Genomic DNA, 72,089 nt, shown 5'->3' with positions numbered 1-72,089 from the left:
AACACAGCAACACCCACTAAACCACTGGCCCCTCCCAGACAGCCCTTCTATAAAGCCCTGCAACACCTACTAAACCACTGGCCCCTCCCACACAGCTCTTCTATAAAGCCCTGCAACACAGAAACACCTACTAAACCACTGGCCCCTCCCAGACAGCCCTTCTATAAAGCCCTGCAACACAGAAACACCTACTAAACCACTGGCCCCTCCCACACAGCTCTTCTATAAAGCCCTGCAACACAGCAACACCTACTAAACCACTGGCCCCTCCCAGACAGCCCTTCTATAAAGCCCTGCAACACCTACTAAACCACTGGCCCCTCCCAGACAGCCCTTCTATAAAGCCCTGCAACACAGAAACACCTACTAAACCACTGGTCTCTCCCAGACAGCCCTTCTATAAAGCCCTGCAACACAGAAACACCTACTAAACCACTGGCCCCTCCCAGACAGCCCTTCTATAAAGCCCTGCAACACCTACTAAACCACTGGTCTCTCCCAGACAGCTCTTCTATAAAGCCCTGCAACACAGAAACACCTACTAAACCACTGGTCTCTCCCAGACAGCCCTTCTATAAAGCCCTGCAACACAGAAACACCTACTAAACCACTGGCCCCTCCCAGACAGCCCTTCTATAAAGCCCTGCAACACCTACTAAACCACTGGCCCCTCCCAGACAGCCCTTCTATAAAGCCCTGCAACACAGAAACACCTACTAAACCACTGGCCCCTCCCAGACAGCCCTTCTATAAAGCCCTGCAACACCTACTAAACCACTGGTCTCTCCCAGACAGCTCTTCTATAAAGCCCTGCAACACAGAAACACCTACTAAACCACTGGCCCCTCCCAGACAGCCCTTCTATAAAGCCCTGCAACACAGAAACACCTACTAAACCACTGGTCTCTCCCAGACAGCTCTTCTATAAAGCCCTGCAACACCTACTAAACCACTGGTCCCTCCCACACAGCTCTTCTATAAAGCCCTGCAACACAGAAACACCTACTAAACCACTGGCCCCTCCCAGACAGCTCTTCTATAAAGCCCTGCAACACAGCAACACCCACTAAACCACTGGCCCCTCCCAGACAGCCCTTCTATAAAGCCCTGCAACACCTACTAAACCACTGGCCCCTCCCACACAGCTCTTCTATAAAGCCCTGCAACACAGAAACACCTACTAAACCACTGGCCCCTCCCAGACAGCCCTTCTATAAAGCCCTGCAACACAGAAACACCTACTAAACCACTGGCCCCTCCCACACAGCTCTTCTATAAAGCCCTGCAACACAGAAACACCTACTAAACCACTGGCCCCTCCCAGACAGCCCTTCTATAAAGCCCTGCAACACCTACTAAACCACTGGCCCCTCCCAGACAGCCCTTCTATAAAGCCCTGCAACACAGAAACACCTACTAAACCACTGGTCTCTCCCAGACAGCCCTTCTATAAAGCCCTGCAACACAGAAACACCTACTAAACCACTGGCCCCTCCCAGACAGCCCTTCTATAAAGCCCTGCAACACCTACTAAACCACTGGTCTCTCCCAGACAGCTCTTCTATAAAGCCCTGCAACACAGAAACACCTACTAAACCACTGGTCTCTCCCAGACAGCCCTTCTATAAAGCCCTGCAACACAGAAACACCTACTAAACCACTGGCCCCTCCCAGACAGCCCTTCTATAAAGCCCTGCAACACCTACTAAACCACTGGCCCCTCCCAGACAGCCCTTCTATAAAGCCCTGCAACACAGAAACACCTACTAAACCACTGGCCCCTCCCAGACAGCCCTTCTATAAAGCCCTGCAACACCTACTAAACCACTGGTCTCTCCCAGACAGCTCTTCTATAAAGCCCTGCAACACAGAAACACCTACTAAACCACTGGCCCCTCCCAGACAGCCCTTCTATAAAGCCCTGCAACACCTACTAAACCACTGGCCCCTCCCAGACAGCTCTTCTATAAAGCCCTGCAACACCTACTAAACCACTGGCCCCTCCCAGACAGCTCTTCTATAAAGCCCTGCAACACAGCAACACCTACTAAACCACTGGCCCCTCCCAGACAGCTCTTCTTTCAAGCCCTGCAACACAGCAACACCTACTAAACCACTGGCCCCTCCCAGACAGCCCTTCTATAAAGCCCTGCAACACAGCAACACCTACTAAACCACTGGCCCCTCCCAGACAGCCCTTCTATAAAGCCCTGCAACACAGCAACACCTACTAAACCACTGGCCCCTCCCAGACAGCCCTTCTATAAAGCCCTGCAACACAGCAACACCTACTAAACCACTGGCCCCTCCCAGACAGCCCTTCTATAAAGCCCTGCAACACAGCAACACCTACTAAACCACTGGCCCCTCCCAGACAGCTCTTCTATAAAGCCTTGCAACACAGCAACACCTACTAAACCACTGGTCTCTCCCAGACAGCCCTTCTATAAAGCCCTGCAACACAGCAACACCTACTAAACCACTGGCCCCTCCCAGACAGCCCTTCTATAAAGCCCTGCAACACAGCAACACCTACTAAACCACTGGCCCCTCCCAGACAGCTCTTCTATAAAGCCTTGCAACACAGCAACACCTACTAAACCACTGGTCTCTCCCAGACAGCCCTTCTATAAAGCCCTGCAACACAGCAACACCTACTAAACCACTGGCCCCTCCCACACAGCTCTTCTATAAAGCCCTGCAACACCTACTAAACCACTGGTCTCTCCCAGACAGCCCTTCTATAAAGCCCTGCAACACAGAAACACCTACTAAACCACTGGTCTCTCCCAGACAGCCCTTCTATAAAGCCCTGCAACACAGCAACACCTACTAAACCACTGGCCCCTCCCAGACAGCCCTTCTATAAAGTCCTGCAACACCTACTAAACCACTGGCCCCTCCCAGACAGCCCTTCTATAAAGCCCTGCAACACAGCAACACCTACTAAACCACTGGTCCCAGATATCTCTCCACCTATTGTCTTCTAGAGGGAGCTTTTCTAAAGCAACACTTTGGAATGTTCCATGCTTTCTGTTTGCTGTTGCTGAGTGTATTCACATTCTTACCAGGCTTTGGTAAAATGATATTTGAAATCTATCCAATAGTTTCTTGGTCCATTCTTAGTGGGTAATTACAGTATTCAAGTGCTGCAGTGGCTTTTGGAACCCAAATGGAATAAAAACATGTTGTTTGTATATTTTTGGAAATGATGTAGACGATAACACAAGTCACAACCAAAGAACATATTATGTTATACAAGTATGTCTCTTGAATGGATTTGACTCCTGACACGGTACATGAAATAACAGCAGTGTGAACTGAATGCCTCTAGGGTCCACAGCCCTGCCAGGTAACGCCGGCTTCCAGGACCAGGTAGCCGCTCTGAAGTGGGTCCAGGAGAACATTGAGGTGTTCCGAGGTGACCCCAGGCTGGTGACGGTGGGGGCAGAGCGGAGTGGAGCCGACGTGGCCAGCCTACATCTGACCTCCCCCTCCTCGCGTGGTCTCTTCGACAGGATGCTGCTCATGGTAAGCTGACCTGTGACCCCTGATCCTCACTGACCTTCACTAAGAGTCCCAAATGGTGCCCTATTCCCTATATAGTGTACTGCTTTTGACCAGAGCCCCTATCAAAAGTAGTGCACTATAGTAGTGCACTAAATAGGGCTATTGTGGATGTGTTACTAAGCCCAGGTGTGTAAATAATGCTGTTACAGTAACGGTCTTAACCATTCCAGCTGTTTACAACTAGTTAAGGCTGTCAAGCAGTAACACCCTTGTGATTAATGGTACGAATGTCACTGATTATGCAGTGTGACAGTCATCACAGTTTTACTTCCACGTTCACGGCATAGTCCAGTATGCTATGTCTTCTCTATACAGCAGGATTATGTCCCCTCTATACAGCAGGATTATGTCCTCTCTATACAGCAGGATTATGTCCTCTCTATACAGCACTATGTCCTCTCTATACAGCAGGATATGTCCTCTCTATACAGCAGGATTATGTCCTCTCTATACAGCAGGATTATGTCCTCTCTATACAGCAGGATTATGTCCTCTCTATACAGCAGGATTATGTCCTCTCTATACAGCAGGATATGTCCTCTCTATACAGCAGGATTATGTCCTCTCTATACAGCAGGATTATGTCCTCTCTACACAGCACAATGTCCTCTACATTTAAGCCCATATCCAGTCTTAAGAGTTCAGGAGGATGGCTTGTGCGTACTCCCCCTCCTCTTCCTCTTCCAGTGCTGTAGTGCTGAGTCCGTGACCGTTACCGGGAGGTACACACACACTCCTCCTCTTATTCCTCCTCCAGCTGCTGCTCTTCCTCTCCTTCCTCGTGTCCCCCAGAGACATGTAGGAGGAGACTGTGTTCCGCAAGCCAAAGCTGATCATAGAGTCTCTGTTGCCGGGGTAACGATGAGGCTGGTCTGTCAGCTCCGAGCTGGGGTTAGAATAGATATGATGCAGCGTTAGTCTGTTATCTATCACTGATAAAGTACATTGAAAGCTAAACTCAAAAATAAGCTCAAACACATATGTAATTGTCAGACTCCATGAAACTCCCAGAGAGGGGTAGTGACAGATACAGATGGATGGGGAGAAACAAGGGTGGAGAGAGAGGGACTGAAGGCGGGGAGAGGGGGACTGAAGGCGGGGAGAGAGAGGGGCCGAAGGCGGGGAGAGAGAGGGGCCGAAGGCGTGGAGAGAGGGGCTGAAGGCGGGAGAGAGAGAGGGGCTGAAGGCGGGGAGAGAGAGGGGCTGAAGGCGGGGAGAGAGGGGCTGAAGGCGGGGAGAGAGAGGGGCTGAAGGCGTGGAGAGAGGGGCTGAAGGCGGGAGAGAGAGAGGGGCTGAAGGCGGGGAGAGAGGGGCTGAAGGCGGGGAGAGAGAGGGGCTGAAGGCGTGGAGAGAGGGGCTGAAGGCGGGAGAGAGAGAGGGGCTGAAGGCGGGGAGAGAGAGGGGCTGAAGGCGGGGAGGGAGAGGGGCTGAAGGCGGGGAGAGAGAGGGGCTGAAGGCGGGGAGAGAGAGGGGCTGAAGGCGGGAGAGAGGGACTGAAGGCGGGAGAGAGAGGGGCTAAAGGCGGGTAGAAAGGGAAAGAGAGGTCAACGTTAGAGAAAGAGGTACCTGTTGACGTCTTTCCAGTCGAAGTTGTTGTGCATCACCACAGGGGGTGTCTGGGAAGCCAGGTTGAGGTTACCATTGGTTACAGCCTGACAGGGGATGGTGAGAATACAGCACAGGCCGTCTGCACAATCTGTCAAAGAGGAGGGGCGACTGTCATTACCAGAAACCATACTCAGCTATCCTGTGGTTATAACCAGTTAGCTACCAGAAACCATACACAGCTATCCTGTGGTTATAACCAGTTAGCTACCAGAAACCATACACAGCTATCCTGTGGTTATAACCAGTTAGCTACCAGAAACCATACACAGCTATCCTGTGGTTATAACCAGTTAGCTACCAGAAACCATACACAGCTATCCTGTGGTTATAACCAGTTAGCTACCAGAAACCATACACAGCTATCCTGTGGTTATAACCAGTTAGCTACCAGAAACCATACACAGTGACTAAAATATACATGTACAAGGACACATTAATGACACAAGGAGAGCCCTGGAGCTGAATATCTTCCACATCCTCAAAATAGCCAACTTCAGAAATGTACTTCAACCACAGTATACAGCTCATATGACTCCACTTAGTGAACATAGTGTAGCAGCATTGCAGTGCGTATTGGAGTTGGTGCGGCTTGAAAGAGTCAATAATTCCACGTTAGAAAGTGATAACTACCGCTGGTGTCACAAGTTAAAAGATAATGAATAGTTCCACCCTTTATAATAATACTATACTTATCAGCTCATAGTTCCTATAAATAGGTTCACATGGAGTCTACATGTGTTGGACTTTAATGTCAGATTGTAATAAGATCAGATATGTTGGTGTCCCGGAAAAAAAACTCTTATTACATTTATTTATTTATTTTTTTATAATTTTTTAAAGATGTATTTTCAGATACGGCTTATTGTCAGACATAATGCCTGCAAATCATTCACTTTTCACAGAATATGAAGAGGGATGACTACTTTAATCATTAACCTTTCACAGAATATGAAGGGGGGATGACTACTTTAATCATGAACCTTTCACAGATTATGAAGGGGGATGACTAATTTCAATTTCTGTTTAAAAATGTAAAAATCTACAAAAAGTGAGGTACAAGGTTTCCGATGAATAGATTTGGACTAAATGTCCATGATCATGTCACCGGGGATGGTTATTTACCAGAGTAGTGGTTGACGAGGTCCTCGAGACACTGGAAGGTTAGACCAGGAGAGATGTAGTACCAGTTGTTGGGAAGGCGGATAATACGATAGTGTACCATAACCCTGTGCCGTACAGACAGGGTATACACTCCTACAACACCACACAGGCAAAGAAAAACAAGACATCATTACATCTGGTTTTTAAAGCTGGTTGATTTTGGTTGATCGTTTTAGTAGTTGATTGTGAGAGAATCTATCGGCAGTCCCGTAGGCGAAGTTTAGAACAGCTTTTATATGTACCATTTATTTAGGACATTTAGCAAACACCTTTATCCTAAGTGACTTACAGTAGTTTTTGCTTGCATACCCACAACCATTGCGTTGCGAGCACCACGCTCTACAAACGGAGCACCACAAGGGGCACCACAGGAGCACCACAGGGAGCACCACAGGGAGCACCACAGGGAGCACCACAGGAGCACCTAAATTCCATTTAATTACAGTACAGACGTCTGTCTCTTGGCCACTCACCTTTTTGACTTTCTCTGATCATGAAGGAGCCAGCTCTGTTTCCGGGCAGACGAAGCAGTTCCTCTGCTTTGGGTCGGGCCACCCCTTCAAACAACCAGCTAAATGAATACAGAATACAGTTCAGCCATGTTCACAAGGCATGTATTTTCATGGCCTTAGAACCCCACATAAAACAACCAGCTATGAAGAACGATTAAAACATGATGACCACCGGCTGTTTTAATCATAATGGTATCGTAGATGCTATCACCTTCCCCTTTTCAGAATACCAAGCATTAAACCATTATCGTCAGCTATAATCCGACACTGGACTAGGAAAGTGTTAGGTTAGTAAATCTTTACATTTTTTATTTTTAAAAACGTATCTATTTTATTTATTTTTAACTTATTGTTCTTAACTGCATTGTTGGTTAAGGGGCTTGTCAGTTAGCATTTCACTGTAAGGTCTACTACACCTGTTGTATTCAGCATTTCACTGTAAGGTCTACTACACCTGTTGTATTCAGCATTTCACTGTAAGGTCTACTACACCTGTTGTATTCAGCATTTCACTGTAAGGTCTACTACACCTGTTGTATTCAGCATTTCACTGTAAGGTCTACTACACCTGTTGTATTCAGCATTTCACTGTAAGGTCTACTACACCTGTTGTATTCAGCATTTCACTGTGAGGTCTACTACACCTGTTGTATTCAGCATTTCACTGTAAGGTCTACTACACCTGTTGTATTCAGCATTTCACTGTAAGGTCTACTACACCTGTTGTATTCAGCATTTCACTGTAAGGTCTACTACACCTGTTGTATTCAGCATTTCACTGTAAGGTCTACTACACCTGTTGTATTCAGCATTTCACTGTAAGGTCTACTACACCTGTTGTATTCAGCATTTCACTGTAAGGTCTACTACACCTGTTGTATTCAGCATTTCACTGTAAGGTCTACTACACCTGTTGTATTCAGCATTTCACTGTAAGGTCTACCTACACCTGTTGTATTCAGCATTTCACTGTAAGGTCTACTACACCTGTTGTATTCAGCATTTCACTGTAAGGTCTACTACACCTGTTGTATTCAGCATTTCACTGTAAGGTCTACTACACCTGTTGTATTCAGCATTTCCCTGTAAGGTCTACTACACCTGTTGTATTCAGCATTTCACTGTAAGGTCTACTACACCTGTTGTATTCAGCATTTCACTGTAAGGTCTACCTACACCTGTTGTATTCAGCATTTCACTGTAAGGTCTACTACACCTGTTGTATTCAGCATTTCACTGTAAGGTCTACTACACCTGTTGTATTCAGCATTTCACTGTAAGGTCTACTACACCTGTTGTATTCAGCATTTCACTGTAAGGTCTACTACACCTGTTGTATTCAGCATTTCACTGTAAGGTCTACTACACCTGTTGTATTCAGCATTTCACTGTAAGGTCTACTACACCTGTTGTATTCAGCATTTCACTGTAAGGTCTACTACACCTGTTGTATTCAGCATTTCACTGTAAGGTCTACTACACCTGTTGTATTCAGCATTTCACTGTGAGGTCTACTACACCTGTTGTATTCAGCATTTCACTGTAAGGTCTACTACACCTGTTGTATTCATCTACCCGTGATAGACCTTGACAGTGTCAGGTAGGTTAGTGTGAGATCACCTACCCGTGATAGACCTTGACAGTGGACTGTGACAGTGTCAGGTAGGTTAGTGTTGCTGTGAGTTCACCTACCCGTGATAGACCTTGACAGTGTCAGGCAGGTTAGTGTTAGTGTGAGTTCACCTACCTGTGATAGACCTTGACAGTGGACTGTGACAGTGTCAGGTAGGTTAGTGTGAGATCACCTACCCGTGATAGACCTTGATAGTGTCAGGTAGGTTAGTGTGAGATCACCTACCCGTGATAGACCTTGACAGTGGACTGTGACAGTGTCAGGCAGGTTAGTGTTAGTGTGAGATCACCTACCCGTGATAGACCTTGACAGTGGACTGTGACAGTGTCAGGTAGGTTAGTGTTGCTGTGAGTTCACCTACCCGTGATAGACCTTGACAGTGTCAGGCAGGTTAGTGTTAGTGTGAGTTCACCTACCCGTGATAGACCTTGACAGTGGACTGTGACAGTGTCAGGTAGGTTAGTGTGAGATCACCTACCCGTGATAGACCTTGACAGTGTCAGGTAGGTTAGCGTGAGTTCACCTACCCGTGATAGACCTTGACAGTGTCAGGTAGGTTAGTGTGAGATCACCTACCCGTGATAGACCTTGACAGTGTCAGGTAGGTTAGCGTGAGTTCACCTACCCGTGATAGACCTTGACAGTGTCAGGTAGGTTAGTGTGAGATCACCTACCCGTGATAGACCTTGACAGTGGACTGTGACGGTGTCAGGTAGGTTAGTGTTGCTGTGAGTTCACCTACCCGTGATAGACCTTGGCCACATGGTTGTTGGGGATGTAGTTCTCATATCCTGTTTGGACAGAACAAACCCTCCACCAGTAACCCTCCCTGACAGAAGAGAAGAAAGGGAAGAAGGAGATTGAGTCCCAAATAGCACCCTATTCCTTATTTAGTGCACTGTTATAGACCAATAGGCCTCTGGTCAAAAGTAGAATTGGTCAGATTTGACCCCTGTCTCTGTCAGTCTAGTCAAACAGATCAGCTCGTGGAGGAGGTGGTGTTGTGTTGAGAGACTGAATGTGGAAGACTAGGCCTGCGTCCCAAATTGCCCCCTAGTCCCTAGATAGTGCCCTACGTTTGACCAGGACTCATAGGCCTCTGGTCAAAAGTAGGGCACTATCTAGGGACTAGGGTGCCATTTGGGACACAGTTCTTCGATTCAGTTGGGTTCAGTCACTCACTCTGCCAGGAGTCTCAGTCTCTCTCCTATCCTGAAGAGAGGCACGCTGACGTCTGCTGAGGGGTAGTCAGACAAGACGACCAGGGTATCGTTGTCTGCAGAGAAGAGTAAATATATATATTTTTTTTTTCTTACAGCATATTAAATGACTGTCATTCATATTCCATTCACCCAGCTCAATGTAACAGTGATAGGTTTAGGCTACTACATGATACTCTAATTTCCCCTGTACCCATCATGAGGTTACTACAACCTACCCTATGAATTAAAGTTTACAATGGTAGGTGCACAGGTCGAGAGAAAATGTGAGTAATCAAGGTGACAGACAGTAACACATTCATTAACCCCTTGCACACTCTTGCCTGCATCTAGCTGATCTAGGGTGTAAATCAGTTGCAAACAAGAGTTTCTATTGGACAAATTCAGGTGCATTTATCCCCGTTTCTTTCCTTTTGCTTCCGTTTAAGAAATGTTTTCAACAGAATCGGCGGAATGAATACACCCCTGATCACATGCAAGCAGTTCTCTTTCATAGCAGCCACATGCAAACAGTTCTCTTTCATAGCAGCCACATACAAACAGTTCTCTTTCATAGCAGCCACATGCAAATAGTTCTCTTTCATAGCAGCCACATGCAAACAGTTCTCTTTCATAGCAGCCACATGCAAACAGTTCTCTTTCATAGCAGCCACATGCAAACAGTTCAGCCACATGCAAACAGCATGATTCCTTTGGAAGTTGTATAACTCATTGCATCTACTCTCTCTCCTCCTCTCACCCTTTTCCCTTTCGCTTGTGGACTTCAGTGCACAATACATCAACTGCCTGTGACCAGGCGTAAACACCTTTCCAAATGCCGTGTACTGGTGTACTATCTCAATTTGACCAGTTTCTCACAGCAGGGAAATAATCCTGCAGCAGCAGGAAATGTAAATGATTATGTGGATTATAATTAATGGACTTTATTGTAGGGGTTGAGTCATTTTTAGTTAAGAAAAATCTGACATTTTAAAGTTAAAAAAAAAGTCTGACATTTCAAAGTGGAAATTACAAATGTTAGAAGTCTTTTTAAACCTTGAATAGACAACAATTTGCATTTCCTTCTGCAAAGGAAAATTCTCTGCGACAACAGGGTGATCAAATTAAGAGAGTACATCTGTACAGTATCTGTCAATCACAGCGAAAGCAAAAGTGTTATCGGGTCATCCATATCAGATGGAGATTATGTTATTTTTCCATTCAGTCAACAGCTCTTGGACGGTCATTTCAAGATGCTGAATGCTCAAACACTGATGCTATTACAAAAATATTTTTAAAAATAATTTATTTTTAATTTTTTATTTTTTAGATATGAGTACATGTTGTGGAGGGAAGTAGGATGCTGTTGGTTATTTAATTTAATGAAGAAATCTGTTTTATATTGCATAATGGTCCAGTAAAAAGCAAGAGGTGACACACCCATGTTGGCAGAGGTGCAGACTAATGGAATAGTAAACCGTCTACAACAGAAAGTCATACAGTACACGGTATATATGCTCCCAACAATTTAATGGGTAAACAAAATGTTGGAAATATTGCATAGTGATCATTTGACCTAATTCTACATGTATAAGCTTGCAGTTGTTTGGCCACAGTTTGCATGACAGGAACCTTATTTATTTTGGGTGAAATTATGCAAATGTTTACACATACACAGAGCAGTACAGGGCCAGTACAGCTTCTGAAACCAAGTCACTCCACCCTTACTTTAAATATTACATCAAATGAACCATTTCCCATCAGAGACAATCTGCGATACCAAGCGTTTAAATTAATCATTTTTATAGCCATTGATTCTTGAAGAATACGAAACAAATTTCAATCCCAGATTGCCCCTTTTAACAGGATCCTTTCATTAATAAAACGATCATTATCAAAAAAACAGACTTCCTTAACCAGAGACACTTACTTCTCAGAAAGGGATCAGAGCTGGTGTTGGTGTCATCTCCATTCTCTGGCATAGAGACTGGGCTGGTCCTGACGTTCCCCATGTCTGGTCAGAGAGCCTTGTTGATCATTTGGATGCAGGAATGAAGAGCTGGGAAGTAGCAGTGCTATGTGTGCTTGCCTCTCATTCCTTTATCTCACTATTTAGCCAAGCACGGGTATTCTCCAGTTTAGGATGTGGATATCCTCACCCTTTCCTCAGATAGACTTACCATACCAGTCTGTAGCAGCCTCCTTCGTTATACCTAATATAACCAATATTTGGTGTAATATAGCCGGAATTATCATGTAATATAGCCTGAATTAGCTTAGCATGATGCTACGGTACTGTATAACGGTGATAAGCAGCAGCTCATCAGTCTATTCTAGTCATCCTGCCAATCTGTTTTTGTTGATCTCATCTAGTCACTTCCTCACTAATGGGGAAGTTGTGTGACTTGTTTTTCACCACATTTTTCCACTCCTGAAATAGACTAATCACAGTGCTGTAGCCAATAGAGGAGACTAATCACCACAGTGCTGTAGCCAATAGAGGAGACTAATCACCACAGTGCTGTAGCCAATAGAGGAGACTAATCACCACAGTGCTGTAGCCAATAGAGGAGACTAATCACCACAGTGTTGTAGCCAATAGAGGAGACTAATCACCACAGTGCTGTAGCCAATAGAGGAGACTAATCACCACAGTGCTGTAGCCAATAGAGGAGACTAATCACCACAGTGCTGTAGCCAATAGAGGAGACTAATCACCACAGTGCTGTAGCCAATAGAGGAGACTAATCACAGTGCTGTAGCCAATAGATGACAGACTAATCACCACAGTGCTGTAGCCAATAGATGAGACTAATCACCACAGTGCTGTAGCCAATAGAGGAGACTAATCACCACAGTGCTGTAGCCAATAGAGGAGACTAATCACCTGTACAGTGACAGACTGTGCTGTAGCCAATAGAGGAGACTAATCACCACAGTGTTGTAGCCAATAGATGACAGACTAATCACCACAGTGCTGTAGCCAATAGATGACAGACTAATCACCACAGTGCTGTAGCCAATAGATGACAGACTAATCACCACAGTGCTGTAGCCAATAGATGAGACCAATCATCACAGTGCTGTAGCCAATAGATGACAGACTAATCACCACAGTGCTGTAGCCAATAGATGAGACCAATCATCACAGTGCTGTAGCCAATAGATGGCAGACTAATCACCACAGTGCTGTAGCTAATAGATGACAGACTAATCACCACAGTGCTGTAGCCAGTAGATGAGACTAATCACCACAGTGCTGTAGCCAATAGATGACAGACTAATCACCACAGTGCTGAAGCTAATAGATGACCAGACAGCATTCAAATAAACACTTGAAAGATGTGTGTAACCTATTGGTATGTAGTATGTCTAACATTAAAAGTAATTCCATTTTGGAGCTAATAATGCTTAGCTATAAATAATAATAATTCCTGTGGCTCTGGAATTGGCTCTGTGTTCTCCCCTGCCTCAGTGCTGAGTGGTTCTCTGACTCTGTCCCTCCCCTCTCTCTCTCCCAAGGGTGGCTCTGTGTTCTCCCCTGCCTCAGTGCTGAGTGGTTCTCTGACTCTGTCCCTCCCCTCTCTCTCTCCCCAGGGTGGCTCTGTGTTCTCCCCTGCCTCAGTGCTGAGTGGTTCTCTGACTCTGTCCCTCCTCTCTCTCTCCCCAGGGTGGCTCTGTGTTCTCCCCTGCCTCAGTGCTGAGTGGTTCTCTGACTCTGTCCCTCCCCTCTCTCTCTCCCCAGGGTGGCTCTGTGTTCTCCCCTGCCTCAGTGCTGAGTGTATCTAAAGCCCAGGGGCAGGCTGAGGCTCTGGCCCGGGAGCTGGGCTGTTCCTCCTCTGACCCAGAACAGCTGGGCTCCTGCCTGAGAGCAGCTCCAGCACAGGACCTCAACGCTGCCCAGACCAAGGTACTGTTGGCCTTATAGACCCAGACTGAGGTACTGTTGGCCTTATAGACCCAGACTGAGGTACTGTTGGCCTTATAGACCCAGACTGAGGTACTGTTGACCTTATAGACCCAGACTGAGGTACTGTTGACCTTATAGACCCAGGCTGAGGTACTGTTGACCTTGTAGACCCAGACTGAGGTACTGTTGACCTTATAGACCCAGACTGAGGTACTGTTGACCTTATAGACCCAGACTGAGGTACTGTTGACCTTATAGACCCAGACTGAGGTACTGTTGACCTTATAGACCCAGATAGACCCAGGCTGAGGTACTGTTGACCTTGTAGACCCAGACTGAGGTACTGTTGACCTTATAGACCCAGACTGAGGTACTGTTGACCTTGTAGACCCAGGCTGAGGTACTGTTGACCTTGTAGACCCAGGCTGAGGTACTGTTGACCTTGTAGACCCAGACTGAGGTACTGTTGACCTTGTAGACCCAGACTGAGGTACTGTTGACCTTATAGACCCAGACTGAGGTACTGTTGACCTTATAGACCCAGACTGAGGTACTGTTGACCTTATAGACCAAGACTGAGGTACTGTTGACCTTATAGACCCAGACTGAGGTACTGTTGACCTTGTAGACCCAGACTGAGGTACTGTTGACCTTATAGACCAAGACTGAGGTACTGTTGGCCTTGTAGACCCAGACTGAGGTACTGTTGACCTTGTAGACCCAGACTGAGGTACTGTTGACCTTATAGACCCAGACTGAGGTACTGTTGGTCTTATAGACCCAGACTGAGGTACTGTTGGTCTTATAGTCACAGACTAAGGAAGGAAGCCTTATAGTCCCAGATGTATCATAGGCTGTATGTATCCCAAATGGCACCCAATTCCCTGTTTAGTGCACTTCTTTTGTCCAAGGCCCATAGGGCTCTGGTCAGAAGTAGTGCACTATAAAGGCAGTAGAGTGCTATTTGGGACTCAGACATACTTTTTTCCCCCTGTCTTATTTTATGTTATCTGTTCCAGTTGCTTTCAGTCAGTGGGCCCCTGCAGGCTTGGGGTCCAGTGGTGGATGGGGTCTCTGTCCAGGGGAAACCCTCCATGGCCCTGATGAATGCAGGCTTCCACAGAGCTGACCTCCTGCTGGGCTCCTCCGCAGAGGATGGACTCATCAGCAGGGCCAAGAGGATCAAGGTGAGAACCGGAGATCCTATAATTCAAAGGCGTTCTTTGTGTTTCTATGGTGAGAACATTCACCTCTAGTGTCGTCCGTCTATTTAGGTGTACCTGCTTATTAAGCTTTCCCCATGCAGGATGGAATTGGGGAATATGGCTCTTTGTTTTTCATACAGTGTAGGACATATTCTAATGCGTAGACTCCTAGTTCAACTCAGCAGCAGTATGTTAGCGGTTTGTCCTCATTCACATCGTATTAGTATTGAGTAGTATTACTCTACTCAGCCGCGTTTCATATCACCAACGTCTACTTTCCCCCCCCTAATGTCTGACGACAGAACTTTGAGGAGCTCCAGGGGCGAGCTGACAGTAAAACAGCATTCTACGAAGCCCTGTCCAACTCTCTGGGTGGAGACGATGCCAATGCGTTTGTCAAGGCTGCAGCCACCTGGTTCTACTCCATGCAGCACTCTCCCTCTCCAGCTGGCTACAACCTCTTCTCTCAGGCTCTTAACAGTGCAACCAGGTGAGAAGTGTGCTCGGCACACTACTGTGTATGGTATTCATGTAGTTCCGGAATACCTTACTCTTATTCATTGAATTCAGTGCATAAATATCAAATCAAATTGTATTAGTCACATGCGCCCAATACAACAGGTGTAAACCTCACAGTGAAATGCTTACTTACGAGCCCCTAACCAACAATGCAGTTTAAAAAAATACGGATAAGAATAAGAAATAAAAGTAACAAGTAATTAAGGAGCAGCAGTAAAAATAACAATAGTGAGCCTATATACAGGGGGTACCGATTAGTTGAGGTAATATGTACATGTAAGTAGAGTAATTAAAGTGACTATGCATAGATGACAACAGAGAGTAGCAGCGGTTTATTAATGAGTGGGAGAGGGGGGGGTCAATGGCAATAGTCTGGGTAGCAATTTGACTATACAGTTCCTGTATGGAGAAGCACGACCCATAATAATCACGTCACAAGATACCATTCTCTGTTCAGTTCTGTGTGTTCAGTTATTAGTTCAGTTCACTTCATTTATTTGACCTTTTACAGGAATTCTCTTCGCGTTCAAGAGCAATGAGTTCTGTTCAATGAGTTCTGTTCAATGAGTTCTGTTCAATGAGTTCTATACAGTGAGTTCTGTTCAATGAGTACTATACAGTGAGTTCTGTTCAATGAGTTCTGTTCAATGAGTTCTGTACAGTGAGTTCTGTACAGTGAGTTCTATACAGTGAGTTCTATACAGTGAGTTTTATACAGTGAGTTTTATACAGTGAGTTCTATACAGTGAGTTCTATACAGTGAGTTCTATACAGTGAGTTCTATACAGTGAGTTCTGTACAGTGAGTTCTGTACAGTGAGTTCCGTACAGTGAGATCCGTACAGTGAGTTCCGTACAGTGAGTTCCGTACAGTGAGTTCCGTACAGTGAGTTCCGTACAGTGAGTTCTGTACAGTGAGTTTTATACAGTGAGTTCTATGCAGTGAGTTCTATGCAGTGAGTTCTATGCAGTGAGTTCTATACAGTGAGTTCTATACAGTGAGTTCTATACAGTGAGTTTTATACAGTGAGTTTTATACAGTGAGTTTTATGCAGTGAGTTCTATACAGTGAGTTCTATACAGTGAGTTCTATGCAGTGAGTTCTATACAGTGAGTTCTATACAGTGAGTTTTATACCGTGAGTTTTATACCGTGAGTTCTATGCAGTGAGTTACAGTGCCCTCAGAAAGTATTCAAACCCCTGGTCTTATTCCACATGTTGTGTTACAGCCTGAATTCAACATGGATGAAATGTATATTTTTCCTCACCCGTCTACACACAATACCCCATAATGACAAATGTATTGAAAATGAAACACAGAAATATCTCATATTCACTTTTATTATCACATTCATTATCTCGTATTCACACCTGATACACCTTTTATTATCACATTCATTATCTCGTATTCACACCTGATACACCTTATATTATCACATTCATTATCTCGTATTCACACCTGATACACCTTTTATTATCACATTCATTATCTCGTATGCACACCTGATACACCTTATATTATCACATTCATTATCACGTATTCACACCTGATACACCTTTTATTATCACATTCATTATCTCGTATTCACACCTGATACACCTTATATTATCACATTCATTATCTCGTATTCACACCTGATACACCTTTTATAATCACATTCATTATCTCGTATTCACACCTGATACACCTTATATTATCACATTCATTATCTCGTATTCACACCTGATACACCTTTTATAATCACATTCATTATCTCGTATTCACACCTGATACACCTTATATTATCACATTCATTATCTCGTATTCACACCTGATACACCTTTTATAATCACATTCATTATCTCGTATTCACACCTGATACACCTTATATTATCACATTCATTATCTCGTATTCACACCTGATACACCTTTTATAATCACATTCATTATCTCGTATTCACACCTGATACACCTTTTATTATCACATTCATTATCTCGTATTCACACCTGATACACCTTATATTATCACATTCATTATCTCGTATTCACACCTGATACACCTTTTATTATCACATTCATTATCTCGTATTCACACCTGATACACCTTATATTATCACATTCATTATCTCGTATTCACACCTGATACACCTTTTATAATCACATTCATTATCTCGTATTCACACCTGATACACCTTATATTATCACATTCATTATCTCGTATTCACACCTGATACACCTTTTATAATCACATTCATTATCTCGTATTCACACCTGATACACCTTATATTATCACATTCATTATCTCGTATTCACACCTGATACACCTTTTATAATCACATTCATTATCTCGTATTCACACCTGATACACCTTTTATTATCACATTCATTATCTCGTATTCACACCTGATACACCTTATATTATCACATTCATTATCTCGTATTCACACCTGATACACCTTTTATTATCACATTCATTATCTCGTATTCACACCTGATACACCTTATATTATCACATTCATTATCTCGTATTCACACCTGATACACCTTTTATTATCACATTCATTATCTCGTATTCACACCTGATACACCTTTTATTATCACATTTTTTATCTCGTTTTCACACCTGATACACCTTTTATAATCACATTCATTATCTCGTATTCACACCTGATACACCTTTTATTATCACATTCATTATCTCGTATTCACACCTGATACACCTTTTATAATCACATTCATTATCTCGTATTCACACCTGATACATCTTTGGCGGAGATTAAAGCTTTGAGTCGTCTTGTGTATGTCTGTATCAGCTTTGCACGTCTGGATTTTGAGATTTTCTCTCATTCTTCCTTGCTGATTTTCTCAAAATCTGTTAAATCAGATGGTTGATCGGCGGTGAACAGCAATCTTCAAGTCTTTCCACAGATTTTCAATGGGATTCAAGTTTGGGCTTTGGCTGGGCCACTCAAATACTTTCACATTCTTGTTCTGAAGCCATTCCAGCATTGCTTTGGCTCTATGCTTGCAGTCATTGTCCTATTGGAATGTAAAATCTTCACCCCCAGTCTAAGGTCGTTTGCACTCTGAAACAGGTTCTCTTCCTGTATTTTTTTCCTAAATTTTCCTGTATACTTACCAGTCTCCCAGTCACTGCCTTTGAAAAGCATCCCCATAGCATGATGCTGCCACCACCATGCTTCACAGTCAGGATGGTGTTAGACGGGTGATGAGCTGTGCCTGGTTTTCTCCAAACATATTGCTTTGCATTCAGGCCAAAGAGTTTTGTTTTTGTCTCATCAGACCACAGAATCTTTTGCCTTATGCTCAGTCTTTCATGTGGCTTTTTGCAAACTCCAGGCGTGCTGTCATGTGTCATTTTCTCAGGAGTGGCTTCCGTCTGACCACTCTTCCATAAATCCCAAATTGGTGAAGTGCTGTGGAGACTGTTGTCCTTCTGGTAGGTTCTCCCATCTCAGCCAAGGAACTGCAGTTTTGTCAGAGTGGTTATTGGGTTCTTGGTCTCCTCCCTGACCAAGGTCCTTCTTGCCTGGTTGCTCAGTTAGGTCGGACTGGCACCTCTAGACAGAGTCTGGCTTGTTCCATATTTTTTCAACTTCCCGATGATGAAGACCCGATGCTCTTGGAAACTTTCAACACTCTTGAAAGTGTTTTATACCCTTCCCCAGATATGCTTTATCACAATTATATCTCTGAGATCTACGGACAGTTCCTTGGACTTCATGGTATAGTTTTTGCTCTGACATCCACTGTCAACACAGATGTGTTTCTTTCTAAATCATGTCCAAACAATTGAATTGGCCCCAGGTGGACTCCAATCAAGTTGTAGTGACATCTCAAAGATGATCAAAGGATATTGGATGCACCTTGAGCTCAATTTGGAATGTCATAGGAAAGGGGTATGAATACATATGTAAATGAGATATATATTTTAGTAACAAATTCTAAAAACATGTTTTCACTTTGTCATTATGGGATATTGTGTGCAGATGGGTGAGAGCATGTTTTATTTAATCCATTTTTAATTCAGGCTCTAACACAACATGTGGAATACGTCAAGGGGTATGAATACTTTCTGAAGGCCATACATTGAGTTCTATGCCGTGAGTTCTATGCCGTGAGTTCTATGCCGTGAGTTCTATACAGTGAGTTCTAAGCAGTGAATACTTTCTGAAGGTCAGCAGTGAGTTCTACGCAGTGAGTTCTACGCAGTAAATTCAACGCAGTGAATTCAACGCAGTGAGTTCTATGCAGTGCAGCGTGAGTGGAAACCCATAGCTAGACTATTGATCTCTTTACACTGTTATATGTTGCTTTAATGTGATTGACAGACTGGAACAGAGTGTACATTCCAAATGACACCCTATTCCCTATATAGTGGACTCATTTAGGCCAGAGCCCTGTGGGAGCGCTGTGACTCCTGTTCAAAAGTAGTGCACTATAAAGGGAATAGGGGGCCATTTGGGACACAACTATGAAGAGCTGGAACAGAGTGCGTTTCACTTGTGGTCTTGAGGAAGGAAACAGCCAGCCGACTGAAGACTGAAATAACCTGAGGATTTAGAAGGACTGTGTGAACTGTTTTACTGAGGGTGTTAGAAGCAGCGTGTTTAGAAAATAAAATAATGTAACAATTCAGAAATAGAACTACTAGGTGCCGTGGTTCGGCCATTTAACGTGGCCCTGACATGTGGCGCAGACCGAGCTTTTCACCAGAAATATGCCATAAGAAAACAGTAGATTTCAGGGCCCATATTCATAAAGCGCCTTAGAGAAGGAATCCTGTTCTAGGACCAGTTTTGCCTTTTGGGTTCTAAAATGAATGGATAGATGGAATCTGATTCTATACTGAACAAAAATATATGTGCACCATGCAACAATTTCAAAGATTTTACTTGAGTTACAGTTCATATAAGGAAATCAGTCAATTGAAATAAATTCTCAAAAACTACGTTGGAGGCGGCTTATGGTAGAGAAATGTCCATGGCACAAGGTGCACCTGTGTAATGATCATACTGTTTAATCAGCTTCTTGATATGCCACACATGTCAAGTGGATGGATTATCTTGACAATGGAGAAATGCTCACTAACAGGGATGTAAGCAATTTGTGCGCAAAATTTGAGAGAAATACGCTTTTTGTGCGTTTGGATAATACTACAACAATTGGATACCATGAAATTGGGGAGAAAAAGGGGTAAATTATATATATTTTTTTAAAGATCAATCATTATTTCTGTCATCTTATATGCAATGGGTTCTGTACATACTGTATGTCTCTGTATTTCTGCAGTATAGACAGAGATGTACCCAGGGACTCTGATGGCACAGCTGGCGCTGCAGTATTGACAGACATGTTCTCTATACTGTATATCTGCAGTATTGACAGACATGTTCTCTATACTGTATATCTGCAGTATTGACAGACATGTTCTGTATACTGTATATCTGCGGTATTGACAGACATGTTCTGTATACTGTATATCTGCAGTATTGACAGAGATGTTCTGCATATTTCTCCAGTATTGACAGAGATGTTCTGCATATTTCTCCAGTATTGACAGAGATGTTCTGCATATTTCTCCAGTATTGACAGAGATATTCTTCTAATTCCCTTGATCCAGGCTTCGCTAGTGATATGTACGGTGGCTGCTGCCTCTGCTCTTCAGCGTCTACTGGACTTCGCCCACATAATAACTAGTGTCAAATATAGCAGGGAACAGGGCTGAGGCTGACCCACACAACACACCCATGGACCTGAGGTTAGCTGAGGATAGCAACCGACCGATGCCTTGAAGACAAACAACAGCATATCTCACATTCACAAGAAGACCATGTCAACATGTATTTCAGTAAAAGAGTCCTGACCTGAAACTCTCACTATGCTAGGAGTTATACTAGACATTTTCCAGAGTTTAAAACGCCTGTAATTTAAAGGCAGATAGGTCCACTGCTTGTTTATCCAGATACATCAGGGGATTTTGGCTGCAGCAGGAGTGGTCCTCACTCAGTAAATACCTGCCCTGCTGTAACACACTGTCTGTGTCCCAAATTGCACCCTATTCCCTGCATAGTGCACTTACCCCTATAGGCACTGGTCAAAAGTAGTGCACTTATATAGGGAGTAGGGTGCCATTTGGAACCTAGTCTTAGTTAACTAGCCTGGCACTGTGGCAGCCAGACAGACCATCTCTTCTCAAGACACAAACATACACACTCACGGCCCTCAGTCACACATGTAAATGTTTGGTTTGTTAGACAACTCTGTGTGAGTGATTGTCAGTAAACTGCTGTCCTGTCATGTACAGAATAGGTACACCTTGCTGTATCCTTTCTCTCAGTCTTTGTCCACAAAGAAAAGGGAAACGATGATGTGAAGTGTGTTACATTTCTCAACAATGTCTCTCTGTATCTGTCTCTCTGTGTCTCTGTGCAGAGATCTCTTCATTGTGTGTCCCACCATAAAGATGGCCAACTTCTGGGCATCTAACACCAGATCCAATGTGTTCATGTACTACCTGCCTGAGGACACCGCCCAGACCAGGTAATCACTGGGTGTGAGGAGGACGAGGCAGCCAGGTCAGGTCAGGCCTCCAGACCATTGACTACTAGTCAAGTAGTACTTGCGTTAACTCAGATTACCTCGTTGTGTCCAGAAATACTATTACATGTGTTTTGCTGTGTTGCTATGGAAGCGGCATGATAATCTATTATTTATTTGTTTTGTTTTGCTGTGTTGCTAGGGAGGTGGCATGATGATGTATTATTTATTTGTTTTGCTGTGTTGCTAGGGAGGTGGCATGATGATGTATTATTTATTTGTTTTGCTGTGTTGCTAGGGAGGTGGCATGATGATGTATTATTTATTTTGTTTTGCTGTGTTGCTAGGGAAGTGGCATGATTATGTATTATTTATTTGTTTTGCTGTGTTGCTAGGGAGGTGGCATGATGATGTATTATTTATTTGTTTTGCTGTGTTGCTAGGGAGGTGGCATGATGATGTATTATTTGTTTTGCTGTGTTGCTAGGGAGGTGGCATGATGATGTATTATTTATTTTGTTTTGCTGTGTTGCTAGGGAAGTGGCATGACAATGTATTATTTATTTGTTTTGCTGTGTTGCTAGGGAAGTGGCATGACAATGTATTATTTATTTGTTTTGCTGTGTTGCTAGGGAAGTGGCATGATGATGTATTATTTATTTTGTTTTGCTGTGTTGCTAGGGAGGTGGCATGATAATGTATTATTTGTTTTGCTGTGTTGCTAGGGAAGTGGCATGATTATGTATTATTTATTTTGTTTTGCTGTGTTGCTAGGGAAGTGGCATGATGATGTATTATTTATTTTGTTTTGCTGTGTTGCTAGGGAAGTGGCATGACAATGTATTATTTATTTGTTTTGCTGTGTTGCTAGGGAAGTGGCATGATAATGTATTATTTGTTTTGCTGTGTTGCTAGGGAAGTGGCATGATAATGTATTATTTGTTTTGCTGTGTTGCTAGGGAAGTGGCATGATTATGTATTATTTATTTTGTTTTGCTGTGTTGCTAGGGAAGTGGCATGATGATGTATTATTTATTTTGTTTTGCTGTGTTGCTAGGGAAGTGGCATGACAATGTATTATTTATTTGTTTTGCTGTGTTGCTAGGGAAGTGGCATGACAATGTATTATTTATTTGTTTTGCTGTGTTGCTAGGGAAGTGGCATGATGATGTATTATTTATTTTGTTTTGCTGTGTTGCTAGGGAAGTGGCATGATAATGTAGTGTTTATTTGTTTTGCTGTGTTGCTAGGGAAGTGGCATGATAATGTAGTGTTTATTTGTGTGTGATTTGTTTTCATTTCAGTGCTGACCTGTCAGTACCCCTGGATGTCCACTATGCCTTTGGCCTCCCCCACAGCCCCCTGACCTATGACCTGTTCACCAACACAGAGAGACGCCTCTCCCTACAGATGATGACCTACATGGCCAACTTCATCAAGTCCGGGTAAATTATTATTTTTTTAAATAGAAATTACTTTAAATAAACGCCAACCATACTTTATAGTATTTCCTTTTCAATCTAAATCAATTGGTTTATTTTGTATTGTTTGGTACATCTAAACCAATCTGCATGACTGGAGAATAGTGCCTTATGCATGTGGCGTCAGAATATACCATATCTGTCATTTAGCAGACACTTTCTTCCAAAGTGACTTACAGTCGTGCGAACATCACGTCTCTTACTGTACGTTTTCTCCTTGTGAACAGAAATCCCAACCAGGCTCACAGTGTGTCCCGCGTGGCCTTCAGCGAGGCGGCGCTTCCCCCCTGGCATGCCTTCCAGTCTCACCCTGAGGGGGACAGCTATATGGAGGTGGAGCCAGGCCTCAGCAACCACAGGGGCCTCCGCAGGGCCCAGTGCTCCTTCTGGGCCGACTACGTCCCCTCTCTGACCGCCTCCACTGGTGGGTACAAGTCCAAACTCAAAATAAGATGATGTAAATCATCAGTTTGCCTGACAAACCACAGACATCTTTGCCAAAAAAAACAGAGTAACACAAAGGCTAAATAAAAAACACAGAAAACAAGTGTTAATGATTCACTTCCTGTTCTTTCAGTGTCAGAAGGACATACATAGAAACGTACAGTATTCAGACACCTTCCTTTTTCTTTGTTTGGTTACTTTACAGCCTTATTCTAAAATGTATTAAATAATTCCCCCCCTCATAAATCTATACACAATACCCAATAATGACAAAGAGAAACAGTAAAAAGTTTTGCAAATGAATAAAATTAAAAAACGTATTTACCAAAGTATTCAGACCCTTTGCTATGAGACTCACAATTGAACTCAGGTGCATCCTGTTTCCATTGATCATCCTTGAGATGTTTCTACAACTAGATTGGAGTCCACCTGTGGTAAATTCAATTGATTGGACATGATTTGGAAAGGCACACACCTGTCTATGTTAGGTCGAACAGAGCAAAAACCAAGCCATGAGGTCGAAGGAATTGTCCGTAGAGCTCCGAGACAGGATTGTGTCGAGGCACAGATCTGCAGAAGGGTACCAAAACATTTTTGCAGCATTGAATGTCCCCAAGAACTCAGTGGACTCCAACATTCTTAAATGGAAGAAGTTTGGAACCACCAAGACTCTTCCAGAGCTGGCCACCCGGCCAAACTTACCAATCGGGGCAGAAGGGCCTTGGTCAGGGAAGTGACCAAGAACCTGATGGTCACTCTGACAGAGTTCCAGAGTTCCTCTGTGGAGATGGGAGAACCAGAAAGACAACTATCTCTGTAGCAATCCATCAATCAGGCCTTTATGGTAGAGTGGCCAGACGGAAGCCACTCCTCAGTAAAAGGCACATGACAGCCGCTTGGAGTTTGCCTAAAGGCACCTAAAGGACACTCAGACCATGAGAAACAAGATTCTCTGGCATGATGAAACCAAGATTGAACTCTTTGGCCTGAATGCCAAGCGTCACGTCTGGAGGAAACCTGGCACCATCCCTATAGTGAAGCATGGTGCTGGCACCATAATGCTGAGCCCGGACTTGAACCCGATCGAACATCTCTGGAGAGACCTGGAAATAGCTGTGCAGCGACGCTCCCCATCCAACCTGACAGAGCTTGAGAGGATCTGCAGAAAAGAATGGGAGAAATCCCCAAATACAGGTGTGCCAAGCTTGTAGCGTCATACCCAATAAGACTCGAGGTTGTTAATCGCTGCCAAAGGTGCTTCAACAAAGTACTGAGTACTAATGTAATATTTATAAAAACCTGTTTTTGCTTTGTCTTTATGGGTTATTGTGTGTAGATTGATGAGAAAAAAAACAATGTGATCCATTTTAGAATAAGGCTGTAACGTAACAAAATGTGGAACAAGTCAAGGGGTCTGAATACTTTGCACTGTATGTAGCCAGTAATTAGAGGTTTGCTACTGTATGTAGCCAGTAATGAGAGGTTTGCTACTGTATGTACTTAGATGGTGCCAAACGTCCAGTTTCCATCTGCAGAGCCTTTCATCTTTAGGAAAAACATCCATATATCACCACTTTAGAGAAGCTACTCTTACTTCACGGGATGACTTGGTGTCACAAGAAAGATGTCTCTCTGTTTTTCAGGCAAACTTTCATCTGCTGTGTCGGAAGGGGAATCTGCTGGTTTGGGGGCTGGAACTCCAACACCAGAAACCAAGTTATTTGTTGATTTCTTGACAACTGTCACCCAGAGCAAACCCAAGTCAGAGAAGGATGCTTATAATTAGAAAGAACATCCACACTACGTATCGTCTAATCTGCATTTAGGGTTTATCACTCACACATAGTGAGAAATGACATGTTGTTTCAACTGCCAAAGTAGTCGGTAAATTAAGTCGTGTCATTTAACTGCCTGTTTAGTTTCCATACAAATTAAATAAAACAATAAAACAATTGCATTACATAATACTCCTGAAGTCTGTGGTGTTGTTTATACGTTCTTCACGTCTAGAGTAGTAATCAGGTCATCTCTCGTGATGGCTTGAACATTAAAGTCAACTAGCTCATTTGGGTCTGTGTGCTGGGATTGGTAACCAAGGAGACATTACTTTAATTGAGTCAAATTGGAGAATCTCCAGAGTCAGTTACTAGACTGATAATAGAGGTGTAAAACAGCTGTCTTATTGAAGTGTACGTTTGGTGAAAGTTTCCAGAAACTTCCATCCGTGTGAAGTCTTGTTTCACCTGGCTCCGTCCCAATAGTGTACCCTACTATTTTAGTGCACTACTTCTAACCAGAGTCATATGAGCCCTGGTCCAAAGTAGTGCACTATTTAGGGTGCCATTTGAGATGCTGCCTTTGTGCGTTTTAAGAAAGTGGATTGTTGGACAATTCCAGGTGTTCATAGCCCCCAGGGGGGGGGAGTAGTAATAACAACGAATTATCTCACTAATCTAACAGAATGCTTGCCTTTCTTTTCATACCAATGACTATTCAAACCAAACAAAGGCCAAGAGCAACTAAGTACTTTTTCCAGGATGCCCCTCCTCTAGGAATGTTCCAAAATATATTTATACTATTACATATTAACACATAAACCAGCACTTCAATATTGTTTGTCATAACTTCCTCTTTCAGTCATATACAGTGGGGAGAACAAATATTTGATACACTGCCGATTTTGCAGGTTTTCCTACTTACAAAGCATGTAGAGGTCTGTAATTTTTTTAATCATAGGTACACTTCAACTGTGAGAGACGGAATCTAAAACAAAAATCCAGAAAATCACATTGTATGATTTTTAAATAATTAATTTGCATTTTATTGCATGACATAAGTATTTGATCACCTACCAACCAGTAAGAATTCCAGCTGTCACAGACCTGTTAGTTTTTCTTTAAGAAGCCCTCCTGTTCTCCACTCATTACCTGTATTAACTGCACCTGTTTGAACTCGTTATATGTATAAAATACACCTGTCCACACACTCAATCAAACAGACTCCAACCTCTCCACAATGGCCAAGACCAGAGAGCTGTGTAAGGACATCAGGGATAAAATTGTAGACCTGCACAAGGCTGGGATGGACTACAGGACAATAGGCAAGCAGCTTGGTGAGAAGGCAACAACTGTTGGCGCAATTATTACAAAATGTAAGAAGTTCAAGATGACGGATAATCACCCTCGGTCTGGGGCTCCATGCAAGATCTCACCTCGTGGGGCATCAATGATCATGAGGAAGGTGAGGGCAGTGTTTCAAATACTTGTTCTCCCCACTGTATGTCACATTCTTGAATGTGTTCACCCACAGGATAATTCACCACTTTGGCCAGTTGCTCGAAAGGAGACCACAAGAGATACAATCTAAAAGATAAGGGTGCCCATGAGGTCCTTCTAGTCCTAGTGGCCCCAGGGTTTACTACTGTAGAGACTGGCTGAGCTGGCCCTAACCTTACAGGGTTTACTACTGTAGAGACTGACTGAGCTGGCTCTAACCTTATAGGGTTTACTACTGTAGAGACTGACTGAGCTGGCTCTAACCTTACAGGGTTTATTACTGTTCTGTAGAGACTGACTGAGCTGGCCCTAACCTTACAGGGTTTATTACTGTTCTGTAGAGACTGACTGGGCTGGCTCTAACCTTATAGGGTTTATTACTGTAGAGACTGACTGAGCTGGCTCTAACCTTACAGGGTTTATTACTGTTCTGTAGAGACTGACTGAGCTGGCCCTAACCTTACAGGGTTTATTACTGTTCTGTAGAGACTGACTGAGCTGGCCCTAACCTTATAGGGTTTACTACTGTAGAGACTGACTGAGCTGGCTCTAACCTTACAGGGTTTATTACTGTTCTGTAGAGACTGACTGAGCTGGCCCTAACCTTATAGGGTTTATTACTGTAGAGACTGACTGAGCTGGCTCTAACCTTACAGGGTTTATTACTGTTCTGTAGAGACTGACTGAGCTGGCTCTAACCTTACAGGGTTTATTACTGTTCTGTAGAGACTGACTGAGCTGGCTCTAACCTTATAGGGTTTATTACTGTAGAGACTGACTGAGCTGGCCCTAACCTTACAGGGTTTATTACTGTTCTGTAGAGACTGACTGAGCTGGCTCTAACCTTACAGGGTTTATTACTGTTCTGTAGAGACTGACTGAGCTGGCTCTAACCTTACAGGGTTTATTACTGTTTTGTAGAGACTGACTGAGCTGGCTCTAACCTTACATGACCGTAGCTAAGCTTTGTTCCTGGCGCTCACACACACTACACTGTTCTGTGTACGTTGTACACATTCCACCTCATGGATGCCAAATAGATGAACAGAGAAATAGAAATGAGTTATGTGGTATGGACAGATTAATGCTAGTTCTACCACACCACACCTCTCCATGTAATCTAGACAGATTAATGCTATTCCTACCACACCACACCTCTCCATGTAATCTGGACAGATTAATGCTAGTCCTACCACACCTCTCCATGTCCTCTAGACAGATTAATGCTAGTCCTACCACACCACACCTCTCCATGTAATCTGGACAGATTAATGCTAGTTCTACCACACCACACCTCTCCATGTAATCTAGACAGATTAATGCTAGTCCTACCACACCTCTCCATGTCCTCTAGACAGATTAATGCTAGTCCTACCACACCACACGTGTCCATGTCATCTGGACAGATTAATGCTAGTCCTACCACACCACACCTGTCCATGTCATTTTGACAGATTAATGCTAGTCCTACCACATCACACCTCTCCTGGTTCTCTAGACAGATTAATGCTAGTCCTACCACACCTCTCCATGTCCTCCAGACAGATTAATGCTAGTCCTACCACACCTCTCCTGGTTCTCTAGACAGATTAATGCTAGTCCTACCACACCACACCTCTCCTGGTTCTCTAGACAGATTAATGCTAGTCCTACCACACCACACCTCTCCTTGCCATCTGGACAGATTAATACTAGGCCTACCACACCACACTTCTTTGTTCCGAGGGTTCACGGTCCTCATCAGAGAGGTCAACAGGTCAGTGTTCCCAGGGTTCACGGTCCTCATCAGAGAGGTCAACAGGTCAGTGTTCCGAGGGTTCACGGTCCTCATCAGAGAGGTCAACAGGTCAGTGTTCCGAGGGTTCACGGTCCTCATCAGAGAGGTCAACAGGTCAGTGTTCCGAGGGTTCACGGTCCTCATCAGAGAGGTCAACAGGTCAGTGTTCCCAGGGTTCACGGTCCTCATCAGAGAGGTCAACAGGTCAGTGTTCCCAGGGTTCACAGTCCTCATCAGAGAGGTCAACAGGTCAGTGTTCCGAGGGTTCACGGTCCTCATCAGAGAGGTCAACAGGTCAGTGTTCCGAGGGTTCACGGTCCTCATCAGAGAGATCAACAGGTCAGTGTTCCGAGGGTTCACGGTCCTCATCAGAGAGGTCAACAGGTCAGTGTTCCGAGGGTTCACAGTCCTCATCAGAGAGGTCAACAGGTCAGTGTTCCGAGGGTTCACGGTCCTCATCAGAGAGACAACAGGTCAGTGTTCCGAGGGTTCACGGTCCTCATCAGAGAGGTCACCAGGTCAGTGTTCCGAGGGTTCACGGTCCTCATCAGAGAGGTTAACAGGTCAGTGTTCCGAGGGTTCACGGTCCTCATCAGAGAGGTCAACAGGTCAGTGTTCCGAGGGTTCACGGTCCTCATCAGAGAGGTCAACAGGTCAGTGTTCCGAGGGTTCACGGTCCTCATCAGAGAGGTCAACAGGTCAGTGTTCCGAGGGTTCACGGTCCTCATCAGAGAGACAACAGGTCAGTGTTCCGAGGGTTCACGGTCCTCATCAGAGAGGTCACCAGGTCAGTGTTCCGAGGGTTCACGGTCCTCATCAGAGAGGTCAACAGGTCAGTGTTCCGAGGGTTCACGGTCCTCATCAGAGAGGTCAACAGGTCAGTGTTTCGAGGGTTCACGGTCCTCATCAGAGAGGTCAACAGGTCAGTGTTCCGAGGGTTCACGGTCCTCATCAGAGAGGTCAACAGGTCAGTGTTCCGAGGGTTCACGGTCCTCATCAGAGAGGTCAACAGGTCAGTGTTCCGAGGGTTCACGGTCCTCATCAGAGGTCAACAGGTTAGCTACAGTTAAATGGGGGATTTCCCATCCTCTCTGTCTACGTCCCCAAATGGCAACCTATTCCCTACATGCAGGTCAAAAGTGATAGGGAATAGAGTACCATTTTGGACACAGGATCTTCTAAACCTGCCAGGATACCAGCCACTCTCTACACCTTTATTCTCCAAAAAGCAGCGACCCATTCAGCATCAATTAGCAACAGCCTACATCCAAGGATAAAGCAATGAGTTAGGATACTAAAACCCACCTGGTAATTTCCTAGAACTGCTTTAAGGACAAAGTGTGGATTTTAGTTGTGTGTTTTAATTTATTAGACACACCACAAGGTTAAAGTAATTCTCTAGATCAGTGAATCTACTCTGTTGGATACAGAGCTCTGCTAGAGATATCCTGATGGATGCCCAATACCCTACTGAGGTTTGGCCAGTCTGATTATCATAGGATATCATCCTCTGACTGAGGATACATCCTCCGCTTTTAGGATTAATACAGTACTCCTCTATAACATTTTAGGATTAATACAGTATTCCTCTTGTACCTTTTAGGATTAATACAGTATTCCTCTATAACATTTTAGGATTAATACAGTATTCCTATATAACATTTTAGGATTAATACAGTATTCCTCTATAACATTTTAGGATTAATACAGTATTCCTCTATAACATTTTAGGATTAATACAGTATTCCTCTATAACATTTTAGGATTAATACAGTATTCCTCTAACATTTTAGGATTAATACAGTATTCCTCTAACATTTTAGGATTAATACAGTATTCCTCTATAACATTTTAGGATTAATACAGTATTCCTCTAACATTTTAGGATTAATACAGTATTCCTCTCTAACATTTTAGGATTAATACAGTATTCCTCTATAACATTTTAGGATTAATACAGTATTCCTCTTGAACCTTTTAGGATTAATACAGTATTCCTCTATAACATTTTAGGATTAATACAGTACTCCTCTTGAACATTTTAGGATTAATACAGTATTCCTCTCTAACCTTTTAGGATTAATACAGTATTCCTCTATAACATTTTAGGATTAATACAGTATTCCTCTTGTACCTTTTATAATTAATACAGTATTCCTCTTGAACCTTTTAGGATTAATACAGTATTCCTCTCTAACCTTTTAGGATTAATACAGTATTCCTCTAACATTTTAGGATTAATACAGTATTCCTCTAACATTTTAGGATTAATACAGTATTCCTCTAACATTTTAGGATTAATACAGTATTCCTCTAACATTTTAGGATTAATACAGTATTCCTCTCTAACATTTTAGGATTAATACAGTATTCCTCTATAACATTTTAGGATTAATACAGTACTCCTCTTGAACCTTTTAGGATTAATATAGTATTCCTCTCTAACCTTTTATAATTAATACAGTATTCCTCTATAACATTTTAGGATTAATACAGTATTCCTCTTGTACCTTTTATAATTAATACAGGATTCCTCTTGAACCTTTTAGGATTAATACAGTATTCCTCTATAACCTTTTATAATTAATACAGTATTCCTCTCTAACATTTTAGGATTAATACAGTATTCCTCTATAACCTTTTAGGATTAATACAGTATTCCTCTTGAACCTTTTAGGATTAATACAGTATTCCTCTAACCTTTTAGGATTAATACAGTATTCCTCTAACATTTTAGGATTAATACAGTATTCCTCTAACCTTTTAGGATTAATACAGTATTCCTCTAACATTTTAGGATTAATACAGTATTCCTCTATAACATTTTAGGATTAATACAGTATTCCTCTATAACATTTTAGGATTAATACAGTATTCCTCTAACATTTTAGGATTAATACAGTATTCCTCTAACATTTTAGGATTAATACAGTATTCCTCTATAACATTTTAGGATTAATACAGTATTCCTCTAACATTTTAGGATTAATACAGTATTCCTCTAACATTTTAGGATTAATACAGTATTCCTCTCTAACATTTTAGGATTAATACAGTATTCTTCTATAACATTTTAGGATTAATACAGTACTCCTCTTGAACCTTTTAGGATTAATACAGTATTCCTCTCTAACCTTTTAGGATTAATACAGTATTCCTCTATAACATTTTAGGAATAATACAGTATTCCTCTTGTACCTTTTATAATTAATACAGTATTCCTCTTGAACCTTTTAGGATTAATACAGTATTCCTCTCTAACCTTTTAGGATTAATACAGTATTCCTCTAACATTTTAGGATTAATACAGTATTCCTCTAACATTTTAGGATTAATACAGTATTCCTCTTGAACCTTTTATAATTAATACAGTATTCCTCTTGAACCTTTTAGGATTAATACAGTATTCCTCTCTAACCTTTTAGGATTAATACAGTATTCCTCTAACATTTTAGGATTAATACAGTATTCCTCTATAACATTTTAGGATTAATACAGTATTCCTCTAACATTTTAGGATTAATACAGTATTCCTCTAACATTTTAGGATTAATACAGTATTCCTCTCTAACATTTTAGGATTAATACAGTATTCCTCTATAACATTTTAGGATTAATACAGTACTCCTCTTGAACCTTTTAGGATTAATACAGTATTCCTCTCTAACCTTTTATAATTAATACAGTATTCCTCTATAACATTTTAGGATTAATACAGTATTCCTCTCTAACATTTTAGGATTAATACAGTATTCCCCTTGAACCTTTTAGGATTAATACAGTATTCCTCTCTAACCTTTTAGGATTAATACAGTATTCCTCTAACATTTTAGGATTAATACAGTATTCCTCTATAACCTTTTATAATTAATACAGTATTCCTCTCTAACATTTTAGGATTAATACAGTATTCCTCTATAACCTTTTAGGATTAATACAGTATTCCTCTTGAACCTTTTAGGATTAATACAGTATTCCTCTAACCTTTTAGGATTAATACAGTATTCCTCTAACATTTTAGGATTAATACAGTATTCCTCTAACCTTTTAGGATTAATACAGTATTCCTCTAACATTTTAGGATTAATACAGTATTCCTCTAACCTTTTAGGATTAATACAGTATTCCTCTAACATTTTAGGATTAATACAGTATTCCTCTATAACCTATTATAATTAATACAGTATTCCTCTCTAACCTTTTAGGATTAATACAGTATTCCTCTAATATTTTAGGATTAATACAGTATTCCTCTCTAACATTTTATAATTAATACAGTATTCCTCTCTAACATTTTAGGATTAATACAGTATTCCTCTATAACCTTTTAGGATTAATACAGTATTCCTCTTGAACCTTTTAGGATTAATACAGTATTCATCTAACCTTTTAGGATTAATACAGTATTCCTCTAACATTTTAGGATTAATACAGTATTCCTCTAACCTTTTAGGATTAATACAGTATTCCTCTAACATTTTAGGATTAATACAGTATTCCTCTAACCTTTTAGGATTAATACAGTATTCCTCTAACATTTTAGGATTAATACAGTATTCCTCTATAACCTTTTATAATTAATACAGTATTCCTCTAACATTTTAGGATTAATACAGTATTCCTCTATAACCTTTTAGGATTAATACAGTATTCCTCTTGAACCTTTTAGGATTAATACAGTATTCCTCTATAACCTTTTAGGATTAATACAGTATTCCTCTAACCTTTTAGGATTAATACAGTATTCCTCTCTAACATTTTAGGATTAATACAGTATTCCTCTATAACCTTTTAGGATTAATACAGTATTCCTCTTGACCCTTTTAGGATTAATACAGTATTCCTCTATAACCTTTTATAATTAATACAGTATCCCTCTCTAACATTTTATAATTAATACAGTATTCCTCTCTAACATTTTATAATTAATACAGTATTCCTCTCTAACATTTTAGGATTAATACAGTATTCCTCTATAACATTTTAGGATTAATACAGTATTCCTCTATAACCTTTTATAATTAATACAGTATTCCTCTCTAACATTTTAGGATTAATACAGTATTCCTCTATAACCTTTTAGGATTAATACAGTATTCCTCTTGAACCTTTTAGGATTAATACAGTATTCCTCTAACCTTTTAGGATTAATACAGTATTCCTCTAACATTTTAGGATCAATACAGTATTCCTCTAACCTTTTAGGATTAATACAGTATTCCTCTATAACATTTTAGGATTAATACAGTATTCCTCTTGTACCTTTTATAATTAATACAGTATTCCTCTTGAACCTTTTAGGATTAATACAGTATTCCTCTCTAACCTTTTAGGATTAATACAGTATTCCTCTAACATTTTAGGATTAATACAGTATTCCTCTAACATTTTAGGATTAATACAGTATTCCTCTTGAACCTTTTATAATTAATACAGTATTCCTCTTGAACCTTTTAGGATTAATACAGTATTCCTCTCTAACCTTTTAGGATTAATACAGTATTCCTCTAACATTTTAGGATTAATACAGTTTTCCTCTATAACATTTTAGGATTAATACAGTATTCCTCTAACATTTTAGGATTAATACAGTATTCCTCTAACATTTTAGGATTAATACAGTATTCCTCTCTAACATTTTAGGATTAATACAGTATTCCTCTATAACATTTTAGGATTAATACAGTACTCCTCTTGAACCTTTTAGGATTAATACAGTATTCCTCTCTAACCTTTTATAATTAATACAGTATTCCTCTATAACATTTTAGGATTAATACAGTATTCCTCTCTAACATTTTAGGATTAATACAGTATTCCCCTTGAACCTTTTAGGATTAATACAGTATTCCTCTCTAACCTTTTAGGATTAATACAGTATTCCTCTAACATTTTAGGATTAATACAGTATTCCTCTATAACCTTTTATAATTAATACAGTATTCCTCTCTAACATTTTAGGATTAATACAGTATTCCTCTATAACCTTTTAGGATTAATACAGTATTCCTCTTGAACCTTTTAGGATTAATACAGTATTCCTCTAACCTTTTAGGATTAATACAGTATTCCTCTAACATTTTAGGATTAATACAGTATTCCTCTAACCTTTTAGGATTAATACAGTATTCCTCTAACATTTTAGGATTAATACAGTATTCCTCTATAACATTTTAGGATTAATACAGTATTCCTCTATAACATTTTAGGATTAATACAGTATTCCTCTAACATTTTAGGATTAATACAGTATTCCTCTAACATTTTAGGATTAATACAGTATTCCTCTATAACATTTTAGGATTAATACAGTATTCCTCTAACATTTTAGGATTAATACAGTATTCCTCTAACATTTTAGGATTAATACAGTATTCCTCTCTAACATTTTAGGATTAATACAGTATTCCTCTATAACATTTTAGGATTAATACAGTATTCCTCTTGAACCTTTTAGGATTAATACAGTATTCCTCTATAACATTTTAGGATTAATACAGTACTCCTCTTGAACCTTTTAGGATTAATACAGTATTCCTCTCTAACCTTTTAGGATTAATACAGTATTCCTCTATAACATTTTAGGATTAATACAGTATTCCTCTTGTACCTTTTATAATTAATACAGTATTCCTCTTGAACCTTTTAGGATTAATACAGTATTCCTCTCTAACCTTTTAGGATTAATACAGTATTCCTCTAACATTTTAGGATTAATACAGTATTCCTCTAACATTTTAGGATTAATACAGTATTCCTCTTGAACCTTTTAGGATTAATACAGTATTCCTCTCTAACCTTTTAGGATTAATACAGTATTCCTCTAACATTTTAGGATTAATACAGTATTCCTCTATAACATTTTAGGATTAATACAGTATTCCTCTAACATTTTAGGATTAATACAGTATTCCTCTAACCTTTTAGGATTAATACAGTATTCCTCTAACATTTTAGGATTAATACAGTATTCCTCTAACCTTTTAGGATTAATACAGTATTCCTCTAACATTTTAGGATTAATACAGTATTCCTCTATAATTAATACAGTATTCCTATAACCTATTATAATTAATACAGTATTCCTCTCTAACCTTTTAGGATTAATACAGTATTCCCCTTGAACCTTTTAGGATTAATACAGTATTCCTCTCTAACCTTTTAGGATTAATACAGTATTCCTCTAATATTTTAGGATTAATACAGTATTCCTCTATAACCTTTTATAATTAATACAGTATTCCTCTCTAACATTTTAGGATTAATACAGTATTCCTCTATAACCTTTTAGGATTAATACAGTATTCCTCTTGAACCTTTTAGGATTAATACAGTATTCATCTAACCTTTTAGGATTAATACAGTATTTCTCTAACATTTTAGGATTAATACAGTATTCCTCTAACCTTTTAGGATTAATACAGTATTCCTCTAACATTTTAGGATTTATACAGTATTCCTCTAACCTTTTAGGATTAATACAGTATTCCTCTAACCTTTTAGGATTAATACAGTATTCCTCTAACATTTTAGGATTAATACAGTATTCCTCTAACCTTTTAGGATTAATACAGTATTCCTCTAACATTTTAGGATTAATACAGTATTCCTCTATAACCTTTTATAATTAATACAGTATTCCTCTAACATTTTAGGATTAATACAGTATTCCTCTATAACCTTTTAGGATTAATACAGTATTCCTCTTGAACCTTTTAGGATTAATACAGTATTCCTCTATAACCTTTTAGGATTAATACAGTATTCCTCTAACCTTTTAGGATTAATACAGTATTCCTCTCTAACATTTTAGGATTAATACAGTATTCCTCTATAACCTTTTAGGATTAATACAGTATTCATCTTGAACCTTTTAGGATTAATACAGTATTCCTCTATAACCTTTTATAATTAATACAGTATTCCTCTCTAACATTTTATAATTAATACAGTATTCCTCTCTAACATTTTATAATTAATACAGTATTCCTCTCTAACATTTTAGGATTAATACAGTATTCCTCTCTAACCTTTTAGGATTAATACAGTATTCCTCTATAACATTTTAGGATTAATACAGTATTCCTCTCTAACATTTTAGGATTAATAAAGTATTCCTCTATAACATTTTAGGATTAATACAGTATTCCTCTATAACATTTTAGGATTAATACAGTATTCCTCTATAACATTTTAGGATTAATACAGTATTCCTCTATAACATTTTAGGATTAATACAGTATTCCCCTTGAACCTTTTCTAAATTTTTAGCTCTGGTCCAGGGGCCTGTGTGGCTTGTTAACCCTGAACGCTGAGCCTCTTTGAGAGTACCAGAGCCCCCCATATCCAAGACTGGAAATAAATAACAATGATTTTTTTAAAACCTTTATTTAACTAGGCAAGTCAGTTAAGAACAAATTCTTATTTTCAATGACGGCCTAGGAACAGTGGGTTAACTGCCTGTTCAGAACGACAGATTTGTACCTTGTCAGCTCGGGGGTTTGAACTTGCAACCTTCCGGTTACAAGACCAACGCTCTAACCACTAGGCTACCCTGCCGCATCAAAATGTATATTCCTAAACAAACACAGTAGTCCCTGTCCAAAGTATAACTTTGTTTACCCAGTGCTGTACTGTACATGTTAAAGAAATGAAAGCCAGTGTGTGGTTTAGTTAAATCCTATCCTGTGCTTTTATCCCTTTGCAGCGTTCAATTCAACATCTCATTGAAAACCCAACAACGATGGTTCACCAAGTATTTCAGCATCTGCTTGTAGAAGTGACTGTTTGAGTGAAGTTTATATTTACCTTTGACTGGGATTATTAAAAGCACATATTTTATGTGCAAGGTTATTCTTCAAGTTTATGTGTGAGTTAAATTGGGGTTTTGGACATTTTATTGGACTATGAAATGAATTTATCAGGCAGGCGGGCAGGCGGGCGGGCGATTGGTTTGAATTTGTTTAAAATTGTTTTTATTAATAAATCAACATACAGAGAAGCTTTAAGGAAGATGATGTTATGTTGTATCAACTATTTATTTTTATTGGTCAGCCCAAGCTTTCTAAAAATATGTTTTTGTGTGTGTGTGGAGGAGGGAGAGGTGGGGACTGGAGAAAAGGACGGGATTAAAACCACCAAAGCAAAACTCCAGGGTTTGTCCCGAAATGTGACGTCAGACAGAAGGACTCACTTGTAGCGAGCGTTGACCGGCGCTGGCTGTCATTTGCACCGCGCCGTTTTGCAACAATCTTAGCTCGTGGAATAAATTCTCTTTTTTTTTTTACAAGAATCTCATTCTGGGTTCAATGAAGTTGATATTGGAATCTCGTAATGAGGTGGCTTCTGCCGTGGATTCTAATAGTAGCCAGCACTCATCAGGTAACATTAATTATTTGATTTAATTCTAACGTTCATACTAACTTTTGATTTATTTTATCTATGGTTTTCAAGATTACAGGTTATGGATTACAGATCATAAGAATATGAGACATATAAATGATCGCAGGTTGTGCACATCTATCCAGATTAGATTATTTAATTGCGTAATAACACACAGAGACTTTTTGCGCGCGGTGCCAATTACCCATTATTGGTTTCGCATTGACACTGGCTATAATCGTGTTGTCAATGTTAATCATACAATAGACCTACTCAGAATCTGTCTCTGTGCTAGCGCTGAAACCTAGACAGTCATGAAACGCTAAGATTGGCCACTCCTCTACTCTCTCCTCCACTCTCTCTTTCCTCTACTCTCTCCTCCACTCTCTCTCATTTTAGCTCAGCTAATGACAGGTCAGGTACTACCTCAGTACTGTCTCTGACTAATATAGTTTGAAGTGTGTTATTTGGTAGGTGTGGTTAAATGACCCTGGCCTGAAAGTGATTTATTTCTGTCAGTCACTAGTCCCATGGATTACTTTATAAGGGGAAACCAAACCACTAGATCCAATTTGGTATTTGTGTCCATGGGGCTGACTGAACTAGATTGAATTCAATAAATGTAAAGACTAAGGAAGAACAAACGGGTATGTTTTGCATGTGATCCCTACCCTACATTGATCTTCAGTCTACAATACTGCAGCCTCATACACAACGTTATCTTAATCTTTAGGTTGGTGGTGGAACTCCTGGCCTTAGTTTGGAAATGTGTCAGAGTGTTTCCCTCTGGAATCAAACATATTTCCACCTGCTGTGGTCTGATGTCTTGTACTACTGTTAAAAATGTTCCTGGAAGAACGACTTCCTTCCACAACAAATTTGGGGTGAATGCAACTACAGGCCCCATTCCAATGTAACCCCTGTCTACTGTATCACTATACTGGCTGGGTGACCCCATAACCCCTGTCTACTATATCACTATACTGTCTGGGTGACCCCATAACCCCTGTCTACTGTATCACTATACTGGCTGGGTGACCCCATAACCCCTGTCTACTATATCACTATACTGGCTGGGTGACCCCATAACCCCTGTCTACTATACTGGCTATGTGAGGAGGGGATGTTAGTTGGTGCACATGACCAATGACATAGGTAGTGATGATGAACCTGGAGCTGCTGCTGGTCTCCATTCTGTGGGTTTTCAGGAATAGCACAACATGACATGCTAAAGACCAACCCACCAGTATGACCCAGTATTTCATAAATGTTGTTCTGTCCATCCTACAGGTCTTTTCCCAACATTCCACAGCCATGCCTCCCTTGACGGCGACCATAGAGCTGTATAACCGTACAGCGTACTGCAAATGGCCGTGCAAGTGTGCCAAGAGCGCCCCCCTGTGTCCGCCAGGGGTCAGTGTGCTGATGGACGGCTGTGACTGCTGTAAGGCCTGTTCCAAACAGGTGGGGGAGACCTGCAACGAGGCAGACGTCTGTGACTACCATAAGGGACTGTACTGTGACTACAGCGTGGACAAGCCGAGGTACGAAAAAGGAGTATGTGCCTGTAAGTGTCAGATAACTTTCCTCTTTGAGTTGTATCGTTGTATCATCTCCATCTGTACTGTGAAGTCAGATAACTTTCCTCTTTGAGTTGTATCGTTGTACCATCTCCATCTGTGCTGTGAAGTCAGATAACTTTCCTCTTTGAGTTGTATCGTTGTATCATCTCCATCTGTGCTGTGAAGTCAGATAACTTTCCTCTTTGAGTTGTATCGTTGTATCATCTCCATCTGTGCTGTGAAGTCAGATAACTTTCCTCTTTGAGTTGTATCGTTGTATCATCTCCATCTGTGCTGTGAAGTCAGATAACTTTCCTCTTTGAGTTGTATCGTTGTATCATCTCCATCTGTGCTGTGAAGTCAGATAACTTTCCTCTTTGAGTTGTATCGTTGTATCATCTCCATCTGTGCTGTGAAGTCAGATAACTTTCCTCTTTGAGTTGTATCGTTGTATCATCTCCATCTGTGCTGTGAAGTCAGATAACTTTCCTCTTTGAGTTGTATCGTTGTATCATCTCCATCTGTGCTGTGAAGTCAGATAACTTTCCTCTTTGAGTTGTATCGTTGTATCATCTCCATCTGTGCTGTGAAGTCAGATAACTTTCCTCTTTGAGTTGTATCGTTGTATCATCTCCATCTGTGCTGTGAAGTCAGATAACTTTCCTCTTTGAGTTGTATCGTTGTATCATCTCCATCTGTGCTGTGAAGTCAGATAACTTTCCTCTTTGAGTTGTATCGTTGTATCATCTCCATCTGTGCTGTGAAGTCAGATAACTTTCCTCTTTGAGTTGTATCGTTGTATCATCTCCATCTGTGCTGTGAAGTCAGATAACTTTCCTCTTTGAGTTGTATCGTTGTATCATCTCCATCTGTGCTGTGAAGTCAGATAACTTTCCTCTTTGAGTTGTATCGTTGTATCATCTCCATCTGTGCTGTGAAGTCAGATAACTTTCCTCTTTGAGTTGTATCGTTGTATCATCTCCATCTGTGCTGTGAAGTCAGATAACTTTCCTCTTTGAGTTGTATCGTTGTACCATCTCCATCTGTGCTGTGAAGTCAGATAACTTTCCTCTTTGAGTTGTATCGTTGTATCATCTCCATCTGTGCTGTGAAGTCAGATAACTTTCCTCTTTGAGTTGTGTCGTTGTACCATCTCCATCTGTGCTGTGAAGTCCGTTTGTAAATATAGAGACAGTAATGAGAAGGGACGTTGTTTTGATTCGACAACTGAATTGATGCATGTATTTCGTCGTGTGCCACAGTGCATTGACACACGGGTCTCTCTTGAGGAAGGCGTTTAGAGCTGGAATGCCGACATTGAACAGTCTCAACTATAACGCGTTTCTTGTTTTCCTATGTATACCTATAGGGGATGTACTTTACTGTGTAGCGCTGACTCTTATTATTTTACATGATCTATCAAACAGACATGGTGGGCACAGGCTGCGAGTACGACGGAGTGATCTACCGCAACGGTCAGAGCTTCCAACCCAGCTGTAAGTATCGCTGTCTGTGTGTAAACGGCGCCATCGGTTGTGTGCCGCTCTGCACAGACTCCCAACCGCCCCGGGTGTGGTGCCAGACGCCCAGGCGGGTTAAGCTGCCGGGCCGATGCTGTGAGCAGTGGATCTGTGACGAGCCCAGGAAGACGCGCAAGGCAGACGGAGATGCGGAGATAGGTACACTACTACATTCTATGGAATGCATCTCAAATGGTACCCTATGTCCTATGTAGTGCACCACTTTTGACCAGAGCACTATGGGGCCCATTGGTTTCCCAGAAAACCAGTTTGGAAGATTTCTGAAATCAGGAAGGAATAAGCAGGGAATCCAGGAATCTTCCAACCAGGATTTCTGGAAAACCTGGGTGTTTTTGGGGGGGGAAGTTACTGGAATTTGGCATCCCTAATCAGGAGTCTGTTCCTCTGTTGACATGGCAGTGCGTGCCAGCCACAATGAGGTCTGGCTTAAGAACTGCATTACCCAGACAACCTCCTGGTCCCCGTGTTCCAAGACCTGTGGACGTGGCCTGTCCCTGAGGATCTCCAACGCCAACGACCAGTGTGAGTTGATCAAGGAGTCGCGCCTCTGCAACATCCGGCCCTGTGACGTGGACATCACCAAGCACATCAAGGTGAGAACATCTGTCGTGGCTTGTGCCCTAAATGGCACCATATTCCCTATAAAGTGTACTACCCATAGGGCTCTGGTCAAAAGTACTGCACTCTATAGGGAATAGGTTGGTCCCTGGTCAAAAGTAGTACACTTTATAGACACACACAATATCTCTCACTTTTGCTTTCAATGAAACCAGGCCCAACTTCATCAACTCATGTATTGTGCACATGAACATGGTTTTAAAGGCATATGGGTGACATATGTTTTCTCAATACAGTTGAACATCATTTTGACAGTGTAACGGTATCCTGACTCCATATGTCAACCACTCAAGTGTTGATTCTGACCCATGTTGACCTATGAACCCCTCAGCCAGGGAAGAAGTGTCTGAACATTTACAGGGAGGAGCAGAGCCAGAACTTCACCATCTCAGGCTGCAACAGCAAGAAGCCCTACCGTCCAAAATACTGTGGTGTCTGCGTGGCCACAGACGATCGCTGCTGCATCCCTTACAAGTCCAGGACTATCGAGGTGGAGTTCGAGTGTCCCAACGGAGCCACTCTGACATGGCAGGTGATGTGGATCAACGCCTGCTTCTGTAACCTCAGCTGCAGGAACCCCAACGACATCTTCTCTGAGCTGGAGCACTACTACGACCACAATGAGGTCATCAACTGACAACTGAGCAGCCTTGTCCGAGCCTGAACGTACGGCCCACAGGGCAGGAGACCATCTCCTGTTTCTGTAGCATGAGGTAGTTTAGTGTACAAGCACAACCCCTGGGTAAGACGCTAGTCTACCGCGGGGCCTTTTACCCAAATTCATCTCCTTAATAATGCTGAATGCCAAGCGTTTTTAGAGTCTTTGGTATGATTCCACTGGGGAGAACTGAGCAGAGGACAGGTTCATTTAGGTTATTATTGACTCCAAGCTTTACATTCCTTGGAATAAAGGGATTGATGATTTGTTGGTTAGTTGAATTAGATGTTCAAGTACCAGGCTGGAACAAAGCCTGCACACCACTAAGGTCCCCAGGAGTAGGATTGAAGAACATTGCAGTTGAACCCTGCCCAAACTCTTCATTATGATCTTGATAAAAAAAACAAAAACAATTATACACAGGGTTTATCAATTATTTAACCTCCATTCAATGAAAGGAAAAGGGATGTAGGTGTTTTTCAATCTAAATATACACTGAGTGTACAAAACATTAAGTACACCTTCCTAATATTGAGTTGCACCCCCTTTTTGCCCTCAGAACATTCTCAATTTGCCAGAGAATGGACTCTACAAGGTGTCCAAAGTGTTCCACAGGGATGCTGGCCCATGTTGACTCTACAAGGTGTCCAAAGTGTTCCACAGGGATGCTGGCCCATGTTGACTCCAATACTTCCCACAGTTGTGTCAAATTGACTGGATGTCCTTTAAGTGGTGGACCATTCTTGATACACACAGGAAACTGTTGTGTGAAAAACCCAGCAGCGTTGCAGTTCTTGATACAAACCGGTGCTCCTGGCACCTACTACCATACCCTGTTCAAAGGCACTGACATCTTTTGTCTTACCCATTCACCATAAGAATGGCACACATACACAATCCATGTCTCAAGACTTAAAAATCCTTCTTTAACCCGTCTCCTCCCCTTCATCTACACTGATTGAAGTGGATTTAACAAAGTGACATCAATAAGGGATCATAGCTTTCACCTGGGTTCACCTGGTCAGTCTGTCATGGAATGTTTTGTACACTCAGTATATTAGCGGAAGTTGATAATGTATTTGTGATGATACCATAGTAGGACACAGGGGTCCAACCTATTGTAATTATGCATCATATTCATATGGGGATAATCTTCTACCAAGTTAGGGCATTAACCACTCGAGTGGTGATCCTGTTGTGTACTCTTCTGTTTCCCTCTTTTTGTGTCATGTCATTAAGCTTACTGTGTATGTGTACTGTTGTGCTCAAAACATTTAGTCAAGTATTTTGTAGTTTACTGCAAAGTGTACAGTATATCAGACAAGATTCTCTCACATTTTCTCAGTTTTGCATTGATTTCCATTGACTCTTAGTGAACAATAATAGTGTTTGTCTCAATGTCTGCATTGTCAAGGCAGTTGTTATTTGAGCTCTACAAGGTTAAAAGTGTATAAACTTTTTATTGATTGAAATTTGATTGAGATCACCTCAATAAGTGTTGTCATTTATTTCATTGGTCAATACTCTAGTAAACCATGTATCATATCCATGTCATCATAAACAACAAACAAACTCATCCAGGAAGTCACATTTGATTGGTTAGTATTAAGATTTGGGTCGTGACAAATCTTTTCAAATAAATTTTGTAAAAATTATTTCGTCATAATTTTTTGCTATTTCTTTGATACAAAGTGGTACTATGCATACATGCATTTCTATATCATTTAAATCTTAATATAATCCGTTTTTCATCATTTGAAAGATTTGACCAAACATTAATACTTCTTATTTAAGCGTCTTCCTAGGATCACTGATAGCTACAGTCTTTATGTATTACAGACGTCTCATGTTATAAAAATAAATAAAATAGGGAGTCGTCAATTTGATCCATCACATATAAAAAGCCAGACAATAGACACAGATGGCTTTAACACCACAACTGTCTTGTCTTACATGTTACTGGTGGAAAATCCCCCCGGCATTGTTACATTCTAACATATCAGAGATACTATTTCCACAGAGGAACAACCATACAGATTACACATCACCCAAATGACGTACAGTATGACAACCGTTGGGTATAAACTCTTATTACCCACAATGCAGTGAGAACAGAGCATAGGTAGAGGACAGTCTATCATAGCCGTATGTTGTGGTTTATTGTCAGCAGCAACACAGGCAGTAGGGTAGACAGGACAGAACATGGGTTATGAGGTTTGTTGTCAGCAGCAACACAGGCAGTAGGGTAGACAGGACAGGGGTTATGAGGTTTGTTGTCAGCAGCAACACAGGCAGTAGGGACAGGACAGGGGTTATGGGGTTTGTTGTCAGCAGCAACACAGGCAGTAGGGTAGACAGGACAGGGGTTATGAGGTTTATTGTCAGCAGCAACACGGGCAGTAGGGTAGACAGGACAGGGGTTATGGGGTTTGTTGTCAGCAGCAACACAGGCAGTAGGGACAGGACAGGGGTTATGGGGTTTGTTGTCAGCAGCAACACAGGCAGTAGGGTAGACAGGACAGGGGTTATGAGGTTTGTTGTCAGCAGCAACACAGGCAGTAGGGTAGACAGGACAGGGGTTATGAGGTTTGTTGTCAGCAGCAACACAGGCAGTAGGGTAGACAGGACAGGGGTTATGAGGTTTGTTGTCAGCAGCAACACAGGCAGTAGGGTAGACAGGACAGGGGTTATGAGGTTTGTTGTCAGCAGCAACACAGGCAGTAGGGTAGACAGGACAGGGGTTATGAGGTTTATTGTCAGCAGCAACACGGGCAGTAGGGTAGACAGGACAGGGGTTATGGGGTTTGTTGTCAGCAGCAACACAGGCAGTAGGGACAGGACAGGGGTTATGAGGTTTATTGTCAGCAGCAACACGGGCAGTAGGGTAGACAGGACAGGGGTTATGGGGTTTGTTGTCAGCAGCAACACAGGCAGTAGGGTAGACAGGACAGGGGTTATGAGGTTTATTGTCAGCAGCAACACGGGCAGTAGGGTAGACAGGACAGGGGTTATGGGGTTTGTTGTCAGCAGCAACACAGGCAGTAGGGACAGGACAGGGGTTATGGGGTTTGTTGTCAGCAGCAACACAGGCAGCAGGGTAGACAGGACAGGGGTTATGAGGTTTGTTGTCAGCAGCAACACAGGCAGTAGGGTAGACAGGACAGGGGTTATGAGGTTTGTTGTCAGCAGCAACACAGGCAGTAGGGTAGACAGGACAGAACATGGGTTATGAGGTTTGTTGTCAGCAGCAACACAGGCAGTAGGGTAGACAGGACAGGGGTTATGAGGTTTGTTGTCAGCAGCAACACAGGCAGTAGGGACAGGACAGGGGTTATGGGGTTTGTTGTCAGCAGCAACACAGGCAGTAGGGTAGACAGGACAGGGGTTATGAGGTTTATTGTCAGCAGCAACACGGGCAGTAGGGTAGACAGGACAGGGGTTATGGGGTTTGTTGTCAGCAGCAACACAGGCAGTAGGGACAGGACAGGGGTTATGGGGTTTGTTGTCAGCAGCAACACAGGCAGTAGGGTAGACAGGACAGGGGTTATGAGGTTTGTTGTCAGCAGCAACACAGGCAGTAGGGTAGACAGGACAGGGGTTATGAGGTTTGTTGTCAGCAGCAACACAGGCAGTAGGGTAGACAGGACAGGGGTTATGAGGTTTGTTGTCAGCAGCAACACAGGCAGTAGGGTAGACAGGACAGGGGTTATGAGGTTTGTTGTCAGCAGCAACACAGGCAGTAGGGTAGACAGGACAGGGGTTATGAGGTTTATTGTCAGCAGCAACACGGGCAGTAGGGTAGACAGGACAGGGGTTATGGGGTTTGTTGTCAGCAGCAACACAGGCAGTAGGGACAGGACAGGGGTTATGAGGTTTATTGTCAGCAGCAACACGGGCAGTAGGGTAGACAGGACAGGGGTTATGGGGTTTGTTGTCAGCAGCAACACAGGCAGTAGGGTAGACAGGACAGGGGTTATGAGGTTTATTGTCAGCAGCAACACGGGCAGTAGGGTAGACAGGACAGGGGTTATGGGGTTTGTTGTCAGCAGCAACACAGGCAGTAGGGACAGGACAGGGGTTATGGGGTTTGTTGTCAGCAGCAACACAGGCAGCAGGGTAGACAGGACAGGGGTTATGAGGTTTGTTGTCAGCAGCAACACAGGCAGTAGGGTAGACAGGACAGGGGTTATGAGGTTTGTTGTCAGCAGCAACACAGGCAGTAGGGTAGACAGGACAGGGGTTATGAGGTTTGTTGTCAGCAGCAACACAGGCAGTAGGGACAGGACAGGGGTTATGGGGTTTGTTGTCAGCAGCAACACAGGCAGTAGGGTAGACAGGACAGGGGTTATGAGGTTTGTTGTCAGCAGCAACACAGGCAGTAGGGACAGGACAGGGGTTATGGGGTTTGTTGTCAGCAGCAACACAGGCAGCAGGGTAGACAGGACAGGGGTTATGAGGTTTGTTGTCAGCAGCAACACAGGCAGTAGGGTAGACAGGACAGGGGTTATGAGGTTTGTTGTCAGCAGCAGCACAGGCAGTAGGGTAGACAGGACAGAACATGGGTTATGAGGTTTGTTGTCAGCAGCAACACAGGCAGTAGGGTAGACAGGACAGGGGTTATGAGGTTTGTTGTCAGCAGCAACACAGGCAGTAGGGACAGGACAGGGGTTATGGGGTTTGTTGTCAGCAGCAACACAGGCAGTAGGGTAGACAGGACAGGGGTTATGAGGTTTATTGTCAGCAGCAACACGGGCAGTAGGGTAGACAGGACAGGGGTTATGGGGTTTGTTGTCAGCAGCAACACAGGCAGTAGGGACAGGACAGGGGTTATGGGGTTTGTTGTCAGCAGCAACACAGGCAGTAGGGTAGACAGGACAGGGGTTATGAGGTTTGTTGTCAGCAGCAACACAGGCAGTAGGGTAGACAGGACAGGGGTTATGAGGTTTGTTGTCAGCAGCAACACAGGCAGTAGGGTAGACAGGACAGGGGTTATGAGGTTTGTTGTCAGCAGCAACACAGGCAGTAGGGTAGACAGGACAGGGGTTATGAGGATTGTTGTCAGCAGCAACACAGGCAGTAGGGTAGACAGGACAGGGGTTATGAGGTTTATTGTCAGCAGCAACACGGGCAGTAGGGTAGACAGGACAGGGGTTATGGGGTTTGTTGTCAGCAGCAACACAGGCAGTAGGGACAGGACAGGGGTTATGAGGTTTATTGTCAGCAGCAACACGGGCAGTAGGGTAGACAGGACAGGGGTTATGGGGTTTGTTGTCAGCAGCAACACAGGCAGTAGGGTAGACAGGACAGGGGTTATGAGGTTTATTGTCAGCAGCAACACGGGCAGTAGGGTAGACAGGACAGGGGTTATGGGGTTTGTTGTCAGCAGCAACACAGGCAGTAGGGACAGGACAGGGGTTATGGGGTTTGTTGTCAGCAGCAACACAGGCAGCAGGGTAGACAGGACAGGGGTTATGAGGTTTGTTGTCAGCAGCAACACAGGCAGTAGGGTAGACAGGACAGGGGTTATGAGGTTTGTTGTCAGCAGCAACACAGGCAGTAGGGTAGACAGGACAGGGGTTATGAGGTTTGTTGTCAGCAGCAACACAGGCAGTAGGGACAGGACAGGGGTTATGGGGTTTGTTGTCAGCAGCAACACAGGCAGTAGGGTAGACAGGACAGGGGTTATGAGGTTTGTTGTCAGCAGCAACACAGGCAGTAGGGACAGGACAGGGGTTATGAGGTTTATTGTCAGCAGCAACACAGGCAGTAGGGTAGACAGGACAGGGGTTATGAGGTCAGGGTTTAGGGACACTGGGGTTGTGTCCCAAATGTTTCCCTATTTCCCACATAGTCAAAAGTAGTGCACTATTAAAGGAAACAGGGAGCCATTTAGGAGACAACCTATGACCTTTCAGTGACCAGGGCACTAGCAGACGTCCTCAGTCTTGCTGCTGGACACGACAACGGTCTGATCTACGGTGCTGTTGGAGACATTCTCCATGGACACGTCGGTGTGCTCCCGGACGGGCTGGTGGTCGTTGGCGTGAGAGCGGCTCCTGCTGCTGTCGCAGGAGGCGATGCTGGAGCCTGAGGCGGTGCGGGACCTCACCAGTCTGGTCATGCTGGCTGAGGACACTAAGAGAAGGAAGGAGAGACAGTTACCATAGCTTGGTATATCTAACATAACATAGCATAACTAGCATAGCATACATATTTTTTTTTAATGTTTAGTGGGTAGATCAGCTTTAATATTTCAGATGGAGTGTAGCTTCCATCAATGTAATTGTCACGTCCACCCTATTCCCTATATAGTGTATTGCTTTGACCAGAGCCTGAGGGCTCTATTCAATCCGTATTGCGGAAATTCTGTGTTACAGCGTGATTGAAATGCAATGCAGAGAGACGGCATTCACGGTAAACGCTACACACAGGACGTCGCCTCAACTGGAAATGTCCGTTACATTTCTAACGCTTCAGCGACGCCGTTTGAATAGAGCCCCTAGTCTTAGTGGAGGGGACACCGTTTGAATAGAGCCCCTAGTCTTAGTGGAGGGGACGCCGTTTGAATAGAGCCCCTGGTCTTAGTGGAGGGGACACCGTTTGAATAGAGCCCCTAGTCTTAGTGGAGGGGACACCGTTTGAATAGAGCCCCTAGTCTTAGGGGAGGGGACACCGTTTGAATAGAGCCCCTAGTCTTAGTGGAGGGGACGCCGTTTGAATAGAGCCCCTGGTCTTAGTGGAGGGGACACCGTTTGAATAGAGCCCCTAGTCTTAGCGGAGGGGACACCGTTTGAATAGAGCCCCTAGTCTTAGCGGAGGGGACACCGTTTGAATAGAGCCCCTAGTCTTAGTGGAGGGGACACCGTTTGAATAGAGCCCCTAGTCTTAGTGGAGGGGACACCGTTTGAATAGAGCCCCTGGTCTTAGTGGAGGGGACACCGTTTGAATAGAGCCCCTAGTCTTAGCGGAGGGGACACCGTTTGAATAGAGCCCCTAGTCTTAGCGGAGGGGACACCGTTTGAATAGAGCCCCTAGTCTTAGTGGAGGGGACACCGTTTGAATAGAGCCCCTAGTCTTAGTGGAGGGGACACCGTTTGAATAGAGCCCCTAGTCTTAGCGGAGGGGACACCGTTTGAATAGAGCCCCTAGTCTTAGTGGAGGGGACACCGTTTGAATAGAGCCCCTAGTCTTAGTGGAGGGGACACCGTTTGAATAGAGCCCCTGGTCTTAGTGGAGGGGACACCGTTTGAATAGAGCCCCTAGTCTTAGTGGAGGGGACACCAATGAGAAGCACTGTCATAGAAAGTGAATAGCCTCTGGGTACACTAGGAGGCTGGTAGCTACATTTTAGTTCTTGTTCTTCAGTTTTCTCTCAGCGCATGACAACGACAGCTTCTGTGAAGTGGAAACGTGTGTTTAGGTGCAGGGATAGTGGAAACATTGTGTGTTTGGGTGCAGGGATAATGTGAAAACATTGTGTGTTTGGGTGCAGGGATAATGTAGAAACATTGTGTGTTTGGGTGCAGGGATAATGTAGAAACATTGTGTGTTTGGGTGCAGGGATAATGTAGAAACATTGTGTGTTTGGGTGCAGGGATAATGTAGAAACATTGTGTGTTTGGGTGCAGGGATAATGTAGAAACATTGTGTGTTTGGGTGCAGGGATAATGTAGAAACATTGTGTGTTTGGGTGCTGGGATAATGTAGGAATATTGTGTGTTTGGGTGCAGGGATAATGTAGAAACATTGTGTGTTTGGGTGCTGGGATAATGTAGGAATATTGTGTGTTTGGGTGCAGGGATAGTGGAAACATTGTGTGTTTGGGTGCAGGGATAGTGGAAATGTGTGTTACGATACTTACTGTAACCCATGATACTTACTGTAACCCACGATACTTACTGTAACCCACGATACTTACTGTAACCCATGATACTTACTGTAACCCACGATACTTACTGTAACCCATGATACTTACTGTAACCCATGATACTTACTGTAACCCATGATACTTACTGTAACCCACGATACTTACTGTAACCCATGATACTTACTGTAACCCATGATACTTACTGTAACCCACAATACTTACTGTAACCCACGATACTTACTGTAACCCACGATACTTACTGTAACCCACAATACTTACTGTAACCCACGATACTTACTGTAACCCATGCCCTGGATGAAGTACTTGAAGGCCTCTGTCAGTTTGCCAGGCTGGCTCACCTGGGGAAGTCCTCCACAGTCAGCCATCTGATTGGACAGAGACAAAAGATCATTGGCCAACCAACCGTCATTTGATCACAACAACCCTTTCTCATTATCCATCACATGTATTGTTCTTGGATGGTCACTGACATTGTGGTTGCGAATCTTTACTCACAAAGTACTTTTGACAGTAATATGAATTGTTACATCTGTCTGAGCCACACATTAAACTCACCTTGAGCAGTGTGGTCTGTGTTGGGTTGAGCTTTGCGTTGCTCTCGACCACAGCCTCGACTGCAGGGGAGCTGTCTCCCACCACCAACAGAGCAGGACACCTGCAGGAGTCAGCAGATTAATTAGCTACTTAACTAATAATGCTCATAGTCAATATCACAACTAATACTCAGTCAATACCATAACTAATACTCATAGTCAATATCATAACTAATACTCATAGTCAACACTATAACTAATACGCATAGTCAATACCATAACTAATACTCATAGTCAACACTATAACTAATACTCATAGTCAATACCATAACTAATACTCAGTCAATACCATAACTAATACTCATAGTCAATACCATAACTAATACTCATAGTCAATACCATAACTAATACTCATAGTCAATACCATAACTAATACTCATAGTCAATATCATAACTAATACTCATAGTCAACACTATAACTAATACGCATAGTCAATACCATAACTAATACTCATAGTCAACACTATAACTAATACTCATAGTCAATACCATAACTAATACTCAGTCAATACCATAACTAATACTCATAGTCAATACCATAACTAATACTCATAGTCAATACCATAACTAATACTCATAGTCAATACCATAACTAATACTCATAGTCAACACTATAACTAATACTCATAGTCAATACCATAACTAATACTCAGTCAATATCATAACTAATACTCATAGTCAATACCATAACTAATACTCAGTCAATATTATAACTAATACTCAGTCAATATCATAACTAATACTCATAGTCAATACCATAACTAATACTCAGTCAATATTATAACTAATACTCAGTCAATACCATAACTAATACTCGTAGTCAATATCATAACTAATACTCATAGTCGATACCATAACTAATACTCAGTCAATACCATAACTAATACTCGTAGTCAATATCATAACTGAAACTATCATGAGTAGCTAGGGCCCTGAGTTTTCCCTAGTCAGGTCATGTGGCCAGGTAGAGTCAGGGTCCTGATGCTGAGTCGGTCCATGTGACGTACTGCAGAGTTCTGGCATTATTGTTTCTCCCTGGGACAGGCCTCTCGATCTCCAGGCCCCTGCGGCTCTGGTAGGACTTGAAGAACTGGGCCAGGTTGGACTGGTTGACATCATTGGTGATGTGGTTGCGGTATGTGGCGATCAGATCAGGGTTGTTCTGGATCTCCTCCTGTTGCGCAAAGAACAAATCTCAACGGTAACGCTTTCTATGATGTACATACTTATAATGCATTATAACATAGTTTATAATGCCGTATAACATAGTTTATAATGCCTTATAACATAGTTTATAATGCCGTATAACATAGTTTATAATGCCTTATAACATAGTTTATAATGCCTTATAACATAGTTTATAATGCCGTATAACATAGTTTATAATGCCTTATAACATAGTTTATAATGCCGTATAACATAGTTTATAATGCCTTATAACATAGTTTATAATGCCTTATAACATAGTTTATAATGCAGTATAACATAGTTTATAATGCAGTATAACATAGTTTATAATGCCTTATAACATAGTTTATAATGCCTTATAACATAGTTTATAATGCCTTATAACATAGTTTATAATGCCTTATAACATAGTTTATAATGCAGTATAACATAGTTTATAATGCCTTATAACATAGTTTATAATGCCTTATAACATAGTTTATAATGCCGTATAACATAGTTTATAATGCCGTATAACATAGTTTATAATGCCTTATAACATAGTTTATAATGCCTTATAACATAGTTTATAATGCCGTATAACATAGTTTATAATGCCTAATAACATAGTTTATAATGCCTTATAACATAGTTTATAATGCCGTATAACATAGTTTATAATGCCTTATAACATAGTTTATAATGCCTTATAACATAGTTTATAATGCCGTATAACATAGTTTATAATGCCTTATAACATAGTTTATAATGCCTTATAACATAGTTTATAATGTCGTATAACATAGTTTATTATGCCTTATAATACACATGTAATGTGTTATGACACTGACTATAAACATCCATAACAAAGGGTTGATGTTTCACAACAATTCATAGCTATTTAAATATAAATGTAATTGTATCATTCATAATCATGCATATACTGTAGCTTCCAGAGGGGGACAAGTGTAGCTTCCAGAGGGGGACAAGTGTAGCTTCCAGAGGGGGACAAGTGTAGCTTCCAGAGGGGGACAGAAGTCTTATATTGACAGTTTATTGAACAAAGCTACATCTTTAAGATGTTTCAAAACAATATGTTGCTCTTTCCGTACGGACTGTCAGTGGTTGTAGTGTAGTAGATGAAATAGTCATTAAGGTGTTAGTGCTACTATAGTTCCTGTTTCTATCTAACCCTTACCTTTCCATACGGACTGTCAGTGGTTGTAGTGTAGTAGATGAAACAGTCATTAAGGTGTTAGTGCTACTATAGTTCGTGTTTCTATCTAACCCTTACCGTTCCATACGGACTGTCAGTGGTTGTAGTGTAGTAGATGAAACAGAAATAGTCATTAAGGTGTTAGTGCTACTATAGTTCCTGTTTCTATCTAACCCTTACCGTTCCATACAGACTGTCAGTGGTTGTAGTGTAGTAGATGAAATAGTAATTAAGGTGTTAGTGCTACTATAGTTCCTGTTTCTATCTAACCCTTACCTTTCCAAACAGACTGTCAGTGGTTGTAGTGTAGTAGATGAAATAGTCATTAAGGTGTTAGTGCTACTATAGTTCCTGTTTCTACCTAACCCTTACCGTTCCATACAGACTGTCAGTGGTTGTAGTGTAGTAGATGAAATAGTCATTAAGGTGTTAGTGCTACTATAGTTACTGTTTCTACCTTTCCAAACAGGTGGTTTAGAACATGATCAGGAAGTGCTTGGATCCAGCCAGTCATCTGAACAGAGAGAGAGTTGGGAGTTTACAGTGGTGTGTGCAGGCTCCTCCAAGCCAGGCTCTGATCAAACACAAAGGACATTAAAGCATTTTTATACATAATCCCCTAAGAATATAACTCTATCAGAGTAAATCAGCAGGTCACCATGAGCTTAGCCTGAAAGACCCACCACAATGTGGATTGTTATGTTAGCCTGAAAGACCCACCACAATGTGGATTGTTATGTTAGCCTGAAAGACCCACCACAATGTGGATTGTTATGTTAGCCTGAAAGACCCACCACAATGTGGATTGTTATGTTAGCCTGAAAGACCCACCACAATGTGGATTGTTATGTTAGCCTGAAAGACCCACCACAATGTGGATTGTTATGTTAGCCTGAAAGACCCACCACAATGTGGATTGTTATGTTAGCCTGAAAGACCCACCACAATGTGGATTGTTATGTTAGCCTGAAAGACCCACCACAATGTGGATTGTTATGTTAGCCTGAAAGACCCACCACAATGTGGATTGTTATGTTAGCCTGAAAGACCCACCACAATGTGGATTGTTATGTTAGCCTGAAAGACCCACCACAATGTGGATTGTTATGTTAGCCTGAAAGACCCACCACAATGTGGATTGTTATGTTAGCCTGAAAGACCCACCACAATGTGGATTGTTATGTTAGCCTGAAAGACCCACCACAATGTGGATTGTTATGTTAGCCTGAAAGACCCACCACAATGTGGATTGTTATGTTAGCCTGAAAGACCCACCACAATGTGGATTGTTATGTTAGCCTGAAAGACCCACCACAATGTGGATTGTTATGTTAGCCTGAAAGACCCACCACAATGTGGATTGTTATGTTAGCCTGAAAGACCCACCACAATGTGGATTGTTATGTTAGCCTGAAAGACCCACCACAATGTGGATTGTTATGTTAGCCTGAAAGACCCACCACAATGTGGATTGTTATGTTAGCCTGAAAGACCCACCACAATGTGGATTGTTATGTTAGCCTGAAAGACCCCCCACAATGTGGATTGTTATGTTAGCCTGAAAGACCCACCACAATGTGGATTGTTATGTTAGCCTGAAAGACCCACCACAATGTGGATTGTTATGTTAGCCTGAAAGACCCACCACAATGTGGATTGTTATGTTAGCCTGAAAGACCCACCACAATGTGGATTGTTATGTTAGCCTGAAAGACCCACCACAATGTGGATTGTTATGTTAGCCTGAAAGACCCACCACAATGTGGATTGTTATGTTAGCCTGAAAGACCCCCCACAATGTGGATTGTTATGTTAGCCTGAAAGACCCACCACAATGTGGATTGTTATGTTAGCCTGAAAGACCCACCACAATGTGGATTGTTATGTTAGCCTGAAAGACCCACCACAATGTGGATTGTTATGTTAGCCTGAAAGACCCCCCACAATGTGGATTGTTATGTTAGCCTGAAAGACCCACCACAATGTGGATTGTTATGTTAGCCTGAAAGACCCACCACAATGTGGATTGTTATGTTAGCCTGAAAGACCCACCACAATGTGGATTGTTATGTTAGCCTGAAAGACCCACCACAATGTGGATTGTTATGTTAGCCTGAAAGACCCACCACAATGTGGATTGTTATGTTAGCCTGAAAGACCCACCACAATGTGGATTGTTATGTTAGCCTGAAAGACCCACCACAATGTGGATTGTTATGTTGGAGGGTCTTAACAATAATACAAAACAAATACAGATCTTGCATATTATTTTATTTACATTTTCAAAAGCACTTAACTTAACTTTGTCAGTTATGCTATGCTATGTTAGTTATGCTATGCTATGTTAGTTATGCTATGTTAGTTATGCTTTGTTACTTATGCTATGCTATGTTAGTTATGCTATGTTAGTTATGCTATGCTATGTTAGTTATGCTATGCTATGTTAGTTATGCTATGCTATGTTAGTTATGCTATGTTACTTATGCTATGCTATGTTAGTTATGCTATGTTAGTTATGCTATGCTATGTTAGTTATGTTCATTTTGCTATGTTATGTTATGCTAGGTTATGTTAATTATGCTATGTTAATTATGTTATGTTAATTATGCTATGGTATGTTTTGCTCTGTTAGTTATGCTGTGCTATGTTATGTTAGTTATGCTATGTTAGTTATGCTATATTGTGCTATGTTACTTATGCTATGTTATGCTAGTTATGCTATGCTCTGTTATGTTAGTTATGCTATGTTATGATATGTTAGTTATGCTATGCTCTGTTATGTTAGTTATGCTATGTTATGATATGTTAGTTATGCTAGTTATGCTATGCTCTGTTATGTTAGTTATGCTATGTTATGATATGTTAGTTATGCGTATGTTATGATATGTTAATTATGCTATGTTATGATATGTTAGTTATGCTATGTTAATTATGTTATCTTGTGTTAGTCATGCTATGCTATGTTAGTTATGCTACCTTGTGTGTAAGTGAATCAATCACGCTCTCTGCACGTGCATTGATGTTGATGAGGACAAGTCCCTCCACCTTATCTGGATGGTTCAGCTGTAGACAGGAAGAATAAAGACATGAAGAACATAGCACAACCCATTTGGGACATATTTAGGATTCAGAGAGCAGGAAATGACACAAACACTTATCACAACAAGATTAACTTTGTTGTGATATCCACTGTGAGCTTCATTGTTTCAGGGGTTCGTCTAACTCGATGATAACCATCACACAGGCTGTGTCTGTACAGTACAGAACAGTGTAGATGTGTACAAACAAAATAACATTCCAAAAGACACTTTAATAATGCCACTTTAATAATGTTTACATATCTTGCATTACTAATCTCATATATATATATATACTGTATTTTATACCGTCTATTGCATCTTGCCTATACGCTCTGTCATTGCTCATCCATATATTTATATGTACTGTATATATTCTTATTCCTTTACTTAGATTTGTGTGTATTATGTAGTTGTTGTGGAACAGTCAGATTACGTGTTAGATATTGCTGCACGGTCGGAACTAGAAGCACAAGCATTTCACTACGCTCGCAATAACATCTGCTAACCATGTGTATGTGACCAATAAAAATTTGATTTGATTTGCTTGGCAATAACAATTATCAAGATGATGTTATCAGTATCAACACTGTGGTATGTTGAAGGACTTTTACTAGGTTTAAATCCTAGTTGAATTATGGCTGCTCAATTTAACAAAAAACAAAAGAGTTCAACAGCAACAAAATCCACTCACAGCAAATGTAGCGAGGATGTAGGCACCAGCACCGCTGCCCAGTCCAATGACACTCTTAAACCTGAAAGGGAACAAGAAGAGGTTTGATGGGAGTTTGAAGCTTCTAATAAGAAGAGGATGTAAACCTCTTCGTGAATGTCATTTAATTTATATTTAGTTATCCACATAATAAATGTGTTTCTGATCCCGGAGGGTAACACTTGAAAGCATTTATTAAAACAAGTGTTTCTCAATGGTAAAACAAATCAATCGTAGGCGAAATCTTGCCTGGTTAAATATACACTACTGTTCAAAAGTTTTGGGGTCGCTTAGAAATGTCCTTGTTTTTGAAAGAAAATCATTTTTTTTGTCCATTAAAATAACATCAAATTGATCATAAATACGGTGTAGACATTGTTAATGTTGTAAATGACTATTGTAGCAGGAAATGGACGATTTTTAATGGAATATTTTCATACTGTAGGCGTCCAGAGGCCCATTATCAGCAAACATCACTCCTGTGTTCAAATGGCACGTTGTGTTAGCTAATCCACGTTTAACATTTTAAAAGGCTAATTGATCATTAGAAAACCCTTTTGCAGTTATGTTAGCACAGCTGAAAACTCTTTTTCTGATTAAAGAAGAAATAAAACTGTCCTTCTTTAGACTAGTTGAGTATCTGGAGCATCAGCGGGTTTGACTACAGGCTCAAAATGGCCAGAAACAAAGTCCTTTCTTCTGAAACTCGTCAATCTATTATTGTTCTGAGAAATGAAGGCTATTCCATGCGAGAAATTGTAAAGAAATTGTTTTTTTGTTAGTGATGATAAGGTCACAATGGCCAGAAACAAAGTGGCCAGAAACAAAGAACTTTCTTCTGAAACTCGTCAGTCTATTTTTGTTCTGAGAAATCATAAAATGTATTTATATAGCCCTTCGTACATCAGCTGATATATCAAAGTGCTGTACAGAAACCCAGCCATAAACCCCAAACAGCAAGCAATGCAGGTGTAAAAGCAAGGCTATAAATGAAGGCTATTCCATGCGAGAAATTGCCAAGAAACTGAAGATCTCGTACAACGTTGTGTACTATTCCCTTCACAGAACAGCGCAAACTGGCTGATAATGGGCCTCTGTTCGCCTATGTAGATAATCCATAAAAAATCTCTGCCATTTCCAGCTACAATAGTCATTTACAACATTAACAATGTCTATACTGTATTTCTGATCAATTTGATGTTATTTTAATGGACAAAAAAAATGCTTTTCTTTCAAAACAAGGAAATGTATAAGTGACCACAAACCTTTGAACGGTAGTGTAAATATATATATATTTTAAATCATGTTTATGTTGATATTTGTACTGCACTGTTGAGGGAGCTTGCCAGTACACATTTAGCTGCACCGTTTATACCTGCTGTAAACTGTGTATGTGACAAATAAACGTTGATCTGTGATTTACCGAAAGTGCTTGAGGACCTGAGGGAGAGTCTCAGAGAGCTGGTCCATAGAGGGGTAGGTGTACCTGCAGCGGAAGACCAGAACACAAGTTACCTCAAGTGCTCCTCATCACCACTAACACAAAACAAGTCATGAATGTGTCCCAAATGGCAACGTACTCCCTATATTGTGCACTACTTACAAGTAGTGCACTGTAAAGGGAATAGGGTGCCATTTAGGATGCAGACATAATGTTATTGTGCCAAACTTGTCTCTCAAACATGTTGTTGTTGTTGACATGTTTCAAATGAATGTATCATCCATTTGTTAACTATCTGTTGGTGCCTTGTCATTGTCTTTCAACCCTGTGGATATCATCTATTTTCTCACTGGATACTTCTACTACCTCCACATTCAGGTAGAGTGACCTACAGTAGCCTAGGAGTGACCCAGTCCCCGATGTTGACTGTTTAAGAGTCTTGTGGACCAGGTGCCATGTGACAGTGGAATAGCATGGCAGGCAGCTGCTCTTAGTCCAGATGTCCACTAACACTAACAACTGATGGGACTAAAACTCAGTGTCCACTAACAAAAGATGGGACTAGATCCCAGTGTCCACTAACACTAACAGCAGATGGGACTAGATCCCAGTGTCCACTAACACTAACAGCAGATGGGACTAGATCTGAGTGTTCACCAATATAAGAACATTTTGAAGATAAATACACAAGGCAGAGGACGAAAGGACTGGAGTTAACGATCAATAGGAGTTGGTTTTTCAGTTCAACATCTGTTTAGAATCTGTGGAATGTCACTCCTGAACTCAGAGCTACATGCGCCACGTTTTCATTGGTCTGTACATTGAGTTGGGAGCAGGATACTTATTTGGCCATTGGCCAAGTTGTACTGCAAGGACTACTGATTGGTCAACCCCGGGCTGGGGTGGGGGGGGTTATAAATGGCATCCTGTTCCTTTGTTCAGTGGTGAAAAGCTGAGGACAGGGGAGACTGAACATCTAACTCCCAGCATAACAGGTTGATTTGTCCTTCTCAAATAAACCTATTTTTCTCCCCCTGATTTGCTTTGTATTTTGTGTTATCGAAGAATAACATCAACTGCCAACACTAACAACAGATGGGATTAGATCCCAGTGTCCACTAACAACAGATGGGATTAGATCCCAGTGTCCACTAACAACAGATGGGACTAGATCCCAGTGTCCACTAACAACAGATGGGACTAGATCCCAGTGTCCACTAACAACAGATGGGACTAGATCCCAGTGTCCACTAACAACAGATGGGACTAGATCCCAGTGTCCACTAACACTAACAACAGATGGGACTAGATCCCAGTGTCCACTAACAACAGATGGGACTAGATCCCAGTGTCCACTAACACTAACAACAGATGGGACTAGATCCCAGTGTCCACTAACAACAGATGGGATTAGATCCCAGTGTCCACTAACAACAGATGGGACTAGATCCCAGTGTCCACTAACACTAACAACAGATGGAACTAGATCCCAGTGTCCACTAACAACAGATGGGACTAGATCCCAGTCTCTACTAACAACAGATGTGACTAGATCCCAGTGTCCACTAACAACAGATGGGACTAGATCCCAGTGTCCACTAACACTAACAACAGATGGGACTAGATCCCAGTGTCCACTAACAACAGATGGGATTAGATCCCAGTGTCCACTAACAACAGATGGGACTAGATCCCAGTGTCCACTAACAACAGATGGGACTAGATCCCAGTCTCCACTAACAACAGATGGGACTAGATCCCAGTGTCCACTAACAACAGATGGGACTAGATCCCAGTGTCCACTAACAACAGATGGGACTAGATCCCAGTGTCCACTAACAACAGATGGGATTAGATCCCAGTGTCCACTAACAACAGATGGGATTAGATCCCAGTGTCCACTAACACTAACAACAGATGGGATTAGATCCCAGTGTCCACTAACAACAGATGGGATTAGATCCCAGTGTCCACTAACACTAACAACAGATGGGATTAGATCCCAGTGTCCACTAACAACAGATGGGATTAGATCCCAGTGTCCACTAACACTAACAACAGATGGGATTAGATCCCAGTGTCCACTAACACTAACAACAGATGGGATTAGATCCCAGTGTCCACTAACAACAGATGGGATTAGATCCCAGTGTCCACTAACACTAACAACAGATGGGATTAGATCCCAGTGTCCACTAACACTAACAACAGATGGGATTAGATCCCAGTGTCCACTAACAACAGATGGGATTAGATCCCAGTGTCCACTAACAACAGATGGTACTAGATCCCTGTGTCCACTAACAACAGATGGGACTAGATCCCGGTGTTCACTAACAACAGATGAGACTAGAGTAGATCCCAGTGTTAACTAACAACAGATGAGACTAGATCCCAGTGTTCACTAACAATAGATGGGATGAGAATAGATCCCATTGTCCACCAGCAACAGATGGGACTAGATCCCAGTGTCCACTAACAACAGATGGGACTACATCCCAGTCTCCACAAACAACATATGGGACTAGATCCCAGTGTCCACTAAGACTAACAACAGATGGGACTAGATCAGATGGGATCTGTGCCATGTGAAATCCTTGGATCTGACTAATTTGTTTCTAATCAATTTCATGGTACACTGAGGACTACAACCACCAGAGAATCTTCAACTCAATAACCCGCCTGCAAAGCACAAATTCATGCTGCTAATTGAAGTTGTCACTGGTCACTCACTCTGTGGAGAGAGTGGAGGCACCCTCATGCTGCCCAGGGGCATCAACGTGGCACACGGCAAAGTGCCTCCTGATCTCCTGCATGTCCTCGTGGCTGAACAGGGAGTTGAAGCACGACTTGTCTAGACACACAGGAGAATATAAGACAAGTTCAGCAAAGTGCTCCTAAATGTTTGTTTTTTCTTTCTTGTGCATTGCTGCTTTTGAAATTGACATTGAATTGAACAATCATATGGGACTGTATACAGATCATGACATGCAAGCCTGAATTAACACATTAAAAACAAGTCATTTGTTTAAAGTTCTGTTTGTCATCAAAGCGCTGTGCTCTCACTGGTTTAGATGCCTATCAATATGGAATGGAACTTAGCTCTTAGCTGCCAGATGTGCACAATAACAATAAACTAAACTTAAAATCAACTGGATTGCCCAGACAGGGCTCTCTCACAACAACAACAAAACATACAGTTCAGTCCAATATCGTGGAAGGTCATGATGACGGGGCGGCTACCCTTGGGAACCCCCTTCATGGTGCAGTGGACCCGTCCAAACTGAGTCTCCACGTCATCCTCCTGCCATGGCAAAACAACTGGTTTACACAAACCCCACAACTATAACTGTTCCCAACCCTTTTCGATTACTGTACCACCAACTGAATTTTGCTTTGCCCGGAGTACCCTTGATGTACCTTTGTGCATTTTACCAGTAAGCTTTTCAAGTAACGCATGTGGATAGGCCAAGTAGCCCCAGGGGTCCTAGTACCCCTCGTTGGGAACCACTGATGTTAATCATGCCATGCCCCCCTTTCTGGTTTAAGGTCAAGTCCAAAGAAGTTAATAAAATAGTACTTCCAGACCAGTGTGTAATGACATTTCTAAAATATCTGAGGCATTAAGGTGGAGTAGTAGAATTTTACATATTGGGCTCATTAAAGAAGAAGATCTTTAAAAAGATGGAAACAACTGTTGTATCGTAGTAAATATATAGTAGTAAATATATAGTTGTAAATGTATAGTAGTAAATATATAGTTGTAAATGTATAGTAGTAAATATATATTAGTAAATGTATAGTAGTAAATATATAGTAGTAAATGTATAGTAGTAAATGTATAGTAGTAAATATATAGTAGTAAATGTATAGCAGTAAATATATAGTAGTAAATGTATAGTAGTAAATATATAGTAGTAAATATATAGTAGTAAATATATAGCAGTAAATATATAGTAGTAAATGTATAGTAGTAAATATATAGTAGTAAATATATAGTAGTAAATATATAGTAGTAAATGTATAGTAGTAAATATATAGTAGTAAATGTATAGTAGTAAATGTATAGTAGTAAATATATAGTTGTAAATGTATTGTAGTAAATGTATAGTAGTAAATATATAGTAGTAAATGTATAGTAGTAAATATATAGTAGTAAATATATAGTAGTAAATATATAGTAGTAAATGTATAGTAGTAAATATATAGTAGTAAATGTATAGTAGTAAATGTATAGTAGTAAATATATAGTTGTAAATGTATTGTAGTAAATGTATAGTAGTAAATATATAGTAGTAAATGTATTGTAGTAAATGTATTGTAGTAAATGTATAGCAGTAAATGTATAGTAGTAAATGTATTGTAGTAAATGTATAGTAGTAAATGAATAGTAGTAAATGTATAGCTGTAAATGTATAGTAGTAAATATATAGTTGTAAATCTATTGTAGTAAATGTATAGTAGTAAATATATAGCAGTAAATGTATAGTAGTAAATATATAGTAGTGAATATATACGTAGTAGTAAATACATAGTAGTAAATATATAGTAGTGAATATATACATAGTAGTAAATACATAGTAGTAAATATATAGTTGTAAATGTATAGTAGTAAATATATAGCAGTAAATGTATAGTAGTAAATATATAGTAGTGAATATATACGTAGTAGTAAATGTATAGTGGTAAATATATAGTAGTAAATGTATAGTAGTAAATATATACGTAGTAGTAAATGTATAGTAGTAAATATATAGTAGTAAATGTATAGTAGTAAATATATAGTAGCAAATGTATAGCAGTAAATGTATAGTAGTACATATATAGTAGTAAATGTATAGCAGTAAATATATAGTAGTAAATATATAGTAGTAAATATATACGTAGTAGTAAATGTGTAGTAGTAAATATATAGAGGTACATATAAAGTAGTAAATGTATATTAGTGAATATATACGTAGTAGTAAATGTATAGTAGTAAATATATACGTAGTAGTAAATGTGTAGTAGTAAATATATAGTAGTGAATATATAGAGGTACATATAAAGTAGTAAATGTATATTAGTAAATATATATGTAGTAGTAAATGTATAGTAGTAAATATATATGTAGTAGTAAATGTATAGTAGTAAATATATAGTAGTAAATCAGTGCAAGGATTCAAAACTTCACTCTGGGTTTCTAGTATTGAATCTATGTTAAATGGGAAGATCTAACCTGATCTTATCAATGGTGATAATTCTAAAGGTGCAGACACAGTGCAGACACAAGGAGGGCTGTTACTTACGTCATCTGTACCATGTCCATTTCAACAGATATACATAGCTAAGTCCATATTTCCCACCAAAAGCCATTATGTAAAAATCCACAATGTCCTCTGGTGTGTTATGTCTATACTGTACTTTGTATTTTTTGGGGGGGGTGTATTCCTGCACTCATTACGGGTAATTGTAAACAAACACTGTATAGCCTCAAAACATGGTTAAAACTATAATTTTGGATGGTCAGTACTTTGCATCCATAGCTTTGTCTATGAATTTGAGGGTGGTTAGATTTCTCCAGCCCAACCCTCAGCGGTTTACCGACACAGTGGCGGGGTGGCCGCTTTGTTATTGTTCGAACTGCAGATTGCCACTTTAAGGTGAAAAGTGCATCAGCATTGCTCTATAAAGCCAACCTTCATGAACCTTCAGTGATCTATAGCCTCTCTCTAGTCTAGCTTGATCCTAAACTACTGACAGGTTACTCTACATCTGGAAACCACACAGACCGCACAGCCACACATGGACAGCTCATAATAATGGCTGACCCTGCGCAAATGGAATGGCATCAAACCATGTGTTTGATGTATTTGATACCATTCCACTGATTCCGCTCCAGCTATTACCACTAGCCTGTTCTAACCAATTAAGCTGCCACCAACCAATGTGGTCCCATTGAAGAAAAGGCTGTCATTTTTCTCACACTCTTTAGTTAACAGGCCATAGAGATGTGTAGAGGTCTCTACTTATCAGTCTTCAATGGCGCTGCCCATGTTATACAGGATTTTGGGCATTAGAGATCTCTATACATCTCTATGCTCTGAGTGCTCCTGCAACCCATATTTTTAATTTTTAATTTCACCTTTATTTAGCCAGGTAGGCTAGTTGAGAACAAGTTCTCATTTACAACTGCGACCTGACCAAGATAAAGCATAGCAGTGTGAACAGACAACACAGAGTTACACATGGAGTAAACAATTAACGAGTCAATAACACAGTAGAAAAAAAAGAGAGTCTATATACATTGTGTGCAAAAGGCATGAGGAGGTAGGCGAATAATTACAATTTTGCAGATTAACACTGGAGTGATAAATTATCAGATGAACATGTGCAGGTAGAGATACTGGTGTGCAAAAGAGCAGAAAAGTAAATAAATAAAAACAGTATGGGGATGAGGTAGGGAGATTGGGTCGGCTATTTACCGATGGACTATGTATAGTAGTAAATATATAGTTGTAAATGTATAGTAGCAAATGTATAGTAGTAAATATATAGTAGTAAATATACAGTAGTAAATATATAGTAGTAAATGTATAGTAGTAAATGTATAGTAGTAAATATATAGTAGTAAATATATAGTAGTAAATGTATATTAGTAAATGTATAGTAGTCCTACTTTACATTGTGTGTAATAACCTGTGTATCTACATGGTAGTTACATACTGTAGTGAGTAACTGGTACATTGTTACCATGCAGCTGTTATGATGTAAATACATGGGTTTTAGGTGTTGATACGTACCCTAAAGCCGACCATAAGTCTAGTAACAGCCCCTGTCAGTCCCTGAAGGACAAAACAAAATCAATCTCATTAACCACAGACTACAGCATCATAAATCAACTTGTTGGAGTGAGTTGTTCAACTCTGTTTGATCAAAAATGCCATCAACAGAAAAAGATAGAGAGTCTGTCCTAAATGGTAACCTAGAGAGTACAACATTTGACCAGAGCACTATTGGCCCCGGTCAAAAGTCATGCGCTAGAAAGGGAATACGGTAACATATGAGATATTTGTATAATCTGCAACAGTATGGTTTTAAGTAACTTCAAGCTTCGTCCCAAATGGCACCCTAAATAATTGTTCTGAATGTTTGATTCCTGCCAATGTATTTTGAATGACTTGTGCACCATTTAATCCAAACTGATATCCAGAACTTTCCAGGTGTATAAACAACTAAACGACTCACAGGAAGTGGGTTAACGTTGACCTGCGCCTCATTTTCCTCCAGGTCAACCTCATCCAGCTCCATCAAAGAGGGGATCTGCTGAGAAGCCTGTTGGTGTTGATGAGCACCCTGTTGAATGAAAAAGAAAAGTTGCACAAGAAACTCATGGATGCTTCCCAACTGGCACCCTATTCCCTATATAGTGCACTAGTTTTTACCAGGACCAAATGGTCTCTATTCCCTATGTAGTGCACTACTTTTGACCAGGACCAAGCGCTCTGGTCAAAAGTAGTGCACTACATAGGTAATAGGGTGCAGTTTGGGACAAACCCTAAGTAAAACAACCAACATATAAAAAAACAACATCAATGTCACATTTTAAATCGATAGCAAAGCTATTGGATTTGTTATACAGTGGGGATTTAGGTATTACATTGGCTGCATTATTCTGTAACGCTTCTGTAGGCTTATTTGCCATGGTCAACAAACGGAAACATCAAGCAGCATCTGTACAGGTAACATTTACCATGATGCTGCGGACCATATGTGTCAGTGTATCAGTGAACAGATTACAGCAAATGTATTTATTTACACTGGGTTTCTTTTATGAATTAGCTAAAAGGGTAGCCTACTACACGTCCTGAAGTTTGTCAGCCTTTGCGCACGTGTGAGCGCGCAAAGGATTTCCAGCGCACGAGAGACCTCCTGCTAGTGATGGGCATTCCGAGTCTTTTCAGTGAGTTGGCTCATTTGTCTCGGTTCATGTAAAAGAGCCGGTTCATTTATCTCTCAAACAACTCTTCGTTCAAAATGCTTCAAAAACGACCTAGAACCATGAAAAAGGTGCGAATATCCAATGTAAAGCCCAAAAGGTAGGTTACCATTATGTCAGATCGTGAAATGTGCGTTCAAGTACATTTTTACCTGGCCAAATTATTCGATGGCCTGTAAAAAAATAACCAGATTGACGCGCTCTCCTGAATATTTATTGTTTTTGCAGTGAAGATTCACCGTCTTTAGATAATTTGTTTGTAACTTGTCTGCAGAAAAGGTTGTTTTGAGCTCAAAAAGCAGTATGCAAATCAGGGAGCCAAAATAGCGGGTCTTTCCAATAAGATCCGTTCAAAAAGAGCCGTTCGCGAAGGAACCATCATCACTACTTCCTGCCAGTACCACATCATCTCAAAATCCCATAAATACGCATACCCGTACTTTATACCTCAGTGACACATACCCACCTTCCTAGACATGACGCTCAGTCGATGGTGGTACAGATGTGTTGGTTGAAAATCGAAAAGGCACCAAGATTCTTAACTTCCTCAATTGTTTCCTTGGCAACTCTGACTATGACACTTAGCCTAATAAACACATTTCATTCAGATGTCACAAAGAGTTTGGAATATCTGGTTGTCATAACGGTCATCATGGTCTGCCAGTTCAAATGAAAGGCAAATCCCTAGACAATTACCCTAGGTTATTTATAGCAAGCCTCATCATGATGACCTAGTGTTTTTTAATCATATGACTGGTTTCTAGTTTGGATTTTATAGCCTGCCCAATAGTGTGTTTTACTTCAAATATGTGGTGCTCAATGCAAGAAAAACAACTCAAAATATAAGTGCATAGCCTACAGTAGGCTATATTTTAATACTGTTCAGATTAATACAACTATAGGGGGTTATGAAAGAACTGGTAAGCCTATGTATGCTAAGCCTCTCCATGGGTATCACTCTAACCCAGATTTACAGGTTGAATACAACATGTGAGAGGGTTACATCACAACAATCACAATTTACTCCTCACCGTTTTAATCATTCACATGTCATAAACTCCTCACCACAAACTGCTCATGTCCTGGGGCAGCGAGACAAATGGCCCCCTATTGTCTACACAGTGATGGGCCCTGATCAAATGTCCAAGCACTATCAAGGGAACACACAAAAAGGGTTCTTTGGTTGTCTCTGTGGAAAGGGTCCTACAGTCCATGGAACCCAAAAGAGTTTTACCTGGAACCAAAAAGGGGTCTTCAAAGGGTTCTATGGGGACAGTCGAAGAACCCTTTTAGGTTCTAGATAGTTCCTTCTTTTAGAGTGAGTTGTTCAACTCTGTTTGATCAAAAACGCCATCAACAGAAAAAGATAGAGAGTCTGTCCTAAATGGTAATGCGCTAGAAAGGGAATAGGGTAACATATGAGATATTTGTATAATCTGCAACAGTATGGTTTTAAGAAATTTCAAGCTTCGTCCCAAATGGCACCCTAAATAATTGTTCTGAATGTTTTATTCCTGCTTATGTAGGAATAAAACAGTCGAAGAACCCTTTTAGGTTCTAGATAGTTCCTTTTTTTTCTTAAGAGTGTAGGGTGCCATTTGGGACACAGCCGTATATCCTGTTGGTTCAGTAATCAGGGGGTGTGTGTCGCTGCCTATGCCTGGCGTGCCAAAAAGACCATAAATCTTTTGCAGCAGGTGCAGCAGGGGATCTGTTTCAGTCAGTCATGTTTCAGTCAGTCAATGCCAAAGAATAGAGAGAATATGTATCCCAAATGGCACCCTATTCCCTATTATAGTATAGGACCTGGTCAAAAGAAGTACACTATAACGGGAATAGGTTGCAATTTAGGATGTAAGTCTAGAGCAGGCATGGGCAGATATCATATTAAAAACCGCAAACAAAAACCCTACTGCAAAATGTGTAGAATTGCAAAAAATTTGCTGTGAAACTGCAAAAAAAAACGTCTCTCCTCAAATCAAATCAAATGTTATTTGTCACATGCTTTGTAAATAACAGGTGTAAACTAACAGTGAAACACTTCCTTACTTCCTCCCCATGGCTAAATGAGTAGAATGACATGAAATGGGTTAGAACATTTCCAAATCTACTTTCTGCGCCCCAAGGAAAAATGTGTAGCATTGAAATGAACTCTAAAACGTACCTTTTTTCTCTTTGCTGTCAAGAGGGGTACCGCTAAAATGTGGGCTCCAAAAAAAGGCTGAGGCCTTTGACTGCATGTGTGGGTATGGATGTGGGAATGCAGACCCGCGTGTGCCACTGCAGGCCCTCATCCCTGGTCTAGAGCAGAGCCCATAGGGAACACAGGGGCACGGGCCCTATCCTGTTTTTTTAAATGACATTTTGTTGTTGTTGTCGTTTCTCTGTAACATTACTAGCCACCTAGCAATTTTATGAAGTTGGCTTTAGCTAGCTTTGAAAGATTCCCAATCTCATAACTTCATAACTAGCTACCAAGAAGCCATTTCAGGTTATCCATTAAGTTAGAGTATCTTAGCTGGTGTGCTTGTTGGAAAGGTTGGTACAAAAGCATGCAATAACTAAATATACTGAAAAAGACTCACATTCCTTTCAATATTTTACCCAGATTTGAGCAGAGATGCAGAGTAACATATTTAGTTTCTTGAAAATGTTTGACATATAATTAAGCATAATGATTATGTCTCTAGATTGCAGGAAAAAAAGCTGTTTCAGGTGTTCTCCAATTTACGGGTCAGGGGCCTAGAACCCCCTCCAGCCATCCTCATATACTTTACGTCACCTCAGATCTTTGGGGTGCATGACACCCTTGGTCTAGAGTCTAGGCCATGGTAATCGCTTCAGAACAGAGTCTGCCACTGCCTGCTGGAATGACACAGCTGTCAAGCATTCTTATTTCTTACCACGGCTTACACCTATGGCTACATCCTAAATTGCACCCTGTTTCATATATAGTGCACTAATTTTGACCAGGACCCATACAAAAGTAGGGCACTATATGCTGTAGGATTTTAAAAAATTGTTTTATTTAACTAGGCAAGTCAGTTAAGAACAAATTCTTATTTACAATGACGGCCTACCCCAGACAACACTGGGCCGATTGTGCACCGTCCTATGGGACTCTCAATCACAGCTGGATGTGATACAGCCTGGATTCAAACCAGGGACTGTAGTGACACCTCGTGCAATGATATGCAGGGCCTTAGATCGCTGCGCCACTCAGGAGCCCGAGGAATAGGATAATATTCCCTATTTAGTGCACAAATGTTGACCAGGGCCCATACATGGCACACCCTATTCCCCATGGGCCCCACCCTATTCCCCTCTCCCATCACAGGCCTTCCTTGTCCTATTTATGAGATAGACAAAGCTATTGCAGATTACTTTCAGATTATTAATATATTTCTGAGCATTAAATTACACTGCATTCTGTGTCAGAGCCTGCTTTTATACTTTATTACATACAGTCACACATGTTTGACTGTGGTCGAGAGGCTTGGATCTATCGTTTGATTGGTCTGTCTGTCTGTCTGTCGTACCAGAATACTAGTACTCGGTGTAACATCACCACCAAGTAGCTGTTGTGTACACTTTTATCGTACGCTAGATGGTGTACCAGAGCAACCTAAAATATATACGTTTAGAGCATTGTAGACGTATCATTATGCTATGCAGCTGGGTATTAGACAAAAAATAATGGGGTTAGGTAGAATTTTTTTTAGAAAACGTCTGGACAGATGACATTGAGAATCTGACATAAGTGTGTTCCCGCCAGCTGTTTAAATGGTTCTGAGACCCGCCCCTATTCTCACAGAACGATTGTGACGCGCGGTCCCCATGGAGACAGAGGAGGGAGAAATGTCATTGTCGTTTTAAAATCACATGGACCGAGTTTTGATCGCTCCGTCTGTATGCAATAAAATAGCTACAAACAATGTGAACTTGCTCATAAAAGTATCCAGGAGCTGCTGCCGACTAAGCAGTTTAAGATACCATCGGTAGCTTGGAGACGGTAAGCCTCTATCAAATGAAATATGAATTTGCATGCAAGATCTAGTCTAACGTTACGGATGTAGCTATCTAACGTTAGCTAGCTTAGTGCTAGTTAGCTTGCCCGTAACAACAGTAGCGGTCTGGTTATGATGGTCAGGATGGTCTTTGTAACTAGCTACCATGCACACGGTAAACTTGCGTTGTGTGCTAACTAACTAACGATGAACCAACCATGTGAAGATTCTTGAAACAGGCTTAGTGTTTTGATGGCAACAGGTTAGCATTTTTAAGGTGGTGCGCAGTCCTTGTGCTTCTTCCTTGAATCAAACCATTTTAGAAGCTTTCTTGCTATTGAGGTTGGCTTTACAAATACTGTTACACACGGAACATTTGAATCTTATTTCTACCGCAATTCCTCGGAAAAAACGATTCGTTTTTCTTGAAAATGCCCGGCTCGCTGAGATGCAAATACATTCTTGCTCCAGTCCTTTTGTTTACTTTAGTTGATGATGGCACACTAACGTTATGCCCATTTCTATGCAACTTTATGGAGGAACTCTCCCTAAAACCTCGAGTCCAGCTTTTATACACTGCGGGGTATGGGCGCTGCTCCCAGTTTTATTTCAGATCAAGATACTGATGAAATTTAACCGCACCAGACAAGATTATATTTATGCATTTAGACAATTGCACACAGTGCTGCTGTTTTCTCATTCTCAAAATGTCTAAAGCTGATTTGTAGATGTACTATTGATATTTTTAAAGCAGTTATACAACCATGTACAGCAGCTAAATCCATTTCACTTCACGAAATGTTCTTTATCCAATTAGTGAAATAAATCCTGATTTGGGGCGCAGTGGTCTAAGGTACTGCATCTCAGTGCAAGAGGCGTCACCACAGGCCCTGGTTCGAATCCAGGCTGTATCACATTTGGCCGTGATTGGGAGTCCCATAGGGCGGCGCACAATTGGCCCAGCGTCGTCTGGGTTTGGCCGGCATTGTAAATAAGAATTTGTTCTTAACTGACTTGCCTAGTTAAATAAAGGTATCATTTAAAACTGTCATTTTAATATCATGGATGGTCCGTCCTTGCGTCCATAGCGCTGGCTATGACTTTGAGAGTAGTAAATCTCTCCCATCCCTTTGCTTTTTTGTGAAACAGTGACGGGGAGGACGCTTTGTTATTGTTTCAACTGCTGATTGCCGCTTTAAGAACCTTTTGGCCTTTTGCAAAGTAACACAGTTCAACATGGATGAATCTGTCGTGAAAAAGTTATTGTGCTGTATTTCAAAATACCCCTGTATACGTTTACTTCACCGGCTGCCAGTGGTTATGGAAAGTGGGTCTGATTGGAATAGTGTAGTGTTGGCTAGCAGGTAGCTCTAGATTTTTCTGTTAAAGTACTCTGCCCTGTTGACACAGGTGTG

At 41.2% G+C, this 72,089-nt stretch overlaps 3 protein-coding genes and 1 pseudogene across 4 annotated transcripts; 2 read left to right on the top strand and 2 right to left on the bottom strand.

Moving 5' to 3' along the window:
• Positions 1 to 25,682, top strand: part of LOC139404981 (thyroglobulin-like) — an 84,623-nt pseudogene extending 58,941 nt beyond the window's left edge.
• LOC139404982 (src-like-adapter) lies at positions 2,761 to 12,035 on the bottom strand. Its single transcript, XM_071147546.1, has 7 exons — positions 11,614 to 12,035; positions 9,667 to 9,760; positions 9,227 to 9,313; positions 6,813 to 6,910; positions 6,301 to 6,432; positions 5,137 to 5,266; positions 2,761 to 4,456 (listed from the first exon to the last, which is right to left on the bottom strand). Exons 1-7 carry the CDS (start codon positions 11,693 to 11,695, stop codon positions 4,204 to 4,206), a joined length of 876 nt encoding a protein of 291 aa, XP_071003647.1. The 5' UTR covers positions 11,696 to 12,035; the 3' UTR covers positions 2,761 to 4,203.
• A 12,309-nt stretch (positions 25,683 to 37,991) lies between the features above and the next one.
• Positions 37,992 to 43,993, top strand: LOC139404984 (CCN family member 4-like). 2 transcript variants are annotated; one of them, XR_011633859.1, is made up of 6 exons: positions 37,992 to 38,216; positions 39,507 to 39,783; positions 41,206 to 41,457; positions 41,719 to 41,912; positions 42,269 to 43,190; positions 43,239 to 43,993. XR_011633859.1 is itself a non-coding variant. In XM_071147547.1 (5 exons), the coding sequence occupies exons 1-5, from the start codon at positions 38,169 to 38,171 to the stop codon at positions 42,572 to 42,574; spliced, it is 1,077 nt and encodes a 358-aa protein (XP_071003648.1). In that variant the 5' UTR covers positions 37,992 to 38,168; the 3' UTR covers positions 42,575 to 43,993. The 2 variants fall into 2 exon arrangements, 1 of the variants encoding a protein (XP_071003648.1); XM_071147547.1 differs by having other exon boundaries at positions 42,269 to 43,993.
• A 4,528-nt stretch (positions 43,994 to 48,521) lies between these two features.
• Positions 48,522 to 67,160, bottom strand: LOC139404985 (protein NDRG1-like). The gene is made up of 11 exons (XM_071147548.1): positions 67,134 to 67,160; positions 61,888 to 61,990; positions 61,423 to 61,543; positions 58,672 to 58,734; positions 57,231 to 57,291; positions 56,436 to 56,522; positions 53,917 to 53,973; positions 52,084 to 52,250; positions 51,039 to 51,138; positions 50,761 to 50,848; positions 48,522 to 48,730 (listed from the first exon to the last, which is right to left on the bottom strand). Exons 1-11 carry the CDS (start codon positions 67,143 to 67,145, stop codon positions 48,522 to 48,524), a joined length of 1,068 nt encoding a protein of 355 aa, XP_071003649.1. The 5' UTR covers positions 67,146 to 67,160.
• Between the last annotated feature and the right edge of the window lie 4,929 nt (positions 67,161 to 72,089).

Source organism: Oncorhynchus clarkii, unplaced genomic scaffold (genome assembly GCF_045791955.1).
Source record: "Oncorhynchus clarkii lewisi isolate Uvic-CL-2024 unplaced genomic scaffold, UVic_Ocla_1.0 unplaced_contig_5291_pilon_pilon, whole genome shotgun sequence".
NCBI classification, from domain to species: Eukaryota; Metazoa; Chordata; class Actinopteri; order Salmoniformes; family Salmonidae; genus Oncorhynchus; species Oncorhynchus clarkii.
This window is presented reverse-complemented; position numbering and strand designations above follow the sequence as displayed.

Coding starts and splice junctions, on each gene's coding strand:
- LOC139404984 (XM_071147547.1), top strand. CDS start 38,169: ATGAGGTGGCTTCTGCCGTGGATTCTAATAGTAGCCAGCACTCATCAG. Junction 39,784..41,205: donor CGAAAAAGGAGTATGTGCCT/GTAAGTGTCAGA, acceptor TCTATCAAACAG/ACATGGTGGGCACAGGCTGC. Junction 41,458..41,718: donor AGACGGAGATGCGGAGATAG/GTACACTACTAC, acceptor TTGACATGGCAG/TGCGTGCCAGCCACAATGAG.
- LOC139404985 (XM_071147548.1), bottom strand. Junction 58,735..61,422: donor GCCTCCACTCTCTCCACAGA/GTGAGTGACCAG, acceptor CTTCCGCTGCAG/GTACACCTACCCCTCTATGG. Junction 53,974..56,435: donor TTGATTCACTTACACACAAG/GTAGCATAACTA, acceptor CTCTCTGTTCAG/ATGACTGGCTGGATCCAAGC.
- LOC139404982 (XM_071147546.1), bottom strand. CDS start 11,695: ATGGGGAACGTCAGGACCAGCCCAGTCTCTATGCCAGAGAATGGAGAT. Junction 6,911..9,226: donor GTGGCCAAGGTCTATCACGG/GTAGGTGAACTC, acceptor GTATTCATTTAG/CTGGTTGTTTGAAGGGGTGG. Junction 6,433..6,812: donor GATCAGAGAAAGTCAAAAAG/GTGAGTGGCCAA, acceptor GTGGTGTTGTAG/GAGTGTATACCCTGTCTGTA.